Below are 72,089 nucleotides of genomic sequence, written 5' to 3'. Positions count from 1 at the left end.
CTTCCTATGTCGACGGCTTACTCCATACGACAATCGATACAAAACACCTATAACCTACATTCTATAGACATTGGTGACGGGATTGCATACATGTGTATTATGTATGGTGTTGTAACCTATAAATGAATAAAGCTGTATGAGAAGCACAACTAGGACAAAACTTAGGAGTAAGATCAGTTGCAATATTTTAAAATGTCCCTGTTGGTTGGGAGGGCAAAGCACAACCTCTTTGTAGAAATTAATTTCTCATCATATATTATTTGCTATTTGCTATCAAAGTCTATGACAGGTTCTTCGGTGCTCAGAGTAGGAATATCAATCAATGTGACAAATTTCTGAGTTTTACCTTCTGATCTTACGTTGTCTTATATAATATTACATACATCACATGTAGTAAAGCACTAAAATAGATTTGTCCGTGTCGAATCGTTTAAGGATCAATTCTTGAGTTTTCATTTTTCTTTATTTTTCTGATTTGGACTGTATTATTCTAATTGTCATCCATCTTACAATATGTTTCTGTTTGGTGACGCTACTAAGCACAATTAAATTGGAGTCTCCATAAAAAACCACCTAGCTCTTTCTTATACGGACAAAAGTGAGTTTGATCAAGAGCTTTTTGTGAGGCTCTTACATGTATCGATGTCTCAGTGTGATGCGTCAATAGTGCAATATAGTTTTCTTTCTTTGTGGCCTGCCTGTCATGTTGTCGGCACGTTAACGTTTGGCGAACGCAATCTGCAAGTCTCAAACTCCATTTACACTATGTGCAATAGAATTTCTCACGAAGACACAAATGACAATAGACAGGGAAACGAAAAGTTAATCTTGTGCAAACAGGATCAAATGTGCTTTACTTATAAGTTTTTAAAATGCATCCGTTCTAAACGCTTGAAAAACCGTCCGATCTGGACTTGTCACGTCATAAATGTGATTGTCCCAAACAGTCCGGTGGCGACGCATTTCACCGAAGGAGTGTACCCTGTCAAACTATTGCGTTAGCTTTTGTGCAATCAACATATCTTCGTATTTTTTCTTATTTACGACACATCACTCTTACTTCGAAATGTTTTGTCGCTATCAGACGTTGAGCAGTTGATTCACGGCTTTGTTAGATCACGCACAGATTCTTGTGACTCTTTTCATCATAAATTTTGAAATATGTGCACCTAGTTGTATATTTTCATCATGTTCAGAATATTGCTCCAAGAATTGTCACTTTTTCTAAAATCTATATAGTATCAATTGCAACAGTTGCCTGTTATTCAGATAATTGTGTTTTAACTCAAATTTTACTTCCATAGATATATCCATTCCCTTGACCCATGCTCTTTCCTATGGTATCACTTCATACACCCCATATCATGAGAGTTTTAGTAACTTTTTAACTCATCAAACAGACGAACCCAATGAAAGGATGAGGTACCCATAAAAACTTCCCTAAATTCAAATGGCTCATCCGTCTTTGGAAAAGTTTGTATTTTGTCGTCTGTGGGCGCCTAGATTATCTTCTGCGATACAAAATACTATTCTTAGGCGATCATTCGAAGTTAGTCTTCCTACATGCATGTACAACCAAATCATGAGCATTTTTTTTCATAAAAGGCACAAGTTCAGAGAAAACATTATGGACATCTGCACCGAGTGAGCATTATATTTTGTCTTGGTGTATCGTCTGGTGTGAAGAGATATATCTTCATTCTGGATACGTAATGATAGGTATGAGTGATGCCAGCAACACTCAACACGATGCTTGTACAAAATATCACTGACTAAACATTTTCAAAACGATAACGAGTATGTTCTTTTCACTAAAACGGAGACTGCATGGCTCCTCTATGTGGATCCCATTTCCTAAAAGTTGCCTGTCTGAGAGCAGAATTCACGAAACTTTGCCCAGTTAGGCAATAAATTGTTTGCTGTCAAACGGAAAGCCACCTAATTGGACACCAAATTGGTATTGTCAGAGTCTAGTGGCAGAAAGCTTTGAGTCACGAGAGAATTAATAATGTCCCTCGTCGTTCTGCCCTCGGTGTTAATAAGTTTTCGTTAACCTTGTTTTCTTGTCGATTACATACTGTCGCAGCTATGACTGAGTGACACTTCCGAGGGCAAGTTAACTAGAGCACGACTGTCGGCGTTACATTTGCAACCTATAAAAATTGTCTCACTTGCCTTCAACAAAACAATCTTTTTGATTACATCCCACGGGGCATACTTACAGCGACAGAAATCGTGAGCAAATGTGTATACGTAAATACTGTGTATTTGACGCGTATATGACCAAGTGCCTTCCTTGAGTTTTGCACATTTTGGCATTAATGGCAAAACCTGTAATAATTTTGGACCCTTCAACCAAACTATATTTTTGATTTAATCCCATAGTACACATCGCGACGATAATCGTGAGCAAATGTGCATACGTGAATATTGAGTATTTCAGTTAGATTATATTACCATGCCCTGTTCCTCGCATTTTAATTGGTCCAGCTGAACCACGTGACTGACCACGAATTCATGGTAATGATTTGTTTACATGCCGCCCCGTAAATATGAATAGTAATGTTAACATGGTAACTTTACAGTCTAAACGTAAATTGTGATTTGTACAAAGATCATAATCAATCACAATACAAAATGAAGCACTTGTGGGCCAGGTTTAGACACTTTTTCCCAAAAAAATATCCCCATTTACAAACTTTTTACAGCACGCGTGACAGTGTGTCGCATATTGCATAAGTTCTGGGGCCCCGATGTCTTTCGCGTGGAAATTTTTGTAAATTGTGACAGTTTTCTTGGGTTCGTTGATAATATAATGGGGAAAACAGACTCCACCCTGACCATTAACATTTATAGTATGGGCGCGGGCGAGCGTAAAGCCAAAATTAAAGCCCCCGTAGCTGCAACTCTTTTAATTTGTTGACCTGAAAAAGGTTTTCTATTTTCTGTGGTTTTCTTTAAATTCTACAAATTTAAAGGATATAGTCTTTTACTACTGAAAAATTGACAAGTAAATTTAAATTTTAACCGTGAATTTGATTTTCCGCCATTTTTAAAAACTGGTAATATTACAAAGAAACACAGCATATGATGTCCCAGTGGAAACCATTCAGCACTGTGTATTATATTGAACTAATCTGTTGTTTCTGTGAAGATATCAATGCATAAATGCACAACGTACAGTGCTTTTGCTTTATTTGAATGAGGGCGCCGTTTTACGTTTGGGCAAACGATTATTATTAATCTTGTTCAAAATTGCACATGCAGTCCCAGTGAACAGTTTATTAAACTTGTATAAACATAAATTCCTTTTAGAGTACATTCCCATGTACTTGTTTTAGTTTTGAAGTAAAATCACAAAAATAATGCTAAAAGACACAGCTATTGGGCCTTTAACGGGCTCAACAAGTCTCGCCCGTTAATTTTTGACTTTCCTCTCGCCCTTGCCCATAAATAAACGATAATGGTCAAGGATTCGTCCATTATTTCTAAAGTAAAATATAGTACGTGCATGACCAAGTGCCGTGAGCTTTGCAAATTTTAGCATTAATGGCAAGATCAGTAATATTTTCAAACACTTATGAAGATATCCAAGAAACAACAGTAGATTGATCAGAAATATAAAAGTATAGAGTCTGGAAATCTTGATTACGTTGACACCAAACAATCAACAAATCAAGATATTGGATAATTTTGTAACGTGCAGCAAAACTTACGTATGGTACTAATCTCTGAGGTCCCTCTTTTACAAAATAAGATTAATATAGGCTGACCTGAGCAATGTGGAGAGGCAACACCATGAGGAAGAAGTCAACGATGTACTTTGGCATTCCATTAATATGAAGATCTACTACAGGCGAGGTTCGATCGATCAAACTTTTTCTTTCTTTATTTGTCTTTCTGTTCCCTTGTATCTGTCTATCTAGCTGTCGGTCCATCGCGCTGACCTAGACAGTCTGTCAATTATGTACATAGCTAATTTTATGTTTCTGTCTATCTGACATTACGTGCATCCTTTACCTTTTTGCGTCAAGACGAATAGAGGTACACTGCTTTAAGGTAGCTACATACCTTTTAGCCACTTTCAGATTTTTATTTTTTTCTCAATTGAACACGTCCCAAGCCCAATAAAGTATACATTTTCTGAAAGCCTTTATATAGAGCTATCCGGCCAAGCACAGTACACGGTCATTATTTGCATAAGAGTCACGTGACAAGCGTTTTGCTGAACCTTCAAAAAACCGGTTTTTCCCGCCTTATGCGAACACGCTGCAAGATTTCCGGTTGGAATTTCTTCATTGACAAGCCTTGACAATATCCTTTAAATCCATGTCTGGGATTTTTTCCCGGAGGCTCCATTCAAATTATATGGCGTGATAATTAAAATTCCTTGAAAAGCACCTTCATCTAACACCTTTAAGAGCGCATTAAAAAAACAAAGGCATATAAAGAAAATCCCAGACACAGTTTTGAAGAATATTGTCAAGGCTTGTCAATGAAGAAATTGTTAGTGCTATCTCCTCTCTCAATCACGCATTATTTTCCAAATCATTTAAAGTGAGAATTGGGAAGAATAGTGTGCTTAAAAAAAATTTTCATAATTTTTTACTTCAACTAGTCTAGGAATTTGTCTACACATAGGAGAAAGGGTAGACTTCACTGAGGAATCTCCGATAGTACAAATCTTAATCTTGGAATATCTCCAGTACTGAGTCTCGCGCAAGGTTACGGGTTACATACAAAAAGTTTGCAGCGAGAAAATTACTCATATCGACGTACACACAGTCATTGTTAGAATAAGACGCAAAAGTTCATCTACAGAGAAGAATAATCATCATGATTGACATTGAAAAAGAAGAGTAATTCGACATATTTAGCAGTGAGTATTTGCCCACGACATGCTTTTACTGTTTTTTTGATAAAACACTATACCTGACGTGTTTTTAATGATGAATTAACCTTTTGTCGGAATATAATTCTTGCTACGCATTTTCATTGGTTATAGGATATCTGGTCGTCCATTGCCCGTGCTTGTCAATGTTTTATTTTTTTCCGTGATTAAATTGGAGAGTTTCATTTGTTGTAATCGGTTTATAGAGTCCCTGTGTCGAATTTATTAGAAGCACATCGATGCCTTCAAAATCTTCCCTTTTCATAATCATTGCCAGTGCTGAAATTTGTAAACTCGAATTTTTTTAATTAAACTAGTAAAAATTAAGGGTCGCCGAACCTTCTAGTTAACGTCGTCATGACTTATTGTGATAAATTTCATTTATGATATCTTTCGTGATTCGTAAATTGACGTAACCATGGGGTATGTCGTTTTGGCACTGGTTCATGCAAAGAGCCAAAACACATTAATAGTGTTAAAACTGTTACCCATTCGGGTAACAGTTTTGGCGACAGTTACCTTGATAAGCTAGAGGGCGCATATGGTGCATCTACACATACAGGGCAAACGAGTTGTTTTCGAATGTGACAAGTGTCAATTGCAAAAATATTGTTAGTTTTTCAGTGATGAAAATAGATGTGACATGCGTCATTGTATGGCAATATATGAGTAACAACTTAAGTTTGTTTTCCTCGAGTCTGTAAATTCCAAAAACTGTTTTCCCAAGCCTTATTCGTTTTGCTGTGAAACAGACTGTTGGAGGTGCTACCAACAGTCCCTCGGGGTAACGACAAATGTCATCATTAGCAGTCAATGCGTGTAAATTATAGAGTGGCCAACTCTCATAACCGTAATGTTGACGAAGTTCCGGTACGTATGTTTAGTAAAAAACAATCTACTGAGCAATATATTTTAAAATTTGGTTACCCTGTTTAAAGATTTTACAAATGTTGTCAGAAAAACGCCCAGACGTCTGTTTGTCTAGCTCATTAAAAAAGTTAATGATCCGAGACTGTTTTCGAGAATAAATTGGCATTACATTTTTGAGATTACGATTTCCACCGCTGGCATGTCTAACATATAAGTCTGTCTAACATGGTGGAAAGGTGTACAAGATCACCGTCGCAGTGATTTTACTCTCATTATTTCGGTTGCTCGTGCCATTTTCATTAGCCTAAAGCAAATAAGGTCACGGCGGGTAAAAAAGGCACACGTTGCTTTGGCTCGGATCACTTCATGTGCGCGGGGAGATCGCTCTCCCCCCATCATCTGTACTTTGGATTCATTTCTAAATGATACAGAATTTCAAGTCAGGAAATATGCAACACTTACTGCGGATTATGACAATTCCATCTAAACGGAATGCTTGCGACGTGATCATGACAGCTATTGGACAGTCTGATAATGGACTTGGGATAATTGGCCTCGGATAATTTAGCATCAGTTGAACGCTTCATCAATATTCCTTTATAGGACCGATAGCCAGCCAATGACGTCATCAGAACGGATGCAGCAACGTCCTCACTTTCAAAGCTTTTAACCTAATAGGCCAGCCTTGCGCCCTGTTTTTATGTACATCTGCAGGTCTGATTAATGGTGTCGGCCAGGGAATGTCATGATCCTCAACTCGCAAAAGCAATCAAGAAAGTCAATGTACATGGACTTGTAAGACAAGATTAAAATCATTCATTTGGATCAACTAGTACCATTAACAAGTTTGAAAAGCTAAATGTTTACTTGTCCCATTAATAGTTTTCAAGTCCACGTCAGAAAATTACACGGAATTACCTTTTGACCCGTACTTCTGCCTTTAGGTACGTTATGTTTCGCGACGCGGAGATATCATCCAATCTCTCATCGTCGATTCTAAATTATATATATATATATATATATATATATATATATATATATATATATATATATATATATATATATATATATATATATATATATATAATATCGAAGTATACAGATGTCCTCGTGGGAAATTACAGTGCTCAATGCAAAAGCAGAGCGTTATAAATAAACAGATTATTTCAAGTACAAAGTAATGAATTCTATTACTTAAGTTTCATGCATCTTGCAATCCTCAGATACAGTGAAAGGATTACTAGCTCGACACTCTTACATATATGATTCGGACGAACCATTCTATTTGTAGGTAGTGTTAAAATTCGATAAATAATATTTGTTTTGGTGGCGACATTTTGAAACCAACTCAGAGCGTTTGTTTAACAGTGTAGATTTGTCAACTCGGTACCAAGTTGTCAAAATTTGTATGGAACATAAGAAATAAGGGCCAAGACTTTGACATTTCATGGTCAATCATTGATAAAGCATTGAGCTACTCTAACATGAACAAGCGATGTAATCTTTGTATATCAGAAAAGCTGCAAATTATCAATGCAGAAAAATCTACACTGTTAAACAAACGCTCTGAGTTGGTTTCAAAATGTCGCCACCAAAACAAATATTATTTATCGAATTTTAACACTACCTACAAATAGAATGGTTCGTCCCCATTATATATGTAAGAGTGTCGGGCTTGTAATCCTTTCACTCTATCTTAGGATTGCAAGATGCATGAAACTTAAGTAATAGCTTTGTACTTGAAGTAATCTGTTTTTTATATATATATATATATATATATATATATATATATATATATATATATATATATATATATATATATATAATAATATTATATATATAAGTATAGTTAATCGCACCAGTAGGTGTGCTGTTACAGTTTTAATCACCACACTTATGGTCAGGAACTTGCAAACATCACGCGGGCAGGAACTTGTAAACATCACGAGGCCGAAGGCCGAGTGATGTTTACAAGTTCCTGACCATAAGTGTGGTGATTATAACTGTAACAGCGCACCTACGAGGTGCGATTAACGACTTATTCCACGAAAAACAGGCCAATCTTCTCTAAAATTTGAAATATATTACTACCAATAAATCGTCGACTTTTTCATTTGAACACCCACAATGGAATGGAGCGACCCATTGTGCGTCGAAAGGTTCACAGAGGTCATTATGCACCTGGCATGCGAGTTTGGGAGAATGGCCTATCCCAGACAAGTAGGACAAGGGCTCTGGTCAACTGCAAATCTGCATTTGAATAAGGGCTACAGAGTGGTATAATGCACCTGTGTAGAAGGAAACTGTAATAGTCTGATTGTTTGAATAAAATGGCTTGCCTTACTCTGTCGTTTTGGCTATTGGCTAGGGAGAAGGCATTCTATCTGTAGATGCATGTGATTGCCTCGTGAATGCATCAGGCTTTCAATGCCATTTTCGTGTTTTTGACTGGTCAAGATGGATCTTGTCAACTTGTCTGATCTGATGACCCTAGAGACTTCCTAGAGGTCCATGGAAGGCCATGTAAAAACAACCAAAGTGGATTTTACACGGGCAAACTGCCCTTTAAGAGCAGCCGCTACTACGGAGTGCATCAATCCGCGATGTGTAATTCAACTTATAAAAAGTACTTGGCTATGATACCGCCGACAGGACCGTACTATCGACGGGGTAATCAAGTTCTCCTCGCAGAAAGTAGGCGTCTTTACGTGAAGCAAATGTGCGAGATGGCTTGAATAGAAGGCCATCACACTGGGCATTCTGGCAAGGTAATTTATTCTTTTACTAAGATATTAATACTATCATAAAACGAATTCTGTAAAGTTATAAAATTAAATTCATTGATCAAAATATTTTGTTGTGTGTACGGCAATATCACAGAATTTCTTTCCTCTATTACACAAACGTATTAAATAAAAAGGCTGTACTTATTTCCATGCTATTTATGACATATGTTTTGTGTTTGATAATTTCAGGTGAATGTGGCAACATCTACCATCAGGGATTCGATGAGCAGCTTATCAAAGAACAAACAGGTCACAGATCAGATGACGGTTTACGCGCCTCAAATGTTTGTCGATTTCACTACAAAAGCATGTGTCGAATACATCTACCATTTCAATCTAGTGTTAAATCAGAGGAAGCTGTAAGTAAACCAGTTTCTTAAGTTGCTACGAAACAACATAACAAAACAGACAGGATTGGTCCAACCCAAGAAGACGCCGAATCTAAAAATAGACAGATCTTCATCAACAAATCGTGTTGCTTATATTGAGCATGGTTCAAAGAAAGTTAAAATTGAATTATAAAATGTGATCTTATAATATATCAGTTTAAAAATTGTCTTTATTGTGTTATTGAATGTGTGTGAATGCTTTAGGTATCTCGACTGGACCTATTGTTCTCATGCAAATTAGTAATCGTTCATACTTTTTTTCTTATTTAAATTAGTAATCACTACACTTTTATTGATATGATAATGATTTTCTTTCATTAAAGTGTGGTGATTACTTATTTACACATGAATAAAAGTGTGACTGATTACTAATTTGCATAAGAACAATAGGTGGCAGTCGTGATTTCAGGGATATATGGATGGCAAGAACAATAGGTCACATGACCTGGAGTGGTATAAATATATATATATACTTCGAAACTACTTTTAGAATAAAGTTAATAAAAGTGGCCAGTTGTCAATTGTTTCCAGTAGTCGGTCGCGTGAGCGAGGAACAACGCGCTTACGTTTGTGTACGGAGCAAATGCCAGATGACATCACTTGACATATACCTTCCGCGAAGTTATACACCATTTAAAAGATAGCGTAGGCCTAGAAATTTAACTCGGACAAAGTTACGTTGTTTTTCGAGAACAAAAATCGACTGAATCTCACGCACAGCGCAAAAACTGTATCGTCCCATCCGACAGTACCACGGTAATCGAGGTCGTTGTTTCCGAAAATTATTCACGTACTTCCTTCGGAATGTACAAGCGTCACATTCTTGTGTTTCGTCGTTCGGATTGATATTGTCGTGTAGTCTATGAATATATTGATTTCATTACATGGCTTTTTGAGGCTAAAGCGTATGGCCTTACAGTGGAAACTGCATGTCTACCGCATAAATGTGTTCTGTCCGTCGACTGCGGAGCGGTCTATACTGATACGAACCCTATATTGGAAACAAAACTTACGCAGAAGGACTACAAATTTGCTAAGTGGATGGTTTTTTTTGACACTATAAAAATTATGACTCATTTTTACAAATTTTCTCGTCAGACATATATTAATCTGGCCGCCATGTTGTTTGTGTACATTGACGAGCACATCGAAGATCGACGCAAAAAAAGTTCTGAAGCTCAAAAATTGCTGACATGGACGCGGGTCGTCTTGACGTCAAACGACAAGAGTATAAATCCCGGTATTTTCTTTGCTTGTGTATGTGGTATATATATACATATATATATATATATATATATATTATATATATATATATATATATATATATATATATATATATATATATATAATATATATATATATATATCAAAGTATACATATGTCCTTGTGGGAAATTACAGTGCTCGATGCGGAAAGCAGAGCGTTATAAATAAAAACACAAATTACTCCAAGTACAAAGTAATGTTATCTGCCACTCATGCTTCATGCATCCTGCAGTATTATTTATCAAATTGTAACACCACCTACACATCGAATGGTTCGTCCCTAACATATAAAAAAGATTGCAGGATGCATGAAACTTAAGTAACAGATATTATTAAAAGTTACTGTACAAAGTAATAATATATGTTACTTTAATTTCATGCGACTTGCTATCAAGGTATATTTATGACGCTCTGCTTTTAGCATCGAGCACTGTATTTTCCCATAGGGACATCTGTAAACTTTATCACACACACACACACATACATACATATATATATATATATATATATATATATATATATATATATATATATATATATATATATATATATATATATATATATATATATATGCGCAGTGAAATAACTCTACAGATCTAATTAAAAGTTCCCTTTTTAAAATTACCTAAATGTCGACTCCATAACATGTAATTAAGCACGAAAATCTTTTCTGCAGTAGAAAGAAATGAATAAGCCAGTTATCACGATATAGGATTGGGCGTCATTAGGGTACCTCTTTTAACAGTGTAGGAACCTATAGCCTTCAGCCCTGTTGGAATCACGGTTATTATTCTGCTACTATGACGACGTTTCTGCTATATTTTTCGCTGTGACAATGGTGTTACAGTTCGCTCGATTTCTTCTGCGTTTGCAATAGGTTTCACTCTGTTTGCTTTCTTTTTTTCAAAAAAAAGCTGCCAGAGTCGTGGTTAGCGCCAGGTTTTCAGTCGTTCACATTGAGAGCAACGAAGAATTAAACTTCTCTTAGTCACGCGAGAGATTACAGCAAAATGCTCTGTTGAACTACATCTGGAATAACATTAACACTCGGGGCGAAAAGCACGTCAGTTCGTTCCATTATGAGCGATGCTATTTAGTTTAAACTAATTGAAAAACTGCGTAATGTTATTTGGCATTTTATTGATGTTCATGATGGTGAATTTATGCGAATGACATTCTCCGTCATAAATTACGGGAAAATTACATTTCGTGGTAGTTACTACCTTTTCATGGTTCATCTTTATCGAAACACGTTCATGTCTGACAAAAGGGGGAGGGAGAATAAATCATATCAAATCATATTTGCGGGTTTCATTACATGTGAGAAATGCAGTTAAATGTTTCTACAGTATTGTCTAATCTTTTTTCTTTCAACCACCATTCTGCCCGTCTATCTTGATGTGTCCCTCCGCTGCCGCTTCCTGTTCTCATGTTATTGTCTGCCTGCCTACCTGTCTGTCTATCTGCCTTCCTGTCTGTCTGTCTGCCTGCCTGCCTGTCTGTCTTTCTGTCTGTCTGTCTGTCTGTCTGTCTGTCTGTCTCTCTCTCTCTCTCTCTCTCTCTCTCTCTCTCTCTCTCTCTCTCTCTCTCTCTCTCTCTCTCTCTCTCTCTCTCTCTCTCTCTCTCTCTCTCTCTCTCTCTCTCTCTCTCATGTCTGCTAGTCCGAATGACATTTACGTACATTTTCAGCTCTAGCACGTCCTTGGTGGGCTAACAAATTATCCGAACGTTTTTATTTTGAAAACACCTTTCTCTTAAACTGTTCATTCTTAAAAATGTTGTACTTTATCGAGGAGCCCGACATTCGACATGTTTCATTGCAAATATCTGCAGTTTTCTGAAATTTCTCCATCCAATGATTTTGGAAACACAGTTTGTTTGGTTTTGTTTCATGATAGTAAATTCATTGCATTTTACTGACATGCCAGTCGTACAAAAACATCTCTGACAGCTATACCTATGTACTTTATTCATATACCGTATTAGTCGCGAAAATCAGCGTAGTCTTGAACTTTGTGTGGTGGTAATAATTTGTTGTGACCCAGGAGCCACTCTAATAAACACAACTCACACATCATTTGCGCCATAAAAAGCATTTATTTGGACATTATGGATACAACATGGGTTTACATTGTCACAAAGCGCTATAATTGTACAAAATAAACCCGTCATTAACCTTGACAAATAAATTCAACAAATGTATTACATACTGAAATAAAATTAATGTTGGGTGTCGTATAAATAATTAACGCTTTTCTGAAAGTGCCTATGTGTACCGAATGTCTTCACCTTAGTTTGATAAATGGGCCACGAGCTGAATACACTGTATTTATAAAATTTGGCCTCTTGAATATTATCATTTCGGTCGACATTGTAAGTATCATAGCCGTCTGTAGACAGTAATTCGACGACTCTGGGCTCTTCAAAATGACCTAAAAATGTCTCAACAAGGTGAAAGCTGTCTACATCTTACCAGTCGATGACAAAAGAAGTCTGTTTTTATGTGGGTACACCAAGTGTAAAGTAGGATTCTAACGAAATAGTACGAAAAATTGAAGGCACGATAAATAAATTATTAACAAGAACAATAAACACCATCTCGACACAAGGACATTAAATTTCGTACCCTCATCTTATCTCCGATAAACACGTATGTATTTGAAAATTTCAGTTCTAGAGACACATGACGAATTTATTGTAAATCCTTTTAAATGTTTTCTCGCAATTATTAAAAAATATAATTCTGAATATTCATAAATTTTTTGGGCAACATAGATGTTACATTAATAAATATATATTTATACTATTCACAGGGTAACGAGTTTAATTTTACAATGTGTAACTTTGTCATTTGGGAGAGTTGAAAGTATGTATGTATATATATATATATATATATATATATATATATATATATATATATATATATATATATATATATATTATATATACACTTTTGACTTTTATGACCATTCTTCGAGTAGTTTTACAAATCTTCGTTCTTGTGAAAAAAGAATAAATTGTATCGCGTGTCTGTCTGTCTCCAGGTGTAAAACATAAGATGACAGTGCTATAATAGATCCTTCGGTAAGAGGTCAAGACTTTGATTATTGGAATATCCGTGACTATCCCTTGATTTACCAAAGTCTGGGTGATATTCAGTCACACTGTTGATATTTGTGTAGTACTTCATTTTACACACGTTCCACGGGAATTCATTCAGTTATTACGAACGGGTAATTATTAACTGTCCGTAATGTGTGTTGAAAAGGATGCGGAGAAGAGTCTGCAGTGCTTGACAAAGGCAAACGAGCGTTTCAATATTCCGATGGAAGTCATTGGCCGTTTTGATGATCCCCAATCTCCGTACAGAGATTGTAGCGCGGCGTGCATAATTATAACCTAGCTAGGGAGTCTCAGCAGTGCCCACACTAATCTCTGCCACAGACGACATTTTACACCAACTTTATGGGTATTGCGCGTTTTCCAAAATATACATTTACTGTCTTTTTTATATATAGTACTTCGAACCAAACAAAATAAATAAATGAAGAGTACACTAGTTTCAATATTGATCCTCGATTTCGTGAACACTTGCAAAACATAGACCTTGCTCTAGGTTACATGGATGTGAATCGACGATTCAAAATGTATGCCCCAACGACGTCAGAAGTTGCAGACGCAATTGTCAAGTTTGAGCAAATAATTTATTATTTTTACTAGTGTATGATGTATTACTTTTATCAGTGTGCAGAAAGTGCGAGCTTTAAGTGGATAGCTCCTATCAAAATCTGAGATGTCCGCCACGTTTATTGGGCCAGTTGGACGCGCGCGCGCGCAGGACTGAAAAAAGTCCCAGTTTGGAATATTTAAATTTGCCTGCAGCAGAGATTGGTGGGGCGAGCGGTCGTTCACTCGGAGACCCTCTAGCTTGGTTAGAATTATCCACGACGTACTGCTGCCACACCGTGCCTAAATCTCTGCGTGAAGATTGAATGATCCCCTACACGATCTTGGACTTTGATATTTCAGTTAGTATGAATAAACCTATTCGACTGAACTCACACCCGATCATATTCACCAAACTTCTGTTCTGAATTCCTACTGTAACCATTTTGTCTTCCTCCACGAATTTTTAACGATTAATACTTTGAATCCGTACCATCAAGAGTACAAGAATTGAAGCAACGTAGGAGTCATTAAAATTGCCTGTTACTCCGACACTATAACGAAAGACGTACACACAATTTTGAAAGTCAAACACTCGACATTAACAACTTCCTCGGTTAAAGCTAGTAGTTTTCATCCGTAAATACAAAAGCACAGAACTGGTCGTCCGTCGACCATGTTTTTTCGCTTTCTTGACTATTGCACGAAAGATGAGGTACCGTCTGTACAAGGTGGGATCTTCCTCTGCAAGATATAACCTTGGTAAGTGAAATACAGAGCGAGTTCGGTAGCTCTAGCTTGAGGCAACGGTGGCGAGAAAACATTCAGAACGTAATATTTCCTCTTGTCTAATAACAATATAGACTGTCTTTTTCTTGTCTTTCGTAAATGAAATTCCTCAGCAACAACGTAAATATCTGTAGATACATATGTAATCATATACTACTCTCCCAGTCAACTAATTCACCAACTGCTTTCGTTTGCGATTCAGCTAGCTCCAACACTACACGAGGAGTCGCCACCGGTTTCGCTTTCTCGTCCTCTTGTGAGTCGGTGTCCGAGTCCGAAGATAAATCGCATTGCACGCGTTTCTCGAGATCTGGGGTCACGCATTTAGCAGGGAACCCGAGCTTATAGATGTTACAATGGTTCAACGAGTTGTTATTGCCATGGCTTAGAAATTTAGGATGTCCGCAAGTATTTAAATTTTGGCAGTTGGTCTCACGATGCATGAGGTCGGTTATGCTCATCTCCGAAGCCAATCCGACGTAGCACTTATCCGCCGCCAGTGCGTGATGGTTAACCTGCAAGGTGCGAGTCGGCGGCACCGCTAGTCTGTCATTGACGCTGTATTGCAGCGTCGTGTCTATCGCCGAGAAGCGGACGCTTTCTGTTCGCGTGCTCCGGAAAAATGATGTCGACTTGCTTCTAGAAAAACCTGTATACCTGCTGCTTTGGCGCGAAAATTTGCGCGGGGACTTGAATTTCGGGCAGCAACAAATCATTCGAAAGCAGTTCTTAAACCGTTCGCTCATGAAACAGTAGCAAACAGGGTTTACGGACGAGTTCGAGAGCCCCAGCCAAAGGAAGAATACGTGTATTTCCAACGCATGTCCGTCAAAAACAAAATCAAGGTAAATCTGTGTGGTAAAATATGGCAACCAGGAAATGGCAAACAGGGCTACTAGCCAGAGTAACATTTTCACAACTTTTCTCCGACCTTTCAGTTGATTCTCGATGACAGAGTTGTGCGGGCGAGACTTTCGAACGGGCTCGTTGCGTAGTTTCTTGTCGTGATTCCAGAGTCTTTGGCAGATCCGAAGGTAGACGGTGAGAGTGAAGATGAGAGGTATGAAATACGTCAAAAGGAAAACTACAACCCCGTACATCTGCTGTATCTGTTTGCTGGGCCAGTGCACCTCTCGGCAGAGGGTGTCCAGCTTGGTGCCATCGATTTCATAGACTTCCAAGTCGTTGACGTACAGAATGGGTGACATGATAGCGATGGAGATCATCCATATGCCAGCGATGAAGAGGGACACCGATTTCTTTGTGAACATGGCCCGGGCCTTCAGTGGTTTTCTGATGGCGTAGTAGCGATTCAAGCTGACAGCTGTCAGTGTGAGCATGCTACCAGAAACTGACACCCCTTGTATGAAGGGAACGAGGCGGCACATGACGGGCCCGTATATCCAGTGAACGTAGATCTCCATCCCGAGGGAGATTGGCATGCAGACGAGCACGACGAGCAGATCGCAGACGGCGAGGTTAGCCAAAAAAGCGTTTGTGACAGTCCGCATGTGGTGGAACTTGGCGACTGTGAAGAGGACCAGACAGTTGCCGACCAGGCCGAAGACGAACGAGAGCGTATAGAGAATCATCAGCGAGATAACGGACGGCTGGCTGTGGCGCCGCCTGGCCGCTTCCAACTCCTGCAAAATCTGCCGTTGAAGCATGTCGTATGTCATGAGGAGACCTCCAGAAACGTCGAGTAGTTCTTCTGATTTATTGAACGAGGCATTCATCAGTGAAAATGAAATTGTTGAAGTATCGCTAGTCGTGGGCACGCTCGAATCCGCACCGACCAAACGACTCAAGTATGTCGCCATTGTCGGTGACGCGTCGTCCCCGTCGTAGAACGGTTTCATAGTATATGTCAAGTTCACCGACGGTATTGACATTACGCTCAAACCGACCGAACTGTCACGAAATTCCTATGGACATAGACTATGTACAATAGAAAGGTTCGTCAAAACTGAGGACAGCTCGATACGCGCCCAGTAAAGTCTTTTTCTTTATTTGTTTCCACGGCAACCTGGGGGTACGCAAATCATGTGATTTAATCCATAAATCTTGTAATCTTGATGGGTCCAATGAATGTGCTTACGCCGAAGTCTCCCCGACAATTCCCGACGTCTCTATGTTCCACATTAATGGGAAATATGTACCTATACAGAAAAGCAAAAGAGAAATAAAAATTATGTGAGAAATCAGTGTCATTGTACTGTGCGATCAATCTTATTCATTTTGATCATGCCCCCTGGAAGAGCAAAAATCAGCCGCGCTCCAGTAATATTCTTTTGCAATTTATTATCAGCTTATGTGGCTATTACACTTTAACGAGCGGCTTGCTGTAGCCTTCTTGGTCGACAGATTGTCGTCAAATTGAAAATTTAGCGCGCGGCAGAATATATGCAAAGTACATAGACTATAACAGCAGTAGCAGTGTTTTTTTTTGTCTTGTTGTCACTTATACGTAGCTGGCGGGTCGCGATTTTTCCCATAGCATACAGACTAATATCACAGTCTCTCCAACAGAGGGACGACTGTGAACATATAAAACAAGAACTCGTAATCTCGAGGGGGTTACGGGTAGGAACGTATAAAAAGGGAATGCAATTTGTTTATTTATTTGTTTGTTTTGATATTGCAAAATTATTGTTCATAAGCAGGAGTTAGTACATGTACTAGTATAAGCACTTAATGTCGCGCGACATCGTATACCAAACTGTCGTTCTTTCGCCGCACTAACGTAATCGCTATGATCCTTTTCAGGACGTGTTAGGTTCAAAAGCTGATTTCAAGTTCGATGGCATTGATAAATGATCTGAAGAGGGGTCTCACGACATGAGGACGGAGCGCCCCCCCCCCTCCAACTTGCAAATTACGTACGTCACTTGATCAAAAGGCACTGATTTTATTTTGTGTGTCTACAGACACGCAGGGTATTTACTTTGAAATTATTGGGAATATGTAAAATATACAATATTGGCAAAGCAAACAAGCTTTTGTAGAATTCCGGCATTCATGAGAACCATAGAGCGCCAGAAATGCCCCAGCCTTTTAGAAAGGCAAATGGAACTGTTTTTTTTATAGATCACGCTAAAGAAACTTCCATCGCTGAAGCTATCAAACGATCTCAATAGTTATAATTTTCTCGCCTGAAATAGGATCCTTTCAGTGCATACACGAAAGAAACACTACAGTCACATTATCTTACGGAAGGAAACGAGAACCTGTCAGATTTAATTGCGTTTCCGACTCGGAAGCTGTTACATTTTGACGCGGCGCTTTTCATGGCATAATAAAATTTTCCTTCGGCGTTTACTTGTTCACACAGCGACATGTATTTGGTCACGTCGACATTTCCGCTGATCAACAAAGGAACACGTCTTTCACTGTGACAAGTGTTGTCGATGTCATAATTGCAAGATTAAGCACCGAATTGTTGTAAGATTTTGACCATACATCCGGGGAAATTGCGTCTAACGATGGCGAGGTTTCGTTTTCGACAGCAAGTTGACATCATAAACAGTCTCGGCAAACTCAAAAGATTGTAGCTTCGCAATGAAGAGCAAAACTATACCATAGATATAGCTGAGAAAATTATCCTCAGACTCCGATTCGTCGAATTGAAAAGAATTCCTAAACGTCAAGAATACCGTGCTGCGCATCACCCAGAACGGACATGTAAATGTGTTTGTCTGCATCGTTTGCAGCAAATTTTGGTTGAAGGAAAATGCGCGCGCAAAAATATTACCAACATCCAGTATAGTGTACTCAGAATGTGTCAACGAGATATGATATGAAATCGCATCCTTGTTCAAATTCGGCGTAAATTTAAATCCATTTCAACATTACTGTTATGAAGCGAAAACTGCAGAGAAGTTAAAATGATGTATAGAGGGCGTTGTCGAAAACAGGAGAGTACACAGGGTCTGAATGTACATCGTAGAATCAACAATGAGAACGATAATGCGGATACGACTTTGCAAAACGGATGTAGCTATCGCATTTTCTCTAGTGACATTCAAATACAGCTAGCATGTCTTTCATATAAGACGGGAGAGTTTTCTGAGAAATCGATCATTCCGAGACCATAACTTATCAAACTTGTCTATATGTTATTATGACTAGCACTTCTGCAAGGCACCTTATTTGGTAAACCACAGACTGCCTTCGCCCTGGGAATGTCACTGAAGATGAAAGCTTTATGTTTCTCGCATGACAAAAAGTTTCTATAGTTCGCATATGGACCTTGTTCCTCAGTGTACCAAGCATGGCGTAAAAGACTACTTATCAAAGGATATGGCCTCGTACTTAGATTCTAATCGGTTAAAGTCAGGTCAACGAAAAATAACAAATTTTGTGTTTTTTCGTTCACGTTTTTAGTTTTGAGGCAGTCCGAATGGGTTTAAATTGACTTCGGCCGCTGCCCGTTTTGTAATACACTTGCACGTGGCCATGTGTTTGCAAATCTGTGCCATGTGCTCGAAGAGGAGCACGGAAGGATTTCGATGCTGTATATGACAAAGCCATGTAGATAATCAGACGGGACTCGAGCTTCAACACGTGAATTATGTAACATTTTGTTTCACCAGACTTGCGAGATCTGAAGGACGAACACGTCGGAGTGCCGCTCAACGACATTCCGCCGTGTACGCCATATGAACGCCACGTTCATTCTCCGTTGCCATGCTACAGGCGGCGTGTACACACTTTCATTTGCGTTCGCATGTCTGCAGAGAAGGTTTCTAGTCAGCATGAGGGTGACCAGCTTGCGAAATAGCATTCTCACACACCCCGTGATCGCATACACAATACAGTAAACTGACATTGCTAGGCAACACGTGTGATAAATAGACCGATCTCTTCATTAAAATCAAACGCCGCTCACTCGCGAGGATGAGGCAATCGCTCCTCCTAAGGAGTGGCTGACGTGCCAACATGGCAAGATGTTTGTGAGGTTGAACCTTTCAAATTCTGTCCATAACAGACACACACAATTTTCGTCTTCTTCTTTTCGACACTTCAAAGAACCATACCGCTAGATATAAACTGGTGGAACCCGAAAGCGTGTCAGGCACCGCAAGGATCAGATTCGCCAGCTGACATCACGTTCTCTCAAGAGTCAACGGTATCACAGTGCACAAGCGCCCTTATTACAGGCTGACAACACATTGGTATGGCATGTATCGGACTCTTCTCAACAATAAATTTTCCCCTTTTGTACAAGGGAAGGTTAAACACGATTTTTAGAGGTTATTGAAATTGACAGGCACATGATCCATATAACGACAATGATTACAATTCACAAATAACATTTGCCAATATCTCTGCGTTCAGAAAATACATACTTCAATGGTGCTGTACGAGCTACCCTTTTTTGCAGAGAATTCATTGTTTTGCAGGGCTTGGTATTTCATGCGGCCTTTAACTATACGTCTTTTTGACACAATGAGGGCAGCAAAATGTGACTGGAAATATCGTGTTATTGTAGAACCCCCCTGCTGTGGCCACCGCCCCTTCTCCTTGGTGACGTGACAGAGGAAATAAAACTAGGCCAAATATTACTAATATTAGCGAGTGCACCGACCCTCCTCAAAGCTTTTCATCATCAAACGTGCAACAATAACGGCGGCGCATGTCAAAACAGAGCAGCAACCGTAAGCCTTTCTCATCGACACAATAGATGATCATGTTATAAAGGTTAAGTATTCAGGCACGTATAACAAAACTGGTATAGATAGATGGTTTTTTTTTCTATTTTTAAGAATCGTGATGCGAGAGGGAAAAAGAAGGTAAATGGTTACAAGGTCGGCGTCACACTATCGTATTACCAATCATCGATGGGTATGTATCTCGTCACCTGAATGGATGAGAAAAGCTTCCCTATACAAATACCATGTGACATGATATCTACAGTTCTCGGAATTTCACTGTGCCTCAACTTTGAATTCGAACTCCCTCGCGGACGTGTACTTTTTTGTCACGTTTTGCGCATTTTAGTAACTCAGAGGTCATTTATGAACCTTCAACATGTTCTGGTCGCCTTGACTCTCTAAAACACAAACACAGACGAAAGTTACCGATCACAATTTTTTTGTTTTGTTTTTTGTTTTGTTTGCACGAAATTCACATCGCCCGTGCCTTAGGGCCGGACGCACAGCCTTCACTTACAGTAATTACTGGCACTGCCTAGGGATCTTCGATTCATTCACTGTGGACTTGAGATAACAAACGGAAACGAATGATATCTTCCGTGATGTGAATAGGGGAGACCGGTTTTAAATTGTGGGAATGATTCGTGAAACTCAAAGACTGTGGGGGAAAACACTTGGCCGAGCTCGATGCCACTTTGAACAGTTGTCCCTGCCGATTTGAGATTACATTCAATGTCACAAAAGTAGGTTATCGTGGTTTGCATATACTCTGAACGACTGCTTCCGCGGTGCTGACTCTGGACTCATCGTTCATTTACAGGATATTGGGGAAAAAGTCTCCGCAGTTTACTGCAATGCAAAACCTTATCGAAACTCTTTAAGAGACGAGACTTTACAACACGCATTGTCTGTTAAATTTTGAGGCGCGATTCGATTGTGGAAAGAATTTGCCCACCTAACATCCACTGTTACAAACTGTATCTCTGCAGACAGTTACTGGCGCATGTGCTGCATAAAAAAAAAGCGACGCAAAAATGTCGAGTTTCCTTCGCGAATTACGGAACACGCTCCGCATCACCTGCGCACTCGTCTCGCTGCAAAGAAAGTACTAGTGTCGCACAAACGATCAGCACGGTTTACAGTCTGGCTAGCTTTGATATAAAAGTCAACGTAAATGCTGTTTCCGTGGAAAACAAAAACTATGAGATTATTTTTTATAGATGATACTGCAATAAAAAGTAATAACCGTAATATTACCGCATAACTTATAAGCACCTACCGCGAAATATGGTAAAGAGACGTTGTTGTACTGGGAGCCCTAGCGCGCCATACTGTTCATCCCGGTAGATTGACGTTCACAATAACTGACTCCACACTCTCCGCGAATTAATAAACAGCTTTAGACTCCCTAAGCCGGTGACAAATCTCCGATGGATGTCCGGTATTGCCGTTTCAAATGTCCTCGAGAGTCGTCGCTACGTCACTTCTTACGTCTGATATCACAGGGCCGCGTTCCCTTGACTCATATGAAGTTTGGTAGAATTAATGTATTTTGGTTTGGTTTGTTGTTTGTCTTTTTTGTTTTTGTTTTTCAAAGGCATGCGTGATGCGTATATCACTGCTGCTTAACATACAACGATAGCAAAATACAGTTGCCTTCGACTATTGATCACTTGGTCGATGACCTTGTTCCCTGTTTTGTGTCACAAACATCAAATGTATGTATTTTGTCAAAAGACAAAACGTCCCTTTTCATCGTCTCTCCGGCGAACAAATATAAAAAGTAAGGGACCGACGAGAATAACAGCTGGCGACCGACCTACGTAATTCCTATCTTTTAGGGGGAAACTTTATTTAAAATATATCTTAAATCTTCTACAATCTTAATGAGTGAGTTGTTCATGAGTTGAGTTCGATTAATCGTGTAGTTTCGGTATTTTCTTGTATGGACTTAGCACAGTGTCAGGGATCAGTAGGATAGTGCATGCGTGTGGGACATCATGTGACTTCATTAATTTTTCCCATTTTTACATAAGAACTTTCATTTTAGAGGGGGGAGCTAGTCTCAAGAAAAACGAGGGAATTACCCTTGCCGTGCGTCAGCTTTTACCATCAACGGTCCCTATGGTATTTATTTATTTTTTCTAAAGTATGCTCAGCCTTACTATTTTGCCATCGGTAATTTGTTAGATGCAAATCTTCAACGACCGTAGTGTTACGAACGTTGGAAGAATGGCCATGGGCGTGTCACGTTTTGATGTCTATGTATAAATGTTGCTTGCACAAGCTATGTTCTTTCCTGTATAATATTATAATCGTATAAAGCTCGGAAATGGGACATTGTCGTGATGTAATTTCTGTTTCAAAATTGATCAAATTTGAATTGTTTGTATTTATGCAGATTAGTTTTATTATTATCTGGTAAATTGTAGTTGCAAACTTTCGGTCACTGACTACAGATTTAACTAAATTTTGCAAGTTTAAGGTAGCATGCGCCTCGAAAGTGAAAAACTTAAACTTTTGAAGAAAGCAGATCGTGGACGAGCGAGCGTCACTGAGCACTGGGAATTCAACAAGTCCGGGACCGAGAATTCCATAATACGCCACGCGTGTACAGTCGGGCATGACATTGGACATGAAGCAGCAGACAAAAAGTCAGAACCGTGGTATAGGGGCGAAGCGAGTACGGCAGTTCCGAAAGTCAATATAAAGTTTCGAAAGTATTCGCTGCATTTTTACAATCTTCATGTATCGAGAAATTAATATTTTGTTATAATGCAGAATTTTTCTTTACTCTAAATATCCAGGATTTTTCTTCAGCAGTAATCTTGCACGCAGTTTGAGCTGCCCGTTTTAGCTCTTGCATTGTTATTGAACATTGTACCACATCCATCGGGATTTTTCATCCAATCAAAGAGATGCGTTGGCGTTGTACCACATCCATCGGGATTTTTCGTCCAATCAGGAAGACTCGTTGGCGTACTTCACACGACAAAAGTACCACAAAAAAACAAGTATTGTCGGATCGCATTTGCTCAAGTTACCAAAACGACACAAAGAAATAGTATGATTGAAGGACAATGTGCATTTCCATATCAAATAACAATTGCATGTATCATATCAGCGTTTTGGAATTATACCCTGTAGTTTAAGCAATACCGGGCGGAATCGTGGAACTGTAGATAATAGTTAATTAGTGCTTTATCAAAATACCAGGTATTGACCTACTCGTGCACTTTGCACAATATGCAGTTTGTCGACAACTGAATACTTAATGAACTGGAGGGCTACCATTTAGTCACACATTGAACGAAAATACCGGCATGTACCTTTGAAAGATAGAGCTTACGCCGAGCTTCAATATAATTCTACCTGATAAATACTTACGACAATAATGTTCTGTTATGAGAACACCATTATTCTTGACAACATACGTCAGCTACTGATTGGGTCTCACCATGGTTACATTTGTTTTGTTTTGGGTTTTTTTGGGGGGGGCAATTAAAGCTTCTACAGTCATTACAATTATGATCTGATTCCATTTTGAAATCTAGGTAAGCATCATCAACTGACGTTGCATTCCGGATGGACTATAGACACAAAGGAAAGGCGTTCCCACAGTCCTACACACATAAATGCATTGCTGTCACAAAAGCTTCTTGCTGGTTTAGACAAGACCACAAACGCTAATTTCAATTCGTCGCAGAGGAACCAAATTCACGTCTTTCACGCAGAGTCTGCAAACTCGAACAGACCACCTGAGACCACGTTAATAAGTATATTTTTGGCGCTCAGTTTTTGACTAACTTTCAGCTGAAACAACTGTACAAACGTCTTTATTACATAAAACCTTGGTGGGATTATAAATCGAGTGCAATAATTAGCTACAATCATAAACCCCGGAGCAGGGTCTATGCTGCAATAAAGAGCTCATAAAGGCATCACGATTGCCATGGATTGCATGTAGTATTGTTCATACACATATACGAACAGATTGCTAACGATCGTAAAGTTCCGACGTAATTGAATACATGTACGACTGCATATACTCACTATACACTCACACTCACACAGTCACTGCATATATTTTGACTCCTATAAAACATTGACTCTTATAAAAAATCTAATCTCAAAAAATATATACACAAACAAATCCTAACACATACGCACAGGTACACTTGTCAAAACATGTTTGTGTAACGCCGAAATGGCCGTCCGCAGTGCTTTGTATAAATGTTGACGTCTAGAATATTCCGGGAGTTTCGCGCGAGTTTGCGCAAGCAGCAATGAGCTAGTTAAAAATAAAAATACAGCGACCTTCTCTTTAACTAACTGCACGGTAGGCAGTCACGTTTGCTGCTTTCAAAACCCTTGCCTAGTGGCCAAACCCGGATGCACATTCTTTCAAGAGCAAGACGTCCACGGCACCTACCTTTTAGCATCCGTTGATACAGAATATGAATACATAATCAATGACGTTGATCTGATAAACGTGTTTCCAAGACACGTGCACGGCAAGTGTGCCGTAGATCTCGCGGGACATTTTAACGAAATACGTGTACACTCATTGTGAACGATGAACAGTGAGTTCCTATGCTGTCACAAACAGAATGTTGATCATTATTTCGAAAAAAAAATAGTTGTGTCGTCAACATCGTTCGAGACATAGATGATAGTGCACGAACGCTCAAACGGGTTCAATGTATAACAAGGATAAGTCTGCCAACAGTTTTTGAAGTCGCTGTTTCCAACACTGTATGTTACCATTACATGCCCCTTTAAGTGTCTACCGCGATTTTGGAAATGCAAAAAAAATATTGGAGACAAGACGGACTTCGTGCATTTTAAACAGAGCTTGTTATGTTTTAATATTCATATCATATCATATCATATCATATCATATCATATCATATCATATCATATCATATCATATCATATCATACCATACCATATCATATCATATTATATCATATCATATCATATTGATATCATATTTTACCATATTGATCAAAATTGTATTATATCGTATTGCATTTCTCCTAAGACATCTATGTTGTTCAGCAGTTATAAATGCGGATTCACATATACTCAGAATGCCCAACGTTTCCAAAAATCAATCTATGTAAGTTTTAGATAACCGGAGCGCAGGATTTTTAAGAACGACAGCAGTCTAGTTAGTTTGAATCAGACAAGGTATAGTATATGGCTGCAAAAGAAGAGAGCACATTGAAAGGACTTTCAATACAATGTGCCAGTGAGACGTCCACGATGAACAAGGTGCCAGCTAGACGTCTCCAGCGAACAATCTTTGGAAACAACACGCTGTCGAGATTTGATAATATATCCTTTATGTATTTCGCAACGATGTCACACAGTTTCAAATTGCAGATGATGTTATTACGTATGGTTACCGTACAATTGGGTTCGTGATTATGTATAACACAGACACGTGCATTCGACGTCTCCTGGTAACCATTGTCTATATGTGCCGGCGTGAACTATGGGGTGTTGCATAAATATGTATCTAGCAAACCATCTCACACCTAGGGGCAGAAAAGAATAAGATTTGATTGCACAGTATCGCTGTGATAATCTTTGACATACTGCCCTATCCAATAAAGGCAGCGGCCGTCATTTAAAGCCGTGCACCGCGTGCTGCTGCTTCAGGCTGCGTATAGAGCTTGTACAACACGTCACGTCGGTGTGCAATCTCTTGAAGTAACTTTCCGTGATAGCGAGACAAAAATACGCTTTTATTCACATCACGCTTTCAGTATTTCTTTGCGGGTCCGCGTCGTCGCCTATTTGTGATGTTCCGTCGGAAGACGACACAAACAAGTCACAGAACCTTAACATACACTAAAATACTCAATCAAGACTATTTTGGTGCTAGCCTGGTAAATGTTTTCATTAAATCTACGGTAACATTCATTAAAAGCTTGTCATTTGATTTTGATGCATTACGGGCGACCTCTGTTCATCTTGCTCATTTCCTTCGAGCTTGAGTGAAAGAAATCTTGACGTTTATCTCTAGCTGTGTTGTTGGAATTTGTGCACAGTTTCATTTTGCCAGAACTCCTTAATACGACGTTCATCTCCGAACTTGAAGCCGTTTGCCTGATTGTACAATAACAATATAGATTTATACACTGTTTTGAACTTTGGCGGATCTAATCACAGCTGACATATTAACGTTAATGTATAAAACGTTTCAGCCAAGCTTAGGGACCAACACTTTACCCGAACCTATAAATCACCACACTGTTACTATGGCGATCGTTGCCCACCACTTGTTGCAACTCAGATTGGTCGAAAGGAGGTGACCTCCCCTTTTTCTCGGGAGGGGGACTCGTTTGGTTTGCTTAACGGTACTTGGGATCTTCTTCAAAGTATTGACTTCACGAGGACATTGAGACCGTTCTAACTGGATATCATGTACTTCTAGGACAACAAACTTATACAGCAGCATGACATCGCCCAATATACAGCTTCTTCCATGTTTACGTCTGTCTCAGTACGAAGATAAGAATGTTGATCCGAGAAGAAGGATATGGTGAAAAAAGTTGCTCTTTAAGAGGGGTGATTTAATCATACCATGGATATGAATTAAAAGTTAAAAAATATCCAATCATAAAGATCAATAAAGGTCTTGATTTAAAATTTAATGTCATAATTATTTATTTATAAATGACAAGTCGAAGAACCAGCAAATTCTCAAGTTCATTTACACAGCTGTCTTTGTAAGTTGTGTCCATTTTGTATGAAAATCGACTTATGTTTGAGATCCTTTTGTTTTAGAATGACGTCGCACCTGCTTTTGTGTCAATGACCGCTAAGTGAACGATTCCTCGAGTGAGATATTAAAGGAAACCTGGGGGACTGAGTTACCTGGGTAACCACTGTATACGATATAATTTACATAATGACCAATGTCCTTACATTCAGATAAAGTGAGCAGTTAATGTCGAAGATTGTAGGAGCTGCTTTGTGTATTTCTAAAAGAGAGGACTGTACCTTATACCCTCTCATTGCTATCATCGTGTCCTGGACACAGACTTCCAGAGACAATTTCACTTAATGTGCTTTCGACTTGGACGAAGAAGGAGAAAAGACTGGTCAAGTTTAAGGTAGAATGCGCCTCAGGGACAGGTGTCCAAACGCTTAACTTTTCAGAAGTCTTTTCTGGTCTACCGCTTGTGGGATTCATTTTAAAGCTCTTTGCGTAAGGAGAATTTTCACCGTCTTAGTTTGTCGAAAGTCAAACATTGTATTTCTCCCAATAGAGTTCACACATGGGTGGTGATCAATTTGAATTTGAAATGTCGATAATTTAAGGCAATTTCTTTGCCTACTACCAAACTTTCAAGTTGCACGGCGATCCCTGATTTTCATTCTTCATTAATAAGAGAATCATGGTTGAATGTTTCAAGTCTGAAAAGTTTGAAAGTTTGATAGAGCAACATTTTAAGTCTTGTACTTGAATGCGCGTTCTACCTTAACATTACACTGCAGACAAAAACAAAGTTAAACAGCTGCCTATAGCTTAAGCTTAAAATCAAGGCTGTGGTACATGGTACGGGTTACAAATCACTCACACTGTTTATTCTCCCTCGGGGAGGGACCTATTTTACTGTTCAGTTTTAATAAATAAAACAAAATCATGCAATGTACATCTAGCATTCGGAACACAACCATAACCTATTCTAACCTACATTATGAATAGTTGAAGGCTATAAGCTAATCCGTTATGACGTTGAAAGCTTGCGACTTACGGTCTTATATGTTTTTGGTCACGGAAAAATAATTACTAGCTATTGTGTTTGTGATGATATTAATCTCCCCCCAAAAAGAGACAACAACAAATCATACCTCATTTTCCAAGAACATATGTCGCCTTAATGGAATGCCGATTCACCGACCATATTCAATAGAGGCTTGAATAATTACCCTGTTATTTCTCTGTGCGCGTAAAAGTGGCGAACTCGTTAAAATGTAAAAGGCTATTTTAAAAAACAATTCTCTCATGCACTTTGTAAACATCGAACACAATTGCATACTGTCCTGCTTGATCAAGGTTCTTTCGATCAATGTTAAGATATGTTATATGATTAGATATGATATTGGGAACTTTTAGATTCGCTCGTAAATACGAACCTTTTAGGATATTTTCTCGACATTTCAAAGCTGTGGACTATGACAACACAAGAATGCATTCGTTAGTTTAATATCACCGAGTACGGTGATATATAGGTAAGCGGACAATAGCTCAGATGACTTATGGCGCCCATTTTCTTTCCATACAGCCCTATTCCTCCCTGACACGGCAATACCTTCCAAATATCACGTCGTAGCGAAGAACCTGCACGGTAAAGTTTTCTACGCTCTATACACGTTCAGTACAGTCGTTCCGGATTACCCTTTCAATGAACCGGAGTTAGATTCATCAACCTCGGTAAAGGACGAAAACCCCGTGAAGAGTTGAGATTTTCTAGGGGGAGGGGGAGGGGCGAGTCCCGGCATCTGAACTGATAATATTATTTAACAGATGGCAGGATGCTGTTTCTGCATTCATGTTCCAATACCCAATATTGCTTCAGCTGATGACGCACGCGCAAATACTTATTGTTCGTCATGTTGTCGTAAATGATGATAATAGCCTGACAGATTCAAGGCCCTTAGGTTGTGTTATGGTTGCATGGCCATCAATTGTTGGCTTTTCCTAACCCTAATACGAATAAAGAATAATTACCAGTCCAGCGTTTTACGCTTCAGGCAAGCAGTTAATGTGACGCGGTCATAGGTCAATTCCAGCAGGTACGTGAACCTGTAATACTGCCATAGTACTGCGCCCAGCAGATCCATTGAAATGTTCGCCACGCGTATCCCAGTTCATAAATCGGTCAGACACCTGATCTAGACGGCAAATTTAATGGTATCGGGAGCGCTATCGTAATAAATATCAATTTTTTCCTAGTTCGATGGCAACCTTGGGAGAAAATATGAGCCTTTCGTCTCCTTTGAACAGTAAAAATGGTCGGTCGCTGGCTGTTAAAGGCGCAGGTGAGCGGGAAGCGATAAAATTGCAAAGCGCTCCGATCACTTCAAAAGCCGTGCGGAAAGAGTAAAGGTGTTGAACATCTGCTGAGATGATACGAGTCCAAACCCGTCATGTTTGTGTATGAACTCCTGAATTTAATGTGCTGCTTCGCGACCATACTCTTTTTCCGTAAAAGGTCAAATTAAATGACATTAACTAAAAACGCTAGACCACATCACAATTATTATAATACACATTAGTGCGTTGATGAGTGGTGTCTACAATGCTAAATGAACACAAACAATTTCCTGGGATAGTGTTGAATTGTATTGTATGTGCCGAGTATTCCTCAATATTGAAATTTATGCTTTTCATACTTCATCATTTAGGAACATGAACGTGTGAGTACCTAACTAACTAAGTCTCTCTCTCTCTCTCTCTCTCTCTCTCTCTCTCTCTCTCTCTCTCTCTCTCTCTCTCTCTCTCTCTCTCTCTCTCTCTCTCTCTCTCTCTCTCTCTCTCTCTCCACCCCCTTTGCTATAAATAAACCTTAGCTAGTGGTAACTATCAAATGTTCGATTCATGATGAACGATATAGATTAGCGAATATGCCTTATACGTACTTAAATGTTTATGACAGATAACTGTCATCGTCCTTGGACACCAAGGTCGAGGCCAGGACTGTTTTCCCGATCATTTTCTGACGCACACTGAGGTGATATTAATAGGGAGATGAATTATCTAGTGTAACCATCCTGAATATTAAGATGTGATCGGACGGTTGGCGGGTGGCAACTGCGTTCTCAAATACCTCTCGAACACTTTTTTTCTAAATATGCAATGCACCTAATCAGCAATATATGTTCTGCTTGTCACAGGCTCTACATGGAAGTGTTCAGTTGAACTGGTCAAGTCGATTGACAACAATATAAAAAAAACATGACAATTAAATACTCCGTCATATAATTATCATAATCAGAATAGTATTGCTAGGTTGGATTGCAACGATGATTTCACTCTGTAGGTATTTTTTTGTATTTATTACCTCCTGGTTTCAATACATGTGAATTATTATATCTCCACGTACGCTAACAGTTGAAAGTGCAGGCATCGGCGGGCTATACTCACATATTTTGGGGTTTTTTGTGAATTTTTTGTAGGTTAATTGTGTTTTCTTTTTTGCTCCTATTGATGGACCTAGCGCCTGGTGTGTGTGTGTGTATATATATATATATATATATATATATATATATATATATATATATATATATATATATATATATATATATATATATATATATATATATATATATATATATATTGCTTTGTATAGATGATACAGACATTTCTATCATTACATATACTGTTACAGTGACTACTTCTGCCTGTTATGTGTAATTGCATGGCCGACTGAACTGCCTATCGGCAGAAGCATATCTTGAACAATCCGTAATAACTTATCTACCCAAAGAAAAGCTCAGAGTGGGGTCTTAGCGTAGTTTATTTTCTCACGAAATTACTATTGAGTCGGTTTCACTTGAGGCGATCTCAAGACGCTTTATACTCTTGGGCGTGAGGCATCGGAGGCGCGAGACACGATTAAGTGGTTCAATTTGGCAACCGTCGATGTCGTGCTCGCTTTGATAGGGTGCATCTATGTAGGGTCGGACTGAGAGCAATTGAAAATCCGTTGTGTATTCCGATGCAGCCTCAAACTACAGAAACGGGCATAGGTATCAGCTTTTGTTAGTCTACGATGTATTGCTTTTTAGCTTGTAGACCGAGAGTGTAAATTCTCCAAGTAATTTGACGAATACTAAAATATTTGCGTTTTCACGACTTTTCAATATATAGGATACCTAAGTGCGTCCTACCGTATCCGTAATTACAATATTCTCCTAAGTGTACGTGCTAAAATCTTACTTCTCCACGTGTCAAATGGCAAATCAGCGAATGCGCGGTTTCATGTTCGCATCCAAAACCTCAACAAGCAACAAACACAAAATTAACAGCCTCTTTTCCCTGTAAACTTCAAATGTTAACGCTGGTTTTGGTTGATAATTTTGTTGTATATGTTTTTGCTTTGTTTTGTTTCGTTTTGTTTTGTTCATTTATTTGCTGGCGTTATTTAATGCATTTAACATTGCAACGATGAAATAAATATCAATCCAGGTTGCCAAGAGTTTGGTTACGCTAATAAGCCAGATTTGCAGTTTTACTGAGAGTTTAGACCTGCATACTTTCATGAAAAATATATGATCTTTGCCAATTAAGGTGAAATACACACGTTTGAAAAGTGATGCTAAATTTAGAATTAATCGTCCCTCATAGTCGCAGATATCGATTAGAAATATTAGAGAAAGAGATTATATTTGGACATTTGAAGTGCAACAGATAGAAGATGAACTCCTTTTATGCGCATGTGCGGTGCCCATGATCAAACTTAACATAATCATTTGAGCTTGCGATTTTTTCTTCATCTTTTTCTCTGTCTTTCTGAACTTACCCGAAATAATGAAAGTGAGCCTTGATTCATACAAAAATGCTCATCGTACATCCAAATACGCGCACAATCGTCAACAATTCTCTCGCTCTGTATCAAATTTCTGCTCATGGAATTGAAATTAGACTACAGATCAGGCGTGCGTAGTTTTATTTCTTTGAATTAGAATTACATGGCTAAAGAGGTGTTTGTCTTGCTGATCCTATGTTTATAAATCCAAATGAAAAACGTCAAATAAAAATCGACAAAAATGAATAAGGACTTGATTAATTTGAGAATTTTTTCCATTTCGATGCCTTTTCATGTGTCGCCATGGCAACCGCTTTTCACATTATTACGACGAGATGTCTCACGGCTGTTTGGAACACTGTCGTTATGGATCCCTACACTTAAAACCTTGACACAGGGACGACTTCTTGTCTTTCTGTTATATCGTCACAATGATATCGTGTTGTACCATCACCAAGTCACCATGGCCGATAAACAATCGCCTTGTAATGCTGGTTGTACGTTCACAACCTCAAGCGTGCACCAACTTCAGTCAACGTGCTGTACCATACTCATACATGAAAACACTCACATGTACTTACATACCTGTGTAAATGTATGCATACGTACAATTCACACATGCCGACATACATACCGACATACATACCGACATAGATACTTCGATAGAAACATACATACATACATACATACATACATACATACATACATACATACATACATACATACATACATACATACATACATACATACATACATACATACATACATACATACATACATACATACATACATACATACATACATACATACATACATACATACATACATACATACATGCCAATTCTTGTATGTAAAGCAATTTTATGATTCTTTGGTAAGCAAAATCTATCTAATGGTGGCAATTTACTCGCTTTGAGTGATAAATCTGAAAAACAAAACACATTCACGGCAGAGATGTGAAACGTAATCTTGCCTAGCCTGACGCCGATATCAATCTATAGTGCCGTAATTTTTGGACTCATTTGAAATAAACACCGATTAAATTTGGCCCATGTGAGAGTAAACCGGACGAGCATTTGGCTTCGATTAGGTTTAAACTCATAAATTCCGAATCGACAGTGGTGACTGCTCAAGCTGTAACAATCCTTGGTATAGAATGTCTTGAGAATAATCCTTTGGGCTATACAAAGACGTTTTTTAATCTGAGAGAGTGGTGAGACGCTAACAACGAGAATGACCAGAGGATAACTTTGTATAAAAGCGCAGATGAAAGGAAGGATTTCTTGGTTGATCTCTCAACGCATTCCCATGGTAACGACCGTCTGCATGAAGAAAAAAGACACTGCCAAGCCACCTGGCTTGCAGAGAGCGTTCAATGCCTCGTTAAATGACCCCGACACAAATTTCCAGGACTTATTAGGCTGACAAGACTGTCATGAGCGATAGCTGGAACCATCGATCAATAAATTATATTATATTACTAATTTTGGCAATTTTATGAATTAATATATATATATATATATATATATATATATATATATATATATATATATCGTGTGTGTATGTATATATAATATATTATATATGGTAAATATATATCGTGTATATATACATATATATATATATATATATATATATATATATATATATATATATATATATATATATAATGTCATGAGAAAGGTTACGAATTTACACCGAGATGACCTATAATGGGGAAGGAAAAACAGTAGGTACTAGTGTAGTCGGTAGACATTCAAATACTGAAACTTTTGCCCAAACTTTGCATAAATCAACTTTCAACCATTCCCTTTGCTTTGGAAATCAAGAACAAAAATCGGGGTTCACCTTGCCAAATTTGGTAATAGATAAAAGAAAATCACCAAATATTTACAGCTACTTGAAACTCAAAATTGCCGCCAATCTTTGCCAAAGCTCTATGGGAAACATACAACTTCGATTTTTAAAAAGATAGGTCGGTGATAACTTAATCAGCAAACTTCCAAATGAGACCCCGCAAGTGTTAGACAAAAACCGTATCGTTAATGTTTGAGTGTCCAGGGCCGTAGCCTAACCAAATTGCCGGGGGCGGAACCTAGCTTCACTAGAATTTTGGTTGATTTACATAAATTTATATATCTTGCATATTATATGCATTTTATGACCAAACAATACTGAATGTAGTAATTATTACGCCTACGCATCCGCTGAATATACATGCCAATCCTGGTCATTGCGAAAACTAATTATATAGTTATTAAGTAAACGCCTAATCTATACCAATAAAAAAACATGAGTCAAGCTCAATATTTTGGGCCAAATTTTTTAAAACCACATTTCAATAACTTGATCTGGTATCTTTCCTCTACTACTATTATGACTATAAACATGTTCATTATGATTTTATTCTTTCTTTTCAACTCTGATTAGGACTCATGATTAATGAATTTCACAACAAAGTGTAAAACAATAGTGATTGTATGATTATGTTTTGCATGAAAACGTTCAAAGGATAACCCCTGAAAAAAATTGATAACAAAATATAGTGAATATCAATGTAAAAGCACAACTTCGTAGTCGAGTTTTTAAATACATAGTTAGCTTAATAATTTTCTTCGTTTGTTTTTTTTTAACAAACTACCTCGGGGTTAGGGATGTATTTCGTATTTCGTATATATCAAAGCACTGTTGCCAACTTTTAGCGCAGGGAAGAGTCTGTAATTAAAAATGCCAGTTTTCGTTTAAGGTAGAACGCGCCTTGGGGACAGATATTCGGACGCTCAAACTTTTACAATTCTGTTCTGATATAGGCCTACCACTTGTGGGGGCTCATTTTAAAGCTCTCGGTGTACGAAAACTTTTCACCGGCTTAGTTTTTCGAAAATCGAAAATTTCGGGTTTTTCTCTATAGAGTTAACACAGTAATGATGGCCATTTTGGTTTTTTAAATATCGGTAAATCTCGGGTTATTTGTTTCTCTAGTACCAAAATTTGCACGGTGACCCCTGAGTTTTTATTCTTGATTTAGTAAGAGAATGGCTGAAAGTTTCATTAAGGAAAGTTTGAGCATAAGTTTAAGTCTTTCACTTTCGAGGTGTATACTACCTTAAATGTTAAACTTGCCATGTCTGCTTGTTGACAAAAGTCAAAATAGATTGCTGGATACGTCGTTTCTCGGGAATGTTGATTTCGGACATAAATGCGACCTAATATCTTCAATTCAAATGTAGTTTAATGACAATGTTGAACATAGCCTGCAGTACACACGCCTTTACACAGCCGTGTCACACGCACGAAAACGGGGATTGTGGTGAAACGGAAGCGCGACTGCCACAACTGTTTGTACGTGGAATTGGCACTTACACGCGTATCGCTACTTTGCAAAACTAATGTTAGTATACGCTTGAATTTCACCATTTTACTTTACACTATTGTAATTGAATCCAAATCGTCAATTAATGAATGTTTTGCTGCTAAAACACTGAAATATAGACAGTGTGGAAATTTCCAGGGGATAGGCAGCTCCCCTCCCTCCCCCCAACCCCGCCCTCTCTCAGGCTACGGCCATGTTGTCAGTATATCTGTCTCAATGGCGCATTCACGACAATATACAAGAAAGCAAGCCAATTGAATGGGACTGGGGAGTACGTAAATCGAGAAAACGTTTACCGAAATATTACTGTACATATTAATGGCCTGGGTGTCCTGCTGTATGATACGATAACTGTCATCTGAAATTTACTGTTATCAGTTTAACATTATGTTTAGTTTAGCCGAGCTGGGACTATAATCTATAAAAGTTAAACGATTTGAGTTCTGTATCTATTGAAAACGACATCTATATAGAATGTCCTGCTATTATAATGTGATCCACATTTCCTAGGCTATGAAGAATGTTGATTTGCGAAGGTGCGTAATGCTCGCAAAACGAGATAAGTCGGGGCAAAGTTGCTTTGGAGACAAAGGATTGCTGATAATACCAAAAGTTATCTGTTGGTATTCTTTGAAAACCAGGCTTTCACCCACATTGCTTTTGTGTTTTAGCTATGTGCAATTAAAGCATCAGAATATTTCGCAATCAGTCACGACTTTTCGTCATTCTGATTGTTGCCCAATGTGTATGAAACCGTACGATGTGCGTAAATGTGCGCCGGTTTGAAAAATCAGTCGCCCTAGATCACGGTCCTTACACCACGTGTTAACTCAAGAGACGATGGTATACGGTCTGACGAAATCATATGATTTATCAGTCCGGGAAGACACTGAAGAATGCCAATAAATGTCACTTTACTGCACTTTCAATGTTTACGGTACAGATCAATGCAGTTCCGCGTTAGCCAATATAAAGTGCAATTCATCTTCAAATTATTTGCCGTCAGGAAAGAAATTCGATGTTGAACTTTTAGAATATGGGACTTCACCGCTCAAAGGCGCATTCTAAGTCGAATGAATATTGATTATGAGAAGTGGATCATCCATTTACGTATCTGGCTAACTTCGTCTGTACTTTTTCGATGATTTATGTGTGCCGGTTTACGTTCTGCGTGCGCGATAAGGCAGCCCAGCGAAAAGTTTGAATTCAACAATTTTATCGGTTGCCTTTTGCTGGCAATTCACCATTTTAAGAAAATCACCGAAAAGAAAATATTCATTGTCGGCACGCTTGAAATGGAGACAGTCGACTTGACGGGAATCTATTTCAAATGTTACCGACTGAATGAAATACTTCACCCGGGACAATCCGAGCCGAACAAAAGATCGCTAAAATTATGACCGATGGATAAAATCGCCGGTTCAAGAAATGCCTTGATCAGTTTTAATCAATAGAATTATATATATATATATATATATATATATATATATATATATATATATATATATATATATATATATATATATATATATATATATATATATATATATATATATATATATACACGAAAAGCGATTTGCTCAAAACAGGCAAAGTATAGTGCTCAATGCATTTCTGTAGGGCGGTACTACTCAGAATCGAGAAACTTGTAGTTGTCCTCTACAGGCTGATGATTGCTTAGCGCATAAAACAACCGGTAGAGTGACAACTACAAGTTCCGCGATCTCAGTATATATGTATGTATATATATATATATATATATATATATATATATATATATCGTATAAGTATACATATACCTTCTTAGGAAATTACAGTGTTCGAGGCCAAAAGAGAGCGTCATAAACATTAACATAGATTACTTCAAGTGCAAAATGGTAATAATATCATGAATCTTGCCATTCTGAGGCGGATTATAACTTTCTTTTTTCTCTTTTTCTCATTTATATGTTTATGGCGCATCATCACTCTACGGTGTTCGTGTTCAATAAATAATAATCAATTTGATAGTGACATTTTGAGTTCAACTCCGAACGTGGATGAAATAACAATCAAATAGATTTTAACATTTCTGTATAGAGACGCTACGTGCATAACATATGTATCTTGACAGCTAGCATACTAACGCATGAAAATACAAAGTAAAGACAACAGAGGTTTAGGGCGACAGTATGAGCGCATGTGCTTTGAGCACATGCGCTCTAGAACACATACCTTCGACCAAAATCTCTACCAAGCGGCATGATTAATCGGTTGTCGGACAACTAGTAAAAATCACACGCTGAAAGCGAGTGGTATACGCGGACGGCGCGAATCGTTGAGGTTGACTTTGTGCCAGTATTTCTTGGGATGCAGTGGTATTTGATATTGAGCGAAGCTTAGTGTCCCTTCACAGTCAGAACTCTTGTATTACAAAGATAATCCGACGTTGACCAAGAGCCTGAGAGACGAGTAATTCAATGTGAATAAATACCCACATTTCTGGATTCTGCCGACAAACTTCCTCGTACGTAAGAGCTTTCTCTGGGATGAAACATTCTCCGAACCAAGAAATATCGCGCTTAATAAAAGACGTTAAAAATGCCGTCTCTCATAAAATTACGGGTGCCGACATGCAAAGTTATTTGAATAACCCCGAACTCCGACATACATAGAGGTTTATTAAAAAGTCTTGTGCAGACGATGCTGGATTTGTTTGCTTTTAATGAAAGTAAGATAGCCTCGTGCTACGCTGAGTACCTGCGTGACGTGTAAATGTCTTTAGACTACACACAGCAAGAGTTATGCATGACTTCAATAATTAAATGTATTGATACCGAGATACTTGTATAATGCATGTGCATTTACTGTCATGTGCAGGACACGAAACATTCCTCACTTTACGAATATTAAAAACTTTTGGATAATTCACGCAAACGTAACTGAAAGTGTTTAAAAATTGCAACGATTCTGCATTATTTCAAGAAAAAATTAACAAAACCAAGAGTAGAACAGTAATTTGAGAGTTTCTGCTATTTATTTTGAAAAGCAAGAAAATGCATCTTTAACATCCCCGGATTGAATCAAGCTGAATGATATCTGCTGTTTATTTTGGTCAAGAAAGAGACCTAACGTCATTTTTGAATCACGGTCATACATTCACAGTAAAGACGAAAGAATAAATGCATGCAGATTTTGAGTTGTGGAAGAATCAAATTCCACAAGAAATCGTCTACAAACTACAATACTGTCCAGAAAACTTGTTAACTTTTTTACTGATATGGTTACGGAATCTCAGATCAGATCAGAACAGAAAGGAACGATTTGTTATATTTTCAGGAGCGACAATGTCGAAATTTTTGAATATCCAAAGTGTGCAATAGCTCCTTTCCCTTTTCAAGTTTCCGTTCATTTGTAGAGGCAATAGAACGAATTGGTATTAAAAAGGTGAAAAACAAACAAGTATATTGAAGAGCTATGAGACACTCTGTCAATGCGCCTCTGATCATAATTTATTGAGATAATTTATGACGAAGCGATATATACGTAGGCAGATGTAATGCTATGGCACTGTTTAACAGAAACACGCTGCACTTTAATTCTCAGCTAAACATCATAACCTTGAAAGATACAAAAACACATAAATACGACGTCACCTGTGAAAGGTATTACATGAAAGCCGAATACAACTGGTCCTAAAACGTTTGAAAACATATGGGATTCCCTTCATAAATCAGTAAAAAGGTCGTCAGCTCGATATATGCGACTGCCGTAATCTAGTTAAGCGCAGTGTGCAATTGCCTTCACATCATATAGATGTTTAAAATGATATTATGCCCCTGTGGTGTCGATAGATACATACATATATGTATGCATGATGCATGCATGCAGGCACGCACGCCCACACATATACACACACACACATACATACATACATACATACATACATACATACATACATACATACATACATACATACATACATACATACATACATACATACATACATACATACATACATACACATACATACATACATACATACATACAAACAAACAAACATAACATACATACATACATACATACATACATACATACATACATACATACATACATACATACATAACATACATACATACATACATACATACATACATACATACATACATACATACATACATACATACATACATACATACATACACATACATACATACATACATACATACATACATACATACATACATACATACATACATACATACATACATACATACATACATACATACATACATACATACATAGATACATACATACATACATACATACATACATACATACATAAGTAACACAAAATGGTGGTGACAATTCACCTTGCATTTCATTATCTCAGAAATAATCTTGTTAATTACAACACCTTAACGATTACGCTATCGGACGAGGAGTGACTTTATAGCGAGATGTCAACATGAGGACACGACCTTAACCTCCGAGGCCAGTCTTCCGCTTTCAAACTAATGTCTTTCACATATAGGGAACATCGCACGGTCTGTTATTAGACCGTTATGAGCGTTGCAATTGCACACTTACTTATGAAGACGCCGTGGGTGAGATGCTGATTTCCGCTCATTCACCCTTAGTTTATCTTCTAAAGACGGTTAGGTCCACGCGGAAGACTGAAGCCGATACAACTAGTTTATTACCATTACAACTCGGTTCTTTTGGCGGCAGACACGAACATACAGCATGCTTTACCCTTTGAGTACTGTAATTTTCCGCCAAAATTTTAGAGCAATATTAACAAATTTTACGATTTTTCTGTAATTATTTGATAATTTTGGGCCAAATGGACATCACACTTCATCGGCTAGAGTTCTTTATCAAAATTTTGATAAAAATCTTAAAAAAATTGAATGGGTTATATTTTTTATGGGTGATAAAAATTGACTTTGGCGCTCAAAGGGTTAAGGGTTAAGAGAGTCATAAATACACGAAATATGTTACGCATGTCAGTAACAGCGTTCACCGATTCTAAGTCAAACTGCACTAGATAACATGTCTAATTGAGTTAGTATTTTGTGTAAATCATTTCAGTGAGTGTGAAGAATCTTTCGCACAGATTAATAGTCACCCTATCTTCCTGGCGAAGTTCGAATTGACATTAATGTAAGTTATACATTAACAACTGATGCATAGTAATTTGTCTGTGCCATAGCTCCATCAATTGCAAAATAATTCAACATCCCAAAAAATCCCATTTTGCACAAATAATATGTTCCAAATTGCGTACTTCCCTGCCTCCTAGTCTACCTACCTACCTATCAACCTGCCTATCAACCTACCTACCTTCCTACCTTCAACCACACGGTCACAATTGTCACATGGCCCAAAGGATGTGTTACGTACCTAAATAGATAAAGGTCGTTAGCATTAGGTTCTGCAGAACCAACCAGTCTTTGCTTCTATTGTTTGAAGTCAATCGATAAAGATCGATAGCGATCAACAATGATTTGCAATTGTGAAGTTGTCACCTGCATACCGCGAGCAAGGTAATGCTTCTCCATGTCTAATATTCATCTTTGATTTCCAAAACCATGTTGCAAGAAATCGCTTCGTGGGTAAGCGGTCTCGAAAGATTGTGTAGGTTCGAATCCTGGTGTATAGGCATGTATTGTTTGGGCTTTCTTAGGTGGTGTTAATGTGGGCTTTGGAGGTTTGGCTTGTTAAAAAAATAGAAAACGTCCATCGTAGGCAGGTTGTTGACAAGGACTGAGCAGACGTATCACCGCCGATGATAAAAAGAGACAAAACTTTTTACACCACTCAAAGCTGAAACATATAAACTGCAAAATGGAGTGGAGTCAGAACCGCCTGGTGGGTTCCGACAGAAACATCGCAAATTGAGGAGTGTGTGGAAAAATAGACAGTAGTTTTGTTACTGTCTATGGTGGAAATAACACTGCTGAGAACAGTATGACAACAACTATGACGTAGGAAATGTGGTTTAAGTTAGTGGAGAAGCAATGTGAAGAAGCAAGGCTATGTATTTCAATGTATTCACAGTAAGTGAGAAAAGTGAATAGTGTAACTTTTGTTCCCATATGCAATATATAAAAAGGCATTAGATAGGGTTCTAGAAATATGATCTCAATTTGAAGAGAGGAAGTGACTGCCTTTAGTAATTAATCCATATAATTTCATACCCACAACCCACGGTATCTACTAACCTTAGAATGTGCATGAAGACGCACTTTCTGGCGTAAATATCTGTGCGTCTTTTACCTTGTTTTTTCTAGACTCTCAGACTTGCTTCAGATAAAGAGATACTCTCTCCTCTGCTGTGTCTGATATTTCTTCGAAGAAGTTGAAAGCATAGTTTAGAAGTGTGCAAATCTTAGAATTCCTAGGGGAAATAAGAAAATGATTGTCACAATTTATAGGAAATGTGAAATTTAGATCAGTATTGATTGCTCTAAAAAATGGGCATATGCCTTTTTAGATGTCTTTACTTATACTTGAAATTATTGCAATTTACGCCTTTCATGTTTCATCACATTGAATTACAGAATTTCTATCTCTCTCTCTCTCTCTCTCTCTCTCTCTCTCTCTCTCTCTCTCTCTCTCTCTCTCTCTCTCTCTCTCTCTCTCTCTCTCTCTCTCTCTGTATATATATCACGCTGTATATATATATATATATATATATATATATATATATATATATATATATATATATATATATATATATATATATATCCTATAAAGTTCCTATAAAGTTCCTATAAAGTTCCTAAAAACCTACCTTTTAAGACTTACATTTTAAAATTAGATTTTTAGGTTGTCTTTGATTTTAATTCTTTTTTTCATATCTGAAATTTTAATCTTGTAGACATTTTTAAAATTGCTTTTGTTAATTTACTTTTTTAAAGTGTATTTTAAGCGTCTCTGATCACTGTTTTATGTGGATTTAGACGCTATATAAATAAACTATTATTATTTTTATTATTCCTATAACGTTCAATATATATTTTTGAACATTATCGCTTTATTTTGCACGATAAGGTGAAAAATGACATGTATGTATAATTTGTTTTGCGTTTCACTGACATGAAAAATTAATATATGTACATACACACATATAAACAAACACATACCCACACATATTATATATATTGCTTTTATTCTGTAAGTAATATGTACGATAATAAAATTAAGAAAACATGAACATTATCCAGCTGCAATCAAGTTGTCAATTAATAAAAAAGCATAAATTTATGTATGTGTATTAATACTGCTAGAATGGGAATTAAAACAAGCACAACTGACTTCAATCGTTACTACAATGTCGAAGCCGCATAATGCACCCAACAATACGACATATTGTCGGTGTACAGTAGCTTCTTAGATGAAACTACTTTCCAGAAACGGAGATATGGGAAGACGGTAGCATTTGAGCATTATAGCCACTTGGTTTCTAAAACATGATTGATGGAATAAGAAATAAGCGTTGAGCAGAGTTGATTTTTATGAAAGGAACAAGTAACACCGGCAGAGACTTAAAAGTGAAAATTTGAGTGTTTTTGCAAAGGTTAGTAAAGCGTCTATGTGTCTGAGAGTCTCTCCGATGAAGAATGGTTTGGGTCCCGTTAATAAGGACATGTTTGACAGCAGAGTTCACCTGTGTCTGCTTGTATAGATTTCATTTGACTTTTCGTGCTCAGAATCAGTAAAGAGGATTAGTCGAATTCTATTATTCTCCTAAATTCAGTCAGAGTGTTATCGCAAAACATGTATAGGAGACTGTTCCAATATTAAAAGACAAGGATTAATTTCCTTAACATGTAAGGAAGACGTAGAATTAGTATCGTTTACTGAACTTTCACTCGAGGTGAAGGACACATCGGCAGGAAATTATCGATTAGGGATGAGTCCTTCTAAAGGTCTATTCTTTCATTCCTCTTTGATATCAGTTCTCGAAAAGACACGAGTGATCATTATAGATCACAAAAACAAACCAGTTCACTTTAATGGGAAATGTTTTGGATTTCTCAACGCAATGGCTTCATGTAAATGAAGATGGGGTCAAGGCAAGAGAAAACGACTCGAGTGATCATTATAGATCACCAAAACAAACCAGTTTACTTTAATAGAAGCCTACAGTTTCGGATTTCAACACGATGACCTCAAGTAAACGAAGCACGGGGTCAACTTGAAGGCACTTTTCAGAAGTGGCCATGCTTTCTCGCTTTTATAGCCAAAGGACATTGAAAATTATTTGTTCATGAGATAGGCAGTTTTGCTTGATGTACACCATTAGCGCCTCAAGAGGCCAGCTTTGGCGTCATTTTACCAAATACAACACAAAGAGTCGAAAGGAATGGAGAGAAACATTTCTCAGGGCTTCACAAGACGTACGTTAGCGATATCTGATTGTGCGGCATGCTACGAAAGAAATGCACTTGGCGTGGAAACTCGTGTTTGTAACGCACCTCACGATCTCCCAATTTTATTTCACTTTTCCTGACATGTCAACCATAAAGTTTTGTCTGCCTTTTAAAAGCCTGAACATTGGTAAAGCGACTGGCTACAACAGCCATTTTATAGCATTTTAGTTATAATATAAACACATCCTCCGACGGTTGCTGCCGATATAAAACGTCATTAATTTCTCGATGAAATTTTACGAATGAAAAATCTCATTTTATGCTTTGATATTTTTACTTTTTATTCTTCTTGGTCGAGTTTCCCTTTCCGCTATTTGAGTTTGTCGGGCCGTGAGTAGTACACAGCTTGCACTTTTTAGCTTTGATCTAGAGCTATAACATACACAATTCATGTTTGAAAATACAGACAAATGGGACATGTGTGGTTGTTTGCCAGGCAAACATCAGCGTGACATTCAGTGCGTTATCTGGAATAACAAAACTTTATTACATGCCTCGTATATCGAACGTCACGAGCTCCATAGGATTCAATGGTAACTCGTCGATGACGTCGCGGGCTGCGTAGTCATCACTTGAATGAAAGTGAACCGTAGTTTTCAACTTGACAAGTTTTGGATGTAAATATTTTGAAATTTCACGTTTTGCATAAAAAATCCGGTTTTTGGAAAATTTTGCTTACAAAATTTGATAAACCGCATAACAGAAGTTTAAATATATCAATGCGCCATTCGATGATGAAAATCGTTCCATTTTTAACGGAATTTGGTCAAAGACGGCAATAAAGCATTTGATTATCATTTACCAATAGACTCAAATATTTGGAGTGAAAACGGTGTAAGAAAGGCATGTAATAAAAACATTATAGCTCAAACAAGGGACTATGTACCCTCGGGGCAGGAGATAATTTGCCCTCCTGACGTCGGGCAAATGGTCACCTACCCTCGGGCACATAGTCCCATGCTTGGGCTATAATATATAATATTGCCTTTAACTATGCAAATACCGGTAACAAATGTATTTTTGTAGTTTTCTCCGTAAAGTATACGTATGTTCAAATACAAAGAATGCAAACGCGTTCCAACGATATACATTGTGTACAACATGAATCGTTATTAACTGCTGATAACGAATTCCAGCCAGGAATAAAGCACAACTGTCCGTTTATCATATCTGACGTTGCACACACAAAGATTACACTGGAAAATGTCTGGAGACACTAGGCATAACGATATTAACGTTAGGATTAGAACGGGGAAATGCCTTTCAGAAAAAGAACCAAATTGAATATATTGGAAAGACAATGAAAGCAAGCCAAAGTATCTGTCAGGTATTCTCGTCTCAAGTTAAAATTCCCCAACTATAGGATGTTGTCGGCACTCATACGACGTTTTATGTCTATCCATGGGTTAACACACAGATTCACAACGTAATTGCCGGCGAAACCCAAATCAAGTCATCCATCCGTCCCTGAAAGATTTACTTCTCATCGGCCGGCTAGTTTTCTCACGCGCGTGGGATTCTAATTAGTCCCCTGACTAAGAACACAACTCCTGCCTGCCAAAAATTGGAATTAAACAGAGGAGGGTCTCTGGAGATCTGTCGTTACGAATGTTAAGTCTTATTAGTCCTTCGATGGACAGCGTCATACGCTAAAGTGCTTGACAGCGCCTAAAAGACACGGGAGCCAGCGGGAAAGGTCAAATGAAATATGGTTTTTTAATGTTTACCAGGTGCTCGTCAAAGCTTTATTCAGCATTGAAGTCACACCTATGTAAAGCTTTCAGACCACTTAGTTTTTGAAAGTAATTCATTCACGGACAAAGTTAATCATATCTCGCATAAAATAAGTTATTACCCCTCCCCTGTCGAAACGAGATAGTAGCACTCGTATACAGCATATTGTATGAACGGATTAAGGTTCGACCAAGTCAGCGTCCCTAACAAGCCTATAAAAATGGCATCGAGCGACGATTGAACATAACTAGACTGTTGATGTGTTAAGTGGCCGTTAAGAATTAATGGTCGAGAACGTATTCAACTTTATTGTGCAATATTCACGCCCGTTGCCGAATTCCGTGTTGTACGGTAAGTACTCGATGAAGTAAAAACACAAACGTGTCAGCGTCTTCTTTGAGCAATGTAAACCGAGACTTTACATCGCAGCCCAATGCTTTTTATAGTGGCCCGTGAAATAACCTCGCTTCATCGAAATGTAGAATTGATCAGAGATTGTCCCAAATAATCGTAAACTTACATCCAATTCTCTTCGCATTACCGGTCTGCGTTTGCTTATTGGTGACTTGTCCTTACGATCACATGTACTACTATACTGTTCATATACACATACTGCCATCACATGATACCTGTATTCAGGAAGCATTTCTGTTAAGTCTGCTCAAGGGTAAATTGATAGCTCCTGTGACTTCAGCCATCGGTAATCAAATCACTAACTCTCCAATCAGACCAGCCTAAGAACTTTATCTACCTAACCAATTCAAATGATCATCTGCTTACTTATATGTGTATATTTGCTCTGTGGCTGAACAGACTTTCAGCACATAGACAGACAGGCAGACAAACAGACAAAGATAGAAGGATGACTTGTATGGATGGATGGATGGATACTGAATGTTTAGATGATAGATAGATAGATAGATAGATAGATAGATAGATAGATAGATAGATAGATAGATAGATAGAGAGAGAGAGATAGATGGATAGAAAGATAGATAGATAGATAGATGGATAGATAGATAGATAGATAGATAGATAGACAGACAGACAGACAGACAGACAGACAGATAGATAGATAGATAGATAGATAGATAGATAGATAGATAGATAGATAGATAGATAGATAGATAGATAGATAGATAGATAGATAGATAGATAGATAGATAGATAGATAGATAGATAGATAGATAGATAGATAGATAGATAGATAGATAGATAGATAGATAGAAACAGTCGGACAGACAGAAGGTTTATCAGACAATGTATAGATTGACGGATCAATATGCTGTCTTTGGATAGGGGAATATATGCGATGAACGTTTGAACAAAAAGTAATCATTAGAGTTCAACGCTGGAATTGAATTTACTTGTCTTTAAAATACACGATGTCTGGAGACATTGGCAATGTTTCGCTTAATTGCAAGTACAACATTAAGTTGTTAAAAGACGTACTTCCATCAAAACCTGTAAAAAATGGATAGAGGAATCAAATTATCAGTCATAGGAGTCCATCTGCTGAAGGTTCATGCAAATACAGATGTGACATGTTAACCGGGGAATCGTTGAAAGAAGAATTTAATAATCAATTCATGTTCTACAAATAACCATAAAAAAGAAATTAAATGTACGAGAGAAAATCCCTCTGTGATAGAAAATCTTCCCTTTCGATGATTTAGTGGGGTCAGTACAGCATGTGGCACGGGATCCTGAATATTTAACCGCAGTTTATCATTGTCCTTCATTTCTAACCGTGAAATATCAAAGGTCAGCTTGTAACTTGCTGCGGACGTATTACGAGGGAGCTTCCTGAAACACGCCTTCCTGACAGAATGAAATTAGGCCTACTTTGCCAGTTTACTTTTCGCATGTAATTTTATCGTTTGCATTGGCAAGTCGATGAAGCAGTAATCGACGGACAACTTTTGATCGCTTGACTCTGAAGAGAACCGGAGGCGGTCACCTCATTTTGCTGGTGCACTTACGCACAATGAGCATAGTAAGTGTTATAGGAGGGGGATATTATTACTGCCAATTTAAGAGTATAGGGTGAACAATGAGTTACCTGAGAATAACTGATTCAACAATGCGTTTCTATCAACCGTTACAAAGTTTTTTTTTCGCTTCTTGTTGCCAGCTTTGTATGCCTCCATTAGGATGCTTGGCAGGGTGTCCGCGACTGAATATGCACTGGACGCGATTGCTCTTTCTTCAAGTGTGGCCGATTATTTCACCACAAATTGGTTCCTCCTGGCACGCGGATTAAGAGTGATCACACGTTCTGTTCGGGAGAAACGAATGGGGTTAGCGCTCCCCTCGAAGCCTGACACATCCACCGGGAAATGACGTGGCATCTCAAGCTTCCTGCCAAGGCTTGCTGCTTTTTAAGGTCGGAAAAAGGCCATACAAATACTTGAGGACGTAACTAAGGGACCATGTGTCACAGGGTCGCGCTAACCATCTAGAAAACCCGCCCCTACAGGGGGAAGGTCAACATGTTTTCCATGGCATTCAATGTACTGTAATTATAGAACTTTTCCGTTAAAATGAAAGAAAAGAAAACGAACGCGCCCGCAATCCAATGTGAAAACAGTAGACATGGTATAAAAGTAAATCAAGAGCCAAGTTATGAGTACAACAAGCAAAACTACCAACTTTAAAATATACTCGGCAAAGGAAAAAATTTAAGACCTTTGGGGTTCAGAAGGTTACTGTCTTTTTCGCTTGCGATAACATGTAAGCTTATTTCTCGAAAGATTGTTTAATATATTGGAATAACATGAGATGGAGACTTTTTAGTTGCACAATCGCAAGAGAGGAAACGCAGTAAGTCATAAATTCACAAAATATAATATCCTTTGTCAGTTTTAGATGATTTAGACATAAATGAAGTATAAAATGCGTGAATCATACTTGTTCAATTGAATCACGTACCTTACGGTTAAACATTGGATTGCGGGCGCGTTCGTTTTCTTTTCTTTCATTTTAACGGAAAAGTTCTATAATTACAGTACATTGAATGCCATGGAAAACATGTTACCTCAAATTCGAGGTAAAACTTTAAGGGAAGAAATTTCCCGAGATCTTCCTGAATGTCAAGCAGAGTTTTCGATGCCGACTGGATTAGAGTGACTTTATGTTTTATTTTGGATTTTTTATCGTTATCAACTTTCCTAAGCAAGAGATTCATAGACGTGTTAAAAGAGTGAAAATCTTCTGTAACTGTTAAAGGGAGGTGATCGTCGGAACTGCGCCTGTGCGACTTTCTTGTTTACAAACGATGTATTTCATGCAGGACATCTAGATTCACTGCGTCAACATAGGCAAAACACTTAAATTTTACTGTGTACATTATGAATAACAAGTTTTAACTTTATCAATAGCCAACGTACCTTGGATTAAGAGTTTACATTTGTCGTATGAGTCCCGTACGACCTTTGAGCGCAGTTAACACGACCCACTCCCTTCAACATCGACATTTTCTGAGAAGGATACCTATAGCCCCGGTTCATGTTGCGCACCTATGCCTTTCTATAACTTTTACTATTCATAAGCAGTAGAAAGCAATATAATGTTCTTCAAAATTTAGTTTTCTTTACCCCCATAACACGCAGCCCTATTTTCAGCAAACTAGCATTTATTGACACGTGTTTGATTATGTTTTAGAAGAAATGTTGTCTCGTCCTGAATTATTGACATCATATCTCCTTGAAATTTCAAGCGTTCAAGGTGAATAGGAGGACTTTCTCCACACATATATTCAGCAGCGCGCAACACATCAACTTCAAGAGCTGCATACTTATTAATTCAAGCATTTCGGAACCATACATTTGCATATAACAGGCGTTATGGCACCTGTTCCATATCGACTCACAACATTCGTTGGATATCAAAATAGATACTCCCCTGCCTAACGCGGGGTGAAGCCATTATTAATGTGCATTCCCAATCAATATGCAGAATGTCACTTGTAGAAAGATGCATTCACTGGAATATTAATGTTTCTTTGTAAGAAATGCGTCATCTATTACCGTTGCCTCTGACCTATATAGTTGTGTGAAGCATTTCCGTGGCCACGTGAGCTTTTCATTTTACAATTTTTTTCCGCTGCTTGTTTTACTGTTGAAGAAGATTCAAACCAAAATGTGGCCGGTAGTTATTGTAATGCCAGGTATACAAAACACTGTTTTGCAGGGTTAGATTCATCAGTATGCCATCGTGCAAATATTCCACCCTCAAAAACATCTTGATTAGGGTATAATTCCTACCCAAGTATCTGGCATTACCGGCAACATATACTGCACAAATCTACCAGCAGTGTTTCTGGTGTCAACGTCCGATGATTTGCTCTACGTCGAAACGACAACAACTAAGATTAGGCATGTCGCGGTATATATTTTGGGTAATATTTGTTTGAAACAGCATACCATGAATAAATGATTTTTCCCACTTTGCTGGTGATCTTGTCTTTATCCTAGTGAGTCAGAAACAAACATGTTTACCACTAGCAGGCTCTCATGCTCGCCTATACATCCAAATTCATTTTCTGAGAAATCGTCTTCAGGACAAACAGGAAGCAATTAAAAGAGTAATGTTCTTCTTGGAAAGTTGGAAAACGATAAACTTGACAATTTATTATATGTATGATTTGCGTGAAGTAAGTACCTCGTTGAATAGTCACTACGTAAGGCAGCACGAAAGAGCAAGTCACGTTTGGCAGCAGCCCGACACATTTCTCTCCATTCCTATAGTACTTATTCCTCACATTTAACGTTTAAGATTATTGAACTTGAAAGCTTCGTCATTCTCTGTGGAACATTTATTTTTATCATTTACTCATGCCAATATCGCTTCATCCTAGTGACGTTTATCGTAAAATATCAGCCGTGATATTTTTCGCTAAACGTCGAGATATGCACTATAAACGTTATCAGTTTTGGAGTGTTCCCGAACCACATTTTGCAACTTAGTAAACAAAGTAAACAAATAAAATGGCTGCCGCTCTCTGCCTGCGATGCGAAAAATTAAAGGGCTTAAAGGAACAAGGACATTTCGGGTATCTAAATACGAAAATCATATGATGAGTCTTTGATGTTATCCCGTGGTTATTCCATTACAGTTCTTGTAATTTTTTGGACAAGCTGTGACAAACATTCTACCATTTGCAAGGTACGGTCTACCTCTACTTCGTCTAGTGTGTGACGCAGCACAAATGACACTCATGCTGACACGGCACAGAAACAGGCGATATTGGGTAAAAATCTCTGAGTATATTATGCATTAAGAAGCGTAATTTACTGATCGGGTCACCTCGGTGATTCCTGACTTACTAGGCTAGGTATTTAGCACAGAGATGGGGGATCTTTGATCCGCGTTTTAATGATGTAAGATTGTTTGTTGGGGAATTGTATTCCTTCTGATCGAGTTATGTATAACCTATCGTGACAAATGTAAAACTAGGTCTTCAGGCAATTCTCAATGCAATGTATGAGAAGATAACAATTCAACAACTCATTACATGTGAACGCCCACAAAAAAATTCCTTGCTGTATTGATAAGGTACGCACGCCCTCAGGTGTCCAACCACGGAAAATCTCACTCGGCCAAGCAGTTTGCCTCACTCTGAATACAGTAAAATTAAATGAAAGCACATTTATAAAGTCGTCTTCTCTGTGTAGTTATTAACCTGTTTACCCAGAATGATGGCGTAAAATTGGAACGGTTGGCGTCATATGTCCTTCATCTGACAAATGTATTACTTACATAGATAAGAAGTCTCGTGGCTAAGCCGTTCAGTCAAGTGTGTGCGTTAGGAGGAGTTAAAGTCTTTACCTGATTGGCAAATGAACGAGACCCGGAGGTCGTAAAAATTCACCTATCGCATGCCAAGGGGATCAGGGAACCAAACTACGGACACGTGCGTGCATTCTTCAAAAGAAACAAATTCACCAAACTGTTAAACAATGCTGAAACTAGAAAACAAAGACTGCAGTGGGAATTCGAATGGATATTCAGCGGACAAATAATTCGTTTTATTTGCCGCCTGGGAAATCCAGACTCAGGCTAAAGATGATACGATTTGTTCAATATACACGGCTACGATAGAAAATTCAAAGTTAATAGATAAATCCCCCTGGCTGCGAATATAGACATCGATTAAATAATTCAATACAAACCGGAGCAATCGTTGATCGAGATTTGACCGATCCTTTAAAAAAACGAACAAAATTTGTAACATCTGGTCAATTAGAAAAGACGTTTCTGGATTTTTTGGCCAACTGCTCTGCTTTGCGTTTAATAGTCTGTCTTCACCGATCAATCATGGGACTACTTAAAAAGCCAATCCTCCGCACGCGAGATTTAAATATTGAATTTGTTTCTGACTGTATTGAATGCGGGACTTCGGGGGGTTTTTTAACAGTCCTGAAGACGGTTTATCAGAAAATGAATTTGAATACATAAATGCCTGCTATCCCTGACTGATTTTAAGCCGATAGAGTCCGTTCAACGAGAAAGAGAAATTTGCATGTAAATTATCGAATTGCCTGTTCATTTTTTTCCCTGTAAATTCAATGAAACTTTAATTCGAGTATCTCTGCAGGTTATCTCACTCTGAGGCACTTGTTCAACAAAAGACGGAAACATTTAAAAGTCTCGGAATCACACCAATGTACACATATTTTCATCTACCGGCTTCCGGGTATGATTAATTTAACCTGCAGTTAAAATTTCGCTCGTGAATGCTTTGCAAATTCTGTATGGTTCATAAAGCACGCTCCATGTAAGCTTATACGAAGACATCTTGGGCCTTGATATTCATCGAAATGGGATGGTCTTTATGACTTGATCAAATTCATGACCGATGCATATTACTAAATTCTCAGGTCCATAAAGAGGAGGAGCTAAACATGTGACCCGATAATTCATAATTCTTTGAAACTTCCCGAAGCCTTCGCAAATTGTATAAGTTTCACGGGTTATATGCGGATCTGGCCAGTCGTTCAGTCGCTTCATTCTTCACACCCGAGTGACGACGGCAGCTGTGAAGTCCAGAACGGATTTAATTTGGTCCCCAGAAAACTGACGGGTTCAAGTCGCGAGTCCGCCTGCTTATGGAGTATGCCACCTTCAAACGCTAAACTGACGTCTGGTCATAGTTAAAGGGGTGTCTTTGTAAAATACTAGAGTACCCCGACAACAGTGCGGTGGTGAGGATATCGAGTCCCGGGGGGAGAGCACAACTGGTGCCAGCTCAGAACATAAACCTTCATTCCAAATGGGCAGGATGCGGAAAAGTACTACCCGCCTGACGGCTTAGAGACGTCTTACAACATACCAAGCACGACAATCGCACTTCACTTGTAAAAACTAACGCCCTTTGAAAACTTTTTCACATGATCTTAGAGTGTCCTTGGCTCTTCGTCGGCAACACTGCAGTATGCATTCGACTCAAATGGCATTTACCGTGGATTCAGAAAAACGATATCCTGATGGCTATCAACACGTAAAGTCCTTGATTTTTACGCCTTGGGTCTAGGCTATAGTTCCATGCTATGAAAGCCATGTCAAAATGAATGGAATCTCAAGTTGTAAAGTACACGCTAGTTTTACATTCTCCTGTTGTAACTGCAATGATCGCATTCTCCACTTTTGATCCTTTATTCGTGTTGTGATCATTTAAGATGACAAGTATAATAGGGCAGTAACTGTGTATATCTGTAACCTTCTATTTCTCTGTCTGTCTGTCTCTCTGTCTGTCTGTCTCTCTTCTCTCTCTCTCTCTCTCTCTCTCTGTTCTCTCTCTCTCTCTCTCTCTCTCTCTCTCTCTCTCTCTCTCTCTCTCTCTCTCTCTCTCTCTCTCTCTCTCTCTCTCTCTCTCTCTCTCTCTCTCTCTCTCGTTTCACGCATACTTGCGATCGTCAGATAGTTAGATTTTATTTTACCCATCTGACGTCGCGTGAATGCGTGAAACTCGAGTAATAGGTACTAAACATGCTTGGTGTGTTCTCATGTTTATTGTATATATATATATATATATATATATATATATATTATATATATAATATATATATATATATATATATATATATACGTTTATATATTAACACAAAGTTCTTCGAGCACGAAGTAATATCTGTTACTCAAAGTTCCATAAGCTGTATCTTTTGACTATTTTTTTCAGAACTTGTGTTTTGTTGTTACCCTACACTTTCTGCATTGTCTCCCTACTGTAATTCAATGCCAAGTATTTAGCATATCAACACAACCAGATATGGGTATAATATGACAACTGCACACAAATACGAGCTGTGTTGACAAAAAGAATACTCGTAATTTCAGCATGACAAACGGATTATGGTAAGACACGATAGTTGATATACTAGGAGCAGAATACTGAAAAACTTGCCACAAATTACAGCTTATGTCCCTTTAAGTTTCATGCATCCTGCAATCTTTAGTCAGACAGTCAAAGTAAAAATATCCTTAGCTCTACACTCTCACTTATACAGTTGGGACGTACTATTTTATTGTACTTTTAGGCGGTGTTGAAATTTGATTAATAATATTTCTTTTGTTTGCCCGTAAAAAAGGTGACTGTAAAGGAAGAAGTGTCGTTTACAAGGCCAAAGTCTCAACGGGAGTCAATAGTGAGACGGTTTACATCGGCCTCACTGATAACACCTTCAAGACGCGCTTCGCAAATCACATGCAATCATTCCGTAAACACAAAATATGAGTACTGAACTAACAATATTTATTTGGTCTCTTAAGAACAAGATAACAATGAAAGACAACAGTTAAAATGATTCTCTGGCCTTTGAATTATGTTTTCTACGAATGTTAGTGCCAGAACCGGATATCATTTATTAGTAGTTTGCTTAGTGAACGTAAAAACAAGGTAATTAATGCAGCTGGAAAGCACATCAAACGCGGAAGTGCTGCTTCCTGCCGTGGTATAATATGTACTCTCATGAACGCAATTTCGAACAATCTGCGCACAACTTGCACTCACGACGTGCTGTTCCGCGCACCGTACGCATTTCACCTTCTCAACTTTCATAGAAATCGTACAGTTTTTAGAAACTACTGATACTTGCATAGCGTAGATATTTAAAACTGCAGCGGCACGGGCAAGCTAAAAGGATAGATAGTCCGTCACGCCCAAATTTCATTACACTTCCCCGATGAGGGTGACCCAATGATATTTTGGCGGGAAAAAGTGCGTCATGGTTCATATAATTACCAACAATAGTCGATGTTGACCCGCCAATCGAGTGATTCAAGTAACGATGTACGTGTCCTCTAACATAATTGTTCTGTCATATAATTGACCTCTCCTTCTAAGTCCCCCATAGCATAGATATATATTCACGTGTGACAAACTTAACGCCGTCTAATTGGCAATATTTGCAAAGTACTGTCATGGAAACCACTGAAAGCGCCGCCGTTTTCTCTTTAGCTGAAGACTGATCATGGCAGAACCTTTATGCTTCTCCGAAGGTTTCTCAGATTTCGGCCTTTACCTTCGGAGTGACCTGTCGTAATTGTGTACGCGTCTCACTTTGTGTACACGTCTCACTTTCTCACCTTCCTATTTGAACAAATGAAGCGTGATCTCTCTCTTTTTAAAATATTACTTGAACATTGTCAAGAGAAGTTGCAGGTATGTGTTAGCCAATACACACTACCTAATGATGCTCCATAACTTCTAATATTAAACACTGAACTATTTCAGTGTCTGCGTAAAGCTTTCATGAGAAAGTATCAGCATTTCATATTTATCTGTTGGATGGTGTATGCACTATGGGATTTCGGGTTCTAAATAAGTATTAAGTCATATTATTAGGTGAGTCGGTAGGTAGCGAGGTGTAGCGAAGTAGCTAGGTTGGTAGGTAGATAGGGGAGGAGGGAGGGATGAGGGAGGGAGGAGGGAGGGGGGGGAGGAGGGAGGGAGAGAGGGAGGAGGAAATGTGTAACAATGGATATCTACTCTTTGTAGGAAACTGATAAGCAACGCGCACCGTAAGGCTGGAGTAGACATGTAAGTGGGTATCATTAAGCAGTATAGTCAGATTGTCAAGTTATTTTTCTGGACAGTGGGTACATACTGACCAAGCTGGGCATGGAGGTTCGCTGACGTTGTGAGTATAGTCGGTAGACTAGGAGGTCGGTAAACATACAGATAGGTGGGTAGTTTTGAATTGATGGGTAGGAAGGCAAGGATATTGGTAGCCAGACTAGGTAGGAACTGTTGAACAGGTAGGTACATTGAAGGTTGGTGGCTATTGAGAAAGGTAGACCTGTAGTAGACAGTGAAGTAGGGAGGGGTATATTGGGACTTGAGGGAGGATATGCAAATAGTTCAAAGTGGACAATTTACTATGCAAGCTTAGACTGGCCTCATATGGTTTAGACGCCGTTACGGCATTCAATTACTATGGCAACGATGTTGAGCGACCGCTATGGAACCCACTGGCGAGTAGCAATGAATACGTTAAGTTGTTTTCCTCTCTGAAATTAATTGCAATGTATTAAACTTGACGCTGTGGAACAATAAATCAAAAGATTACCATCTGAAAGTACTCTGTCCCTCGTGTAATACTAATGTACATGTATGATGTACGATTCATCCTACCTCACCTTGAGTTGCATGTAAAGAGTACAAAACATTAAAGGTCAGATTATCAAGCTTTTCTATGATTCCTCGTTCGAAGTATTCGTTTCCTCGTACTTTTTCTCCCTTCAAAAATGCGTATTAATTAACTTCCGCACGGCGCCACCAACTATTTCATACAATGCGGGTCATACGATGTAATGGCCGAGCGAGTATATCTTATCGTTACAATAGTATATCGTTATTAATAGGCTGAAAGCGTAATTACATATTCTTAGCCATGATTTTCCCCTGTTTATCGCAGTTGGTATTCAAAAAAGTTCTTCTTGATAAAGACTGAAGTCGGTAGATCTAATGAGACGCTGCCCGTATGCTCACGATTAAATGTCAGAGACACAATTAAATTAAACATACTACAATCTATAGGATCCGGTATATTTCCTACAGGAATTTATGACTTAGCCCTTCTCTGACTGTCTTCATATTCTTCTCATTGGTAGAGACTGCCGGCGATCGGTGAGAGCCGTAGGCAAATCGACGTCGTGCTCGTGATTAGGAAGATGACAGCGGTCCCGCAATATTATTGTGACATTTCGCTAGCCACACTGTACATAAAACGGAATCATCGATTACTGCCTCCAGATACATCAGTGTGTATGCATACACAAACGTCCGCACATTGAAATATAACCCAGAGCGACGGTGTCTATTAGGTGCTCCCAGCAATAAAAGTATTGTGTAACAAGTTGAGTGACGTCATTCGACTTAATAATTTCTATTCGAGAGAACGTCTGTTTGTCACTGGTACTACAGTATTTGAGAATTTTTCTCCACTATATATACCTTTAACTCAGTCTCGTAGAACGCCATGTAAACTGGTTATAACGAGGCAAAATTGCTAAATGTGCTCGAAGGTTGAATTGCACCGGGCTATCCTGTGAATTTCCTTGTGTCACTGTATAACACAAGATTTCAGTCAGAAGCTAATTGCTTGACGGATTAACAATCCACAAAAGTTGTCCACTCTTAAACTTCAGAGTTCGTCGGTGATATCTTTAATTCATATGGAGACGCACTGAAAACATTATTTGTTCGAGCGTTATCAACGTTTGCGGTGTCAAATTAATCTTAACGTATTTAACGCGCCAACTGTTCTAAGGTGAACGTTTAAATTGAAAGTTTTCAATGCAATAAGTGTAGGCAAATGCAATAGCCGTGAAAACAGATGGCTGAAGTGCAAGAAACGTAAAGACGGAATTCAGGAAATGCATTAACATTAGAAGCCAACGGATACGTCTCTCTCAATCGGGCGTCATCATACACCCTGTGTTCGGTTAACAATCATTCAGGTTTTACCAGTTCTATGCTGAGCATCTGAATTCTGATCCATGGCTTTTAAATTGATTCCAGCGAGACTTTGTAATATATTTTTTACAACCGATGGAAGGGACAATACTATGGCGGGGATACTTTGATGTACCTGATTACGTCAATATTGTGCGTAGGCGCTCTTTCCAACCGTTTCAAAGACACCCTCGGTACGTACACCAAGGGATAATATTCGGACACGCTTAAACAGTAGTAAAAGGAGTCGCGTTGACCTGCACTTAGAGAAATCTTGCAAGTACCGAATCAGCGCCATTTCAAAAGGCCAACTGCGTTCTTTTAGACATATAAAGAGAAAAAATAGATATAATGTATTTCTATCGCACTTCGATGATTCCTGTTTAGATACTATGCGTTATATATATCAATCTTCAGATAGAACTAATAGTATTTATAGCTATACTCTCATATATATGGTTGGGACATACCATTTTATTTCTAGGTGGTGCTTAAATTTAATAAATAATTTGTTTTGGTGGTTTTTGAAAACCAACTCAGAAGTTTATTTAACAGCGTAGATTTGTCAGCATCGATATAATATGCAAATTTTCTGATATACAAAGATTAAATCGCTTTCTGATATCAGAGTAACTCGATGCTTTGTCAACAATTGACCACAAGACATTAAAGACCTGGTCTCTGTTCTTAACAGACCAAATAAACTTTGACAACTCTGTGCAGTTCCCATATTTCTGGTTACGGAACGATTGAATGTGATTACTGAAGCGCGTTTTGAAGGTGAAATCAGTGAGGTTGATGAAAACCTCTGTGTTGTCCCTCGTTGAAATCGTTGACAACTTGATCTTGTAAATGATACTTATGACTTGACAGCAACAGAGACTGACAGAATTCCTATCACTTACTCGATATTTCGAATGAAGTACCATGGTTGTGAAGTTGCAGCATCTTATCAAAAAACTAGTCTCTGTGACAAGGGTGTTTGTACTCATCTTTCCCTTTTTACAGGACATATATAATATATATATATATATATATATCTATATATATAATATATATATAATATATATATATATATATAATATAACATACATACATACATACATACATACATACATACATACATACATACATACATACATACATACATACATACATACATACATACATACATACATACATACATACATACATACATACATTCATATATACAACAAGACGTGGCTGTGGTCGGTCTATGGGTCTATCTTTTGCCCGAATGCTGAAGCAAATAAAAATATGTACTTGTATACGAGCTAATAGTATATACACAAACCGTGGACATCACGGAAGTCTTCTCGGCACAATAGGTGCATGAAATCAGATTAACATATCAAAGAAAGGCCGATACATTCAATTATCACATTGACACATCCATGTTACATATTCAAGGATCTACGGTTAAAAAAAAACTATTAGACTGCACAGAAATGTGATCGTTATTAAATTTGCCCTTGTCTGTTCTCTTCTTTAGAAATCTATCGAAAGCGTCGCGGCCCTTCAAAACTTCACTCGTCGCGATCCCCGTACAAAAATCCCCTCGGGTATTATTGGGTTTTAGGTTTTACCGCTGAGAGCCGCAGCATTTTGTCGAAGAGAAGATAACGAGACCATGACAACTATGAGCGACCGCTTTCAGTTGTTCCAGCTGAAGAAATGAAGAGCGGTAGTTGAATATCAGTGCCGTCGGTGTCGTACAAGCAAAGGCATTCGTTTTGCCGTTCTATATGACTAGACGGCTGGTCTTGTCACAGAGGAATTCTAAACGCCAGTTTTCGCATCACTCATGTAAACACTGTTCAGGCATATGAAAGAACATAAACGTTTGGCTGTCTCCTAGACGTAATGTGTCACTATGCCAACCAATCTACGTTTACATTAATTAGCATATCAAAGTGCAATGCCACAAACCATTGATATGTTTAACTTATAGAAAAAAATGACATGATTCGCTGTATGTTCGATATATCCATATATATACATATATACATCTATAAATATACCGATTTGACTCGAAGTAACGTATGTTTATGTGATATGTTGAGATATATAGATCTATACTGATTCGAAGTAACTTATGTTTATTATATATATATATATATATATATATATATATATATATATATTGTGTTATGTATGTGTATATGTGCATGTATACATACATGCATATCCTTTCTTTTTATTATTAATGTCTAAATCAATGTATCAGTGTCTGTCAAGCTATCAGTCTGCCTCATGAGCGACGAGCTGTCTATATCTATATGTTATTTGCCCTTCCTCAGCGTGATTCTCCAATGTTCCAAGAAGGCTATACTGTTTCGATGATGCTCACTGTACGGCTAATCGCCTGCCCTCCTTATCATGTTCAAATGTTTCTGTGCCTAATCTTGTATGCGACAGCGTTTCATTACAGCGCCGCCCTGCATGACCATGGTACACTTTAATATACCAGTCCGAATTCCGTCAACCACACATATAATTTACAGACAGAAATGACGCTGGCGTCGGATTTTCATAGGGCACCTACTTGAGGCGAGATCGTGTTTGCAAAGTTAGACGTGCTTCTGTCGATACGGTTACCTCGGTATCATCGCGACAGAAAAGACGGAAAGGCTGGCAGTATATTATTCTTCATTTCACACGCTAGTTTATCAAAGCCAAGAAAGCCTAAATCAAATCCAATTCCGAAAAATAGTTGAAAACATAAACGCCACCTATTAAATGATATTATAGCTTGTTAACCACTTTTCTTAAATAGTCTTAAATGTATAATTTAATAGAGATTTTAATTTCTTTTATCAAATAATCTCGGTAAATGATGCATATCAGGCGAATTTTTTTTTTCTGAAATATTAATCGCGTTTTAACCGACCGCAGTTCGCAAGGGCCAAGCCCCCTTATTCTATCAGCAATATGAAAGCTGTTGATGAGTTTGGTGTGCATGTCTTTTTTCAAAAAGGTTGAAAAATTCAGATTTCTACCCGCGTTGGTCGACACCATGCAGCATCATTCTAAATGGCATTGCATCCACATATACGCAAAATTTAACATATCAAAAAAAGGTCGATTTGTCTCTATCACACAAGAAGCTTTTACAAGGGCTTTTAAAAGAACTGAACCTGCAACACACAAGCTGTCACGAGTTGCAACCAATCCGATTATTCTGGCTTCATTGTGTATTTTCCCGCGCAGACCCTCAAATCATCAAATTTGTTCCTTTAGTTTAGGGGCTATAAATTACGGAGGCGTGGGGAAAAAAACGCGGGTTGTAAAAAAATAAGGGCCCGCGCGTCTAAAACCTGGAAACAAAATCGTAAAGAATGTAAGTTGCAAAAATTTTCATACTTCTGCTGCTTAAAGTGATTGTCTTCGGCTTGAACTTTCGTTCAATGAAAGTAAGAGTGTCGAGAACAAGGAGATGTCCGTCTTACGACGATATCTCGACGAGGAAAATATTTCCTTCCTGGTTTGTAGTTAAGTCAGAAAATTTGTAGACTTAACTCAGTGAAATTACTTAAATACTCATCTGGTGAAAATAGCTACTGCCGTATTGTTTATAGAGTACGGCATGATGAGAGTTGAAGGAAAACAAGAGGAAAAGCTACGCAAAAGCAAGATAGAAAACCTACACATGTGTCGTGTGATACAGCCAACGACAATTATCCTGGAATGCATGACTGACCGAGTCATGAAGTCGCTAAACATTTTTTACAAATGCCATATCCGCATAATGATGCAGAATATGAATTCGTGATCAAAAACTGCAATGAACTATACGATTAACGTGAGGACAAAAGAATAGCTGATAACTTTTCTTTTGCAGATGAAATCTATTGCTTAACATTTTACTCAAAAAAGCTATCACCATGTCCGTGTATATACTGTATGAGGAAAGCCGAAAATGATCAAAATTTTCGTTCACTTTATGATAACATTTAAGTTGTCGACGTGATAGCCTGTGTGGGATACAATCCCGCGTGATGTTACATATCCGCGCACTTCGAATAATTGGCAAATTCTTTGTCTTTGATGTTTACGTACAGAGAAGGGAATCTCTTCAACAGACAACCACGCTTGGGAATGTAAACTATAGAGCGTTTGTTTTGGTGCTGTTGGTTGTCGTTTGGTCTTGATTGTCTTGGAAATGCTGCTGAATGTCGGGTAGATATTTCGTGGGGTGAGCATCTCATCGTGAATATGCCTAGTACACAACGCGTTCGGCCGAGTTGCATAACGAGCGGAGGAATTCTTACCTGGTGAACACGTCCGGCTTTGCACGTGTAGGATCGACCTCACATGTGTGACGGGCTTCTGTGCACAGGGCAAAATTTCGTGCTAGGCACCGATATTTGAGCTCCGTCCAGTACTCTAGGTGAGCGTACAAGCAAAAGTTAGGTGTGAGCGAAACACAGACTGGTTTGATATCCGGACAATCAATACCTGCCGACGGCTATGACTGCATGCACGCCGATATTCAACGAGGACAGAGCATTACGGACACCGCGTGACGAAGCAGAAGGTGTCGCTCAGCCTGTGATTGCAACCGAATGTTTCCTCCACATCGAGTGTTATCAAAGAGCGGAACCGTAATCACGTGTGATGACGTGCTTTCTCCAAAGCATCATCCAGCCGGTGCGTATACCAATACGGTTTTAGGGGCCAAGGCCGAGAATCTGAATATATAAATGTATATTATGTGAAAAGGTTCAAACCAGAAAGATGAAACAAAATATTAAACAGGTAAAGAAAGAAGGAAGATAATATGGCAACATGAATTTGAGAAAAAAGTAAAAAATATGGTACTTACACTGCGTGTTTCCTTTTTAATCTTTTGGGGATTATTACTTTTCTTGTCATTGTCAGACGTTTTGAAATATTTTTGAAGGACCTGATCCGGAAACGATAATCTACCCAAAGCTTAAATTCATCAATAAAATGTCGCTTTTTCCGTGGAGTCAAATTAACAATTAGAGAGTATTAAATTAATCAGGCAGTGTCATTGTGACTCATATTTAAAGTAAACATCCTTACTTGTTATTTACAGATTTCCGTTAATAAGGGCATCCAATCACTATGCCGGGTAACCCAACTATTGAGTAAAAATGAGCCATTTCTTTCATTTTTCTCTCTTTGCAGGTTTTAGCCAACCTGTCCACCCACCTACCAAGCTAGCTAGCTACCTACCTACCTACCCACACAAACCTACCTACCCACCCACCTACCTACCTATCTACCTAGCTAGCTACCTACGTACCCATAACAACCTACCTACAAAATACCAACGACCTACCTACCCATCCATCAACCTACCGTACTATACCTACCTAGCTAGCTAGCTACCTACTACCTACCTACCTACCTACCTACCTACCTACCTACCTACCCACCTACCTACCTAGTTACCTACCACCTGGCTACCTAGCTACCTACCCACCTACCCACCAACCTATTTAACCATCCACCAACCTAGCTACCTAGCTAGCTATCTAGCTAGCTATATGGAAAGCCGTGGCTGTCTTAAGTGAAGTAAAATGATGATTCGATGCACATTTGTTATATGGTGATGCGCATTTTGTATATGGTGATGGTACCTACCCACCCACCAATCTATGTACAATACCCCCCCTCTCTCTCTCTCTCTCTCTCTCTCTCTCTCTCTCTCTCTCTCTCTCTCTCTCTTTTTGTCTCTTTTCATACATCGATTTATCCGCCTATCTATCGATCCACATTCATATATATATATATATATATATATATATATATATATATATATATATATATATATATATATATATATATATATAACTTAATCATTACCTTTTAAATATAACCATAAGGAAAAAATAGGAACAGCAAACAGTTGGATGGATAATAACATTAACATGTGATTTTTCTTAGATTTCAAATTTCACTTCTGCGAATGCGATAAATTGTCGTGCCTCATAAACTCTGCAATAGAGATCAAAAGGTGTTGCCGTTGCTCGAGGGGTACGAGATTTTGAACACGATATCGTGGATTTGATCTTGCCGTTTACACCAGTATATGTCCAAACCAGCTGACGCAAGGAGGCGTACATTTTCACAGATAACATATTTTAGCGTTTGTTTCCTGCATTCCATGCTTTTTTGCGGCCAAAAAATTTGGAGCTTTCCGCCACATGCGAAAAAGCGACTCGTTTCTTGTGGGACTTGAAGTGCAGAGTGTGTAGGTCACGCCAGCTTGTGCGCATGTTTGAAATGTAGCGGTAGGTACGTTTGATTGCCGTTGTGTGGAGCTTGGTTTGATATACTGTGTTACATCTGATTTGTAATGTTAGTATAATATTCCATAAGGATATCACAAAGCCATGAGGAGCGGAAAATAGTCGTATCTGAATTGGTACTGTAACATCTCCAGCTTCTTCCATCAATTACAAAGATTGAAAGCCTCGAGTTAACCAACCCGAGAATCAGTTCTTCTCTCCTCTCGTGAAATGGAAACTGCTCTCAGAGATATTTGAGGGGGCGAGATCAATCGCCATCTTTGGACCTTATTGCTGTGTCGGGGGGGGGGGGTCAATCAAAATTGACCGTGGTTTTGAAACTTGCTTTAGATCTAGACAAATCACATTGTCTAGAGTAACCATCCCTCGTTCTGCTTTGGGACAGAACGCATCAGTTATTATATCTGGCACTGATGAGATGACGGCTTCTCCGGCACATTAAACGAAAACGTCGACTTGCTTTCGGTTGGTATTTGATGATAACAATAAGACGTTTCATTTCATGACATTCTTTCCCCGCTCATGCCGCGTTGACAAGACGATAAACAAGCGGAAACTAAGTCACACTAAGTTTATTCATGAGTCCTGTTTATCACCTAGCCATTGCACGATTCCTATAAGGGTAACTTCTTTCTCTCGCTGAGCTTGTCGTTTCCTAAGGGGGCGCTGCACCCAACACAGCATATTTTGCTCAAAAATAGCTTTTTTGCAAATATTTATTCAATTTTAATTAATTTGTTGACCCAAGATTAAAATATTGGTTGGTTTGACCTTGTAGCTTGTCAAGCAGTCGAAAGTTGCGTGATAAAGAGTGTTAATTTGTGCAAATTTATGCAAATCACCCAATTTCCTGGCTTCTTTTTCCTCCCAATATCAAAATTTCCCGAGATCACATTCGCTTTTAATCAAAGTAAAATATTACCATATACGTTAAACCATTGCTTGCAATATTAAACAGGACCATGTATCCTGAAACACTTATAGTAAGTGGTGGTACCAGGTGTCCAGAAGGGGATAGCATATTCTGTTAGCAAGCCACGCCCTTCAAGATTACTCCAAATTCTCACATTTGTACGAGACAGCAGTTTCTGAATCTTTTCCATCAAGTCACAGCTTTGAATATTGTTATTTATCATTTAAGTGTCTAAATATGTCGGAAACTACTATGGACGTTCTTGAAACTTTTCATACTTATTCCTGGTGGCTGTCAATACCTTGTCATCGTTTGCCTTACATCTTTAGGCGAATTCAGAGGAATTTACATCAAATACGCTTTCATTATTTTCAAGTTGTCGCACAGAATGTTTGAGCTATCAGATACTATAAAATGATAAAAACGATATCCAAAGGTAGGAAATATTCTGCCTTTCACGATTGCAAAACACCTTGTGTCTTCATAGATGGTGCGTTTCGAATTCCTAGAAAACGTGCACGAACCTTTAGTCTTACATCGTTTATTACCCTCCTCACCTCAAATTGAAGTTTCAAATGTAATTGACAGAGAAAGTTGGGAGTAATCAGACTTTTTTTTGTTTCTCGTAAAACCAATTATCGCCCTCATGTTGTTGTTGTTGCTTTATTGTTGTTGACATGACCAACAAAAACACTCTTGGACGTGATTGGAAAACTGGATTAATCCGAGTAACTTAAATTATTTGTCTCATAGTATCTGACTGTCGTCATAAAAAGCAGCAGAGGTTTTCAGCCTTGTCTGTTTGAGGTGGGCAAGTGCGCTAAAGTAAGAAATATTGTCATTTTCTTTATAATGGCATGTGTCGCAGGCAACATGGAGTCGAAAGGAAATATGGTGAGAAAAACTAAAGTTCCGATCTTAGTTTTTGGGATACATCGCATAGCATTACGGAATACCCCTGATGGTATGAAGTTTGCACTGCGTGGTGACATAGTTCAAACCTCAAAATGAGGGCGACTGATTAAGACTGAAGCTCCGCTTCCGCATTTTCCTTCTACAGTGTCGAGTTCTGAAAAGTTCTTTTTCAAATAAATTTTAGATTGTAAGAAACAAAAAAGTATATTGCTGAACAAGGAAAGAAGATAAACGATCACATATTTATCACAAGCGCCGAGAAAATCCGCCGAGCCAGCATTTTTCTCTGATTCTTCAAGTTTGTAACGAGACGAATAATCCTACCATTTTGTCTTCAAATTCAGCATGGTGATACCTATTTTTGAACGCATTGTTTAAAAATGACTTCTAAGTCTGAGTCTTTTCTTATGTTTAAAATAATTGACAACATTACAATGATGTCTCCTTGCAGTCCGATGGTCATTCCGAGGAATTTGATAATACCGCACGGCTATAGTCTCCTACCCTAAATCGTCACATAAATGACAACAAGTGAGCGTAAGTGCATTATGCTAGGTTTTTCATTGTACCGTAAGTTTACTTCATTAAGGATATACGTAAACGAAAAACACTTGGCCCATAATGTCATATGACGACTAGTATATGCATTTTGGTCACGAAACATCACGGCGAAAAACGCCGCAGATGTCATGATATTGAAATCAAAGTTGATTTAACGTTTTTTACATGGGTATTCCATGTGGATATATTATAACTTACCTGAGTTTTGCCAGGTCTAGTAGAGCGTGCGAGACTCAAATATTCCAGTTATGATTCTGCCGTTGGAAAAGTACGCGTTGGCATGCCAACCACCCCTTTACATCTTCGACTGTATATTTACTGTAAAAATGGGGGTATTTCAATCCTGGAGGATGAATGTCATTTCGTACAGTTTTTCCCTTAATATGATGATCAGAAGAAAGAAAATGGTTAATACAAAAAACAATATCATCAATTACCGATGCGATAAAAGTGTTTTTTCTTATTAAAGGTCTAAGGATGTACACATATAAACTATCTGTCTTTATAAATGAGTCTTTTAAGAAACGAGACTACTACTGCGTCAAATTAGAAATGTTTTCCTTTTTCACTGACAATTCTCTCGAAAAGCAAATGTTCCATTGTATCACGTGATTGGCTGAAGTTTTAGCATTCGAAATAAACATATATCAGTTTGATTATGTCTCAAGCCTTTTTCTTTTTCATCTTGATGGGAAAATGATAAACCTGTTAGATGAAGTTTAATTCTGTTCCAGGCATCGTGCATCCTCCCTTTAGATCAGAAGATGTCAACAATGGGTTATTGTAAATTGGTTTAATGCTCGCATTTCAAATCCATCGCAACAGGCCTTGCCTGAGTAATTTAGGTGGATTCCACTGACATTTACGTAGTAATAGAATTCTACTGTGGTAGCTATCTTTTCACGAGATACTTAGATAGATAGATAGATAGATAGATAGATAGATAGATAGATACATACATACATACATACATACATACATACATACATACATACATACATACATACATACATACATACATACATACATACATACATACATACATACATACATACATACATACATACATACATACATACATACATACATACATACATACATACATACATACATACATACATAAAGAAATATACACAGTAAGACATAACGTCAATGGTAATGATCTATGCCTAACAAATTAAGCCAGAGGGAGCACTCATGTCAAATTACCATATTTGGCATGATTTTCCACATCCGCATATCCGCAGAAAGTAATCACTCTAAGTATTTAGGGTAATCACAATAAATATGTTGGGCTTAATAATCTCCTTTGCCTGCTGTTAGCGGTCTATTGCAAGAGCACACCGTCCGGTAAGATACTACCGTCAAGTGCATTTATCCTATTATCTTTGAAGTGAAGGTCAATGTGCTTCGATTGAATCCTAATGTTCCATCCTTTGAGATGTTCAAGTTGTCCTGATTATCTCTCGAAATGAATAGTGTCACTCAAATAGACACACGAGAAGAAGGACTGAAAAACGATCTTGACTTTATATGACAATACCACAAGAAACACGTCTTTCAGATGAATATTATACATCAATAGCACCCTGTGTAGTGTCGATACAAAAATAGAATGTAGAATAATATATGTATATATAAATAATAACATCAATTACTTCAAGTACAAAGTAAGAATATCTGTTACTTAAGTTTCCTGCATCCTGCAATCTTCAGAGAGATAACTTAGGCCTACGTAACAGTTGTCATTCCTTATAACACTCCGCTTTAGCATCAAGCACTGTAATTTCCCATGAGGACATCTGTATACATCGATATATATATATATATATATATTATATTATATATATATATATATATATATATATATATATATATACTCGTTATCAATTTTTACCGTGTATGTATGTATATATGCATGAATATATGCATATATATATATATATATATATATATATATATATATATATATATATATATATATATATATATATATATATATATATACACACACACACACTTTGGAAAAGTAGGTGCCACTCTTCACTAGATTTGTGCCAAATTCTCGTGAATTAATAAATCATTTGGATTTTTTCAATACAGAGTAGCTCACACATAACTGACAATTTTTTTCAAATTTCTGACAAAATCATTTGCTTAATCTACTTGTTTATTGATTAATTTGTTTGTGTACTTGTTTGTTTAAGCATTTATTTATTCATTCATTCATTTATCTGGCTATCACATGAATTATTAATTATGGAAGTATGTCTGATGGTGACTTTCAGCTTTTTCATCTGTTTATCTACAGGTTGTCTATATATCTGGTTTTTAATCGATGCGGCGCACGCAAGTTGTTTATTGGTGGAACATTGGAGACTTCCAACAAGAGCCTCTAATCGTGTTCAAGAGGCTATTCCGTTTTTGCCGTTTGCGAAAACATGTTTTCCGTTGAGGGGTCAATGCGCCTCTAAATAGATTGGCCTACGTGTGAAGACGTTCCTGGATACGAATCTCGGATTACCGTTCGTCTCGGACACGAACGCAGTCCTTGATCTGAAGATGAGCGTTAGGGCGATCCTTAAAATGTAAATAAGTGTGCGGCGTCACCTGTTCAATAAACATCGGGCGAGCCTTCTCTGGAATCACATGCGTGGGCCTTGTTATCTGGCCTAGCCAGTGCGTTAGCCTCTGTAGGCTAGACGTAATCCCGGCGAATTATTTGAATAACATACGCGAAACTCTTCGTGCATCGCAAAAACTGACGCTAACGATCTCGCTCTGCAAAAAAAGGTCGAACTGCTTGATCCCTCTGCGAAATTGGTATTGATTTCACTGAAAGCTTCTAAACACATGAGTTTTTTGTCAGAGCGGCAAAAGTGCGCTCGCTTTGTGAATGTGAAAAAAACATGAATACTTAAAACCAGCTGGTATCTCTCTCTCCCCTTTTCAACTGTTGCAGAGTGCTCCAGCAAAACGACTGATGTTAAAATCTTCAGTTGGATGACTTCAGCCTTAGGTCATTCTGGATACCTGGCCTTGAATTGCCATGACCCATATTTTGGCAGTTATATCCGATTATTCGATTTCACGAACAGCTCTTAAAAGGAAAAGATGCTTTAACTTGAGCAGATGGCGCGTGTTTCAAAAGGACAAATTTGCTTGCAAGTAAATAAGTAGATATTGTTACTATCACTTACTTATAGCTACAGGTTTTGGCGAAACGCGTTGCGACCACAGCTTTTTCTTCGTCCATTGTTGGACAGGTTCTTAGTGCAAACATGAAGGATATTATGGTGTGGTGCGATTCGATCCGGACGAGAGCACGTCGTCCGCTTTCTTGAATGGTAATCTGGTTTTAGCTGTAAGGTTTCTCGAAAACTTTTAATCAAATGAAGATTACCCTCTAATATACTGACACTCTGTTGTTCAGCAAGGGCACGTTTTATCAAATGTATCTCGGAGCTAATTAACAAGCTGTTCACAACATTTACAGGAGAACCAAGGACCAATATCACATAAACAGTCAATGTCAACTACAACTAATAAGAGATTCTGCGATTGCGGACGAACGATTTAAAAAAAACAACACGGTCAACTGTTGAGCTGCGAACAGTGTAGACGGAAACGGATGAATCATAAACTCATTTCCAGTCGCGCGGGAATATAATCAAGGGCGATACACTACAGAGGAATGGTTATTTTTTAACACTACGTGGAGTCTGTCGGAAGGCACAACACTTAAGATTTCTGCTTCCTGATATTACGATGCCCGATTTAAACATTGCGGGAGGGGGAAACACTAATATGGGTAATTCGAGACATGCTTTAATCCCACCCTGAGCAATTATCTCGCAAAATTTTAGTCCACGGACAGCAGCTAAACAAGCACTGACGCAAATTATTGAAATAAAGGTGTACGGGTCCTAGACGGGTATTCGCGACAGCATAGATCACAGGTACGACACATTTTCATCAGTCGCCACGAACAGCGGCAGCCGAACATCGAAATTCATTAAGGTATAGCATTTATTCTTCTAATAGAGTACGTAATTGCATTGTGCAGTTGGAAACTTTGTATGTATGTCTGTGTGTTTTGAATGCACTTTAATTTATTTTTTTCGGGCGGTTCTCGTTTACAGTACAAGGGGAACTATTAACTCACTCGGCTCCTTATTCATCGACAATAACTTAATTTTGAGAGGGAAAGTGTTTTTACTGCTTGCTACGTCTGTTTTTTGTTCGTTCGTCTTTCCCATTTCTATCTCCAGTTACTTAGAAGCGGTGTGCTCTGACACGATACCGTGAACGTCACATCATTGTGCGGCTCGGAATGGCGAATCCGTGGCCGGGAGCTAACACTCTGTGACCTTTGACTCACGATCATCGTCAATCTCGCACGTAAAGACTCCGTCAGAAAATTTCATTAAACTGCTGCCCAATATTAAAAAGTGACGCATGTGCATTATAGGTGTCATCATCGAGTGGTAATTGGACGGCAACCATAAAGAGATTGATTTGGGACAGCGAAGCCGTATACGAAGAAATTTGATATTATGCAACCCAAGTGACGTTCCAGACAAGAACTCGACGGCGAGGCCGCAACCTCATCTGTCGTGTTTCAGCTACATTAGCTGTCTCAATCTTTTATCGGCCTGTTCGTCTTCGAGGGGTTATATCATCTGCCGGGCGGTAGTTGATGTTCGTTTCCATCAGCATTGTGTGGTCATGATGACGCCACCGGGCCTTGAACTAGGGGGGTTGGTTGAAAAGTGTACATACACAAGGAACTAGCATATCAATAAAACAACGCTCGAGCGATCTGTAATTATACTTCAATCAAACATATGCATGTACAACAGAATCGTCATCGTTAACTCTGCTTGTCATTACTCGTAAATCACAGATTCTATCGACATATATGTTCGGTGAAAAGACGTTTAGATTAATTGAATCATGTGAAGTCGATTTAAATATAGTTATAAAAGTGCATGACTGAGGAATATCAAGATATTTCTTAGCAATATCAAGGAAGGATATTATATGGTAATCATGGATATGTCATGATGTTGATCACAAAAGCTGAAACTGTATATACCACTGTATGCCGTGTAATGTTGATTGGATTAAAATGTTGACTGGGGTAAAAACACATTTTTCACGTTAGCCTCATACTGTATGTCTATATAAAGTTAAGTGTTTGACCCTCAGGTCTTATCTCATTATATATGCATGCTCAAATGCTAAAGGTTTGCCTTACAATGGTGATTCCGGATCATAAAGAGGGTTGTAATACTATGTTAATCCAACTCATCCTATCCGTTGATTAAGTTTATTCGATTCAATTGGCAATGACGGTCAAGTTAAAGGTAGATGGGGTAAGTTATTCGGACTTTCAAACTTGGAAAATGCATTTTGATCATGGAGTAAATAAACTTTTCACCGGCTTAAGCTAAATGTTATGAAAATAGAACTGTTTAATTTTTGCCCAAATAGCTAACGCAGGTAGGGTTGCCATTTTGAATGTCGAGTGTATGTACCCTAAATATTGGGAAGATTTTTCTTTAGAACCAAATTTTGCACGGTGACCCCTAAGGGAAAGGCTTAAAATTCATAAAGTTTGGACAAAAGCGTAAGAATGTCGGTTTCGAGATGTGAACTACATCAAGACAGGCTTATGAGTCAATGTTAGATTATGGGCGCAAACACTGATGTTACGGGAATGTTAATGTTGATTGGAAATAGCGATCTGGATATAGTCATACGTCGATAGACAAGATGGCAAAAAAGTCCATTAGGGTAAAATAATCGCAATCATACAATCCATAATCCAATAACTCTAGGTCAAATTTGTAAGACAATAATTGTAAACATAGACACAAAACAGCACAGAACAGACAGTAAATAGACGGTACACAAACAAAGTCATATTCATGAAAGAAAGATATAGGACCTCTGGCCAGAAGACCAAGAAGTGATGTCAGGTGTTTCGAAAATAGTAAGCGCATCCTGCCCCACATGTGGCACCCGCCATATATCAATCTGTAAGTCAGATA

The 72,089-nt window shown here is 38.2% G+C and overlaps 1 protein-coding gene across 2 annotated transcripts; it reads right to left on the bottom strand.

Moving 5' to 3' along the window:
- Positions 1–12,278: 12,278 nt before the first annotated feature.
- Positions 12,279–61,913, bottom strand: LOC139151158 (neuropeptide FF receptor 2-like). Of its 2 annotated transcripts, XM_070723745.1 has the most exons (3): positions 61,635–61,913; positions 41,439–41,614; positions 12,279–16,815 (listed from the first exon to the last, which is right to left on the bottom strand). In XM_070723745.1, the coding sequence occupies exon 3, from the start codon at positions 16,546–16,548 to the stop codon at positions 14,803–14,805; it is 1,746 nt and encodes a 581-aa protein (XP_070579846.1). In that variant the 5' UTR covers positions 16,549–16,815; positions 41,439–41,614; positions 61,635–61,913; the 3' UTR covers positions 12,279–14,802. The 2 variants fall into 2 exon arrangements, with proteins under 2 accessions (XP_070579846.1, XP_070579847.1); XM_070723746.1 differs by lacking the exons at positions 41,439–41,614; positions 61,635–61,913 and adding an exon at positions 21,590–21,703.
- Between the last annotated feature and the right edge of the window lie 10,176 nt (positions 61,914–72,089).

This window comes from Ptychodera flava, chromosome 15, assembly GCF_041260155.1.
Source record: "Ptychodera flava strain L36383 chromosome 15, AS_Pfla_20210202, whole genome shotgun sequence".
Lineage (NCBI taxonomy): Eukaryota > Metazoa > Hemichordata > Enteropneusta > Ptychoderidae > Ptychodera > Ptychodera flava.
Note: the sequence above shows the minus strand (reverse complement) of the source record. Positions and strands in the feature narration are given on the sequence as shown.

Bases quoted from the DNA above. Each gene is read 5' to 3' on its own strand.
- LOC139151158 (XM_070723745.1), bottom strand. From the start codon at position 16,548: ATGTCAATACCGTCGGTGAACTTGACATATACTATGAAACCGTTCTAC.